The 60,948-nt window shown below is 55.8% G+C and overlaps 2 protein-coding genes across 3 annotated transcripts in view; both read right to left on the bottom strand.

Moving 5' to 3' along the window:
• Window positions 1–374: 374 nt before the first annotated feature.
• On the bottom strand, window positions 375–47,751 carry MYOM3 (myomesin 3). 2 transcript variants are annotated; one of them, XM_087858535.1, is made up of 37 exons: window positions 47,594–47,751; window positions 44,345–44,523; window positions 43,807–43,887; window positions 43,062–43,221; window positions 42,172–42,329; window positions 37,822–37,917; window positions 35,789–35,997; window positions 33,863–33,907; window positions 33,255–33,395; window positions 31,881–32,042; window positions 31,094–31,235; window positions 30,007–30,206; window positions 29,207–29,260; window positions 28,693–28,820; window positions 25,886–26,069; window positions 24,088–24,262; window positions 22,498–22,619; window positions 21,919–22,106; window positions 21,536–21,662; window positions 20,350–20,528; window positions 17,551–17,665; window positions 16,450–16,606; window positions 15,683–15,792; window positions 14,162–14,206; window positions 13,506–13,642; window positions 11,643–11,787; window positions 11,439–11,498; window positions 10,942–11,009; window positions 9,745–9,855; window positions 7,980–8,067; window positions 7,406–7,444; window positions 7,055–7,163; window positions 5,745–5,908; window positions 5,484–5,520; window positions 5,272–5,294; window positions 4,469–4,524; window positions 375–3,484 (listed from the first exon to the last, which is right to left on the bottom strand). In XM_087858535.1, the coding sequence occupies exons 2-37, from the start codon at window positions 44,503–44,505 to the stop codon at window positions 3,191–3,193; spliced, it is 4,470 nt and encodes a 1,489-aa protein (XP_087714661.1). In that variant the 5' UTR covers window positions 44,506–44,523; window positions 47,594–47,751; the 3' UTR covers window positions 375–3,190. The 2 variants fall into 2 exon arrangements, with proteins under 2 accessions (XP_087714661.1, XP_087714662.1); XM_087858536.1 differs by having other exon boundaries at window positions 35,909–35,997.
• Window positions 47,752–52,256: 4,505 nt separating this feature from the next.
• The window catches only part of IL22RA1 (interleukin 22 receptor subunit alpha 1), a 20,921-nt gene continuing 12,229 nt past the window's right edge, over window positions 52,257–60,948 (bottom strand). The window contains exons 5-7 of the mRNA XM_045782397.2: window positions 59,202–59,340; window positions 55,193–55,314; window positions 52,257–54,151 (exon numbers count right to left, since the gene is read on the bottom strand). Coding sequence (XP_045638353.2) covers window positions 53,204–54,151; window positions 55,193–55,314; window positions 59,202–59,340 — 1,209 coding nt within the window. The 3' untranslated portion in view covers window positions 52,257–53,203. The remainder of the gene's footprint in view (window positions 54,152–55,192; window positions 55,315–59,201; window positions 59,341–60,948) is intronic.

Raw genomic sequence — 60,948 nt, 5'->3', positions numbered from 1 at the left:
ACTTGTACCCACCCAGCTTCATGAATCATCAAGATTTTGCTAACTTTTTCATTTATCTCCCTCCTTCTACTTAAAAACAAAAACAAAAACAAAAACCAAACAAAAACCAACAACGACTGGAGTATTTTAAAGCAAATCCAAAGACTCATTTCATCATGAACCTTTCTATAATTGGAATAAAAAGGCTTTTGAGTGGCCTCGTGTTTCTGTCTTTGCATCTGCTCACACAGGAAGCAGTGACATGCCAGTCAGCCTGCTCTATGACACGTAAGAGGCCCAGGAGCCGAGGGGCACATTCCTTCCAGGCTGTGCAATGTGTTTTGCTCCCAGCCCAGGGCCCTCCTTTGCTGAAACTCCTCTGGCCTTAAGATTTATACTTTTTTTTTTTTCACCAAATGCTGAAAATAAAATAGCTGGCTTCCTCTAGCTAGAGACATCTGGGGAGTGTTACTTCCGAAAGTATTTTTGGCATGAAAACGTCACCCAAGTTGCTGAAAGTGATTTGGAAATTTTAAGGTACTGAAAGCATCTGACTAGCGTGGTGGCTGAGGCCGAGTGGGTAGAGGTTGATTATTACACTGGCCAGTCATTTCCTATTAGGGTTCTTGCTCCCTGTGTTCTTCCTGTTTACTCTTAGGTCTTAATGCTTTAGGTCAAGGATTGCACCCAAGGCTGGTATGTGGAAGGTGGCAGAACAGGTACCTGTAGGGGACGGGTGGCTGGGGCTGGGGTATTGGGAGAGAACCCACTGGCCATCCTTCTTCTAACCCTGCCTGGCTCCCTGGAAGTCCAGCATGTTGGGAGACCCACAGAGGGCTCCTGGGGAATGCTGGGATCACGTGTTCACTGATGGGCTCCACCAGATAAGAGACACAAAGTTCCGACTCTCATAGTGCCATGCAGGGTCTGAGGGATCAGGCTAGGCCCACTGAGATGTTTCCTAGGATGAACCATTACAAGAATAATACAAGGAATGAGTGGGAATTGTAACTAAGGAGGAACCATAGGGGACCAGCAAGCAGGTGCTGAGAGCAGCCTAGGCTGGGGGCAGGAGTGCAGGCCATTGGGAACAGGCTGGAGAGGGGAGAAGAAAGTGAAGGCCAGTGGTTTGGACATTGCTCAGGGGTGGCGTGGTAGAGAAAACGTGCTCTGAACCAGGACTCAGGGATTCTTGTTCTCGTCCTGACTCCGCCACTTACCATTTGGGCTCTCAACTGCCCTGTCTGGGAAAATGGAGCCAATGGTGCTGTCCCCATTTGATCTGATGAGCAATGAGATATGAGAACGCTGCACGACCCTGGAAGTGTTGTATGCACGTGACCGTCATGATCTCAGCCTGCCTCCTCCCTGTGTGGGGATGATCTCGTGGAGGAGGTGTGAAAGGGCTTTGTGTTAAGACGAAGTATATACATAAGCAAATGCGAGGCGGGTATGGTTCTAAGCAGGAAGGGCATGGATACTGTGCTTTCCGATCTCTTTGAAATGTGTGACATTTTGCAGTGACGCATGAGAGAAGCCGAGTCTCCTCTGAGATCCCAAGTACAGGAGTGGGAGCAGGGGCTAGCACAGAGCCTTCTTTGTCGCCAGTTATGGGAAGAGCAAAGGAAAAGAGAGTGAAGTTCGGGGAGGTAATAAAACTCTTAGGGTCGGCTGGAAGGGCCCTCAAATATGATCTTTCAGTCTTCTTGTTTCACAGATGGGAAACGGAACGAGGCCCAGAGGAAGGACAAGAATTGTCCAAGAGCACACAGCGAGCATGTGGCTTCAACCCTGGGTGTGTGTATCTCCAAGATGAGCACAGTTCCCATACTTGTTCCCAGCTAGGGACTGTCCTGTTCCCCTGCCCCCCCTCGCTGAACACCGGGTCTGACTGCGCCAGGGAGCCTGGAACATGAGCCGTGGGGGGGGGTGTGTAAGTTAACCCACCACGCCTGCGCGCCCGTGGAGTGGCGGATGGAGGAGTGATTCATTTCATCCTCAAGTTCAGAAGCCATTTCAGAAATCCGAGGTAGGGGTTATCTTCTGGTGTTGGGAGTATTGATGATTTTTATTTTAGCCTTTATAATTTTCAGGGTTTTCCAAAATATTACAACAAACATTTATGATTTTATAAACCCCTCTCCCTCCAAATCTTATTTTAAAAAAGAAGGAAACTGGAGGGCCGTGACACGCCCAGCTCTGGATTGAGGTCCCTTGGGCAAGGCCAACCAGTATCTGTCACGCTAGGCAGAGGCCCCGAGCTGGCAGAGGTCCTGAGGTCGGTCACCTCTCCAGCCTGGCACTCAAGCCCAGCGGGGCGGCATCTCCCACCTCCTGAAATGTCCTCTCCCGATACCGTCGCCAAATTGGATTCGTTTATCAGGGTCCAACACCAACCCCGCTAGGTCCATGAAGGTGTTTTAAAGCCCACCTTTCCCCCGTTGGGATGAACATCTGTCTCCCTCCTCTGACCACGAGTGGCACTTTCTTTGGATCCGTTTTGTCATCCTTTTCTGCCTTGTCCTGGAATCTTTTGCACCCAGGTCTGTCTCTCCTGCTGGGCTGAAGTCTTGAGAGTGGGGCCTGCATGTCATTTATCTTTGTGTTTCCGGTGATGTTCTCAGCCTGGCACAGCTAGAGCTCGGACAAATGTTGTTGGACTGAGGGGAATCAAACATACAGACTCCTGAACGAGGGATATGGCCATCCAACGGTTTACGGCAGGCCACCTCAACCTCGGGACCACTGCTCCTTGGGGTCCGATGATTCGATGTGGTGGGGAGCTATGGTTTAGTAGTGTCCTTGGCCTCTACCTACCAGATGCTGGCAGACACCCCCGGTGGCGACAACTAAAAGTTTGGACATTGCCAAATGTCCCCCCGGGAGGCAAAGTGCCTCCTGTTGAGAATTTTGATAAATATGGTGGATAAAGGGTTTTTCAGAAACAATCCCTTGGAGTAGGAATTCCCATTTAGCAGATGAGAAAGGCAAGGCTCACGCAGAGTTTGGACTGGGAGCGGAGCCTTGCCGATCCCACGACCCCGAGACCCTTCAGGACCCCAGTGAGGTCTTTGCTTCTGCACTTTGGTATGCCTGCTCCACTCTCACCCCCCCACCCCCATCCTGCATTCCGCCCTGTCCCCTTCCCCCCTGCCTGCCCCGGGGCCTGTGCCAGGCTGTGACCCACTGGTTGACCCTGCTGGTCCGCAGACTAGACCACAGGTGGCACCTCAGCAAGCCCCCTCGTCTTCTCCAGGACCTTGGCCTCCTCCCCATGCTTAAACACGCTGATGGTGACCTGGCCCGTCTCAGAGCCATACTTGTTCTTGACAAAGACACCGTAGCGCCCGCTGTCCTCACTGTTGACCCTTTCGATGGTGATGGTGACCTCCGAACCCCTCACTTCCATGCGGTAGCGGTCAAGGAAGGTGACAGGCTGGTCATTCTTCAGCCAAGAGATTTCAGGGGTGGGGTCTCCCGAGATGACACAGGTCAGGCACAGGGTCTGTTGGAAAGGACAGGAAGGGAATGCTCAGTCTCGCCTCCTTATAATCACACTTGGCATTCACCTTCACTCCCCCAGACCGCTCCCACTACAAGTCGTTCCTGGGGATACATTATTACGTGTGTTCTATTATAACCCATAAAAGGAGAACATTAAAGGGAGAGACATTTTATTTTAATCCCACATCCTCCATCCTCAAGTTTTCTGCAGGAATACTTACTAGTTAAGAGTTTCAGACCATCATTACCCTAGCAATTATCTGCCCCACATTGGCCTGAATTTTGCTTTATTGTTTTTTGTCGCTTATTTGCCATTATGATTTTACCATGCAAATAAGACTATATTGCTTTAATACGAAGATTTATGAATTGGGTTTAAAAATTCTTGAACCAGCTTTAACACAGAGCACTATAGTGTAACGGTCAAACACTCAGTCTGGGTCCGGGCACACGCAGACGTGGAATCTCAGCTCTGTCCCTTCAAGCTCTGTGACCTTAGGAAAATCTCTCAACCTCTCTGGATCTCAGTTTCCTCAGCTATAAAGAATGACAAAGAGCAGTAATAATACTCTTCCCTGTGGCTGCCTCAATAGTTTAACAAACTAAAGTATGTATACGTATATGGAACAGTGCCTGACCAAAGTAAGACCAGACACACACGAGCGATCATTTTCTAGAATACTAGGCTTGCACACTTTCAGGTCTAGAGGGGCTTTTAGGGATCACTAGTAGAACTCCTGTGCAAGTGGAGGGTCACAGACAGAAGTCTGTGATGTCCAGGGCCACCTCGAGAGGTGGGGTGAGCACCTCCATGGGCCTCACACCAGCCTCGGTGTCTTTCCTTTATTCCACACGTGACCAGCAGGGTGGAGCCGGCTCCTTGGGCTCCTGAAGCCACGGTGCTACTTTGTGTGTCATGATCTCTGATGGCCACGGAGGGAGCACAGAGCGGGACTGCCCGCCCCGGGCTGGGGTGGCTCGCTACCTTATCTTCCATGATGGTGGCTACATCTGGCAGGCCCCTCACCACTTTGGCACGATCTGGAAGGGAAAAGAGAAGATTCCAGTGACGAATGATTTCCTGCCAGCTGCTTCCCAGAATCAGGTTCCACAGAGTTGGGGCTTATTGTTAAGCCATGTTTTCTCTTCTCCCTTTTCATCATTTTGGGTGGAATTCTTTAACTTTGCATCACATGTTTCCTTGCCTTCCCAAAAAGAAGATGGGGGACATACTGAGCTTCTGTTATTGACTTGAAGTGATCCTTATAATGGGTAGTACCTGAAGGGGACAGTGAGGTGGCCCTGCCCTTAAGAGCGGGGAAGGAGGAACTGGCTGGGGACATGTGATGAAACTCAAGTATGTGGGCCTGGCAGTGGCATCCCTGCTGCTCAGTGGCCAAGCCATGTCCCTCTGGGCTTGGGACTGTGTCCTGGGCCAGGTGAGGCCTCAGTGCCCCGCCAACCAGAACCAGCTTCAGCTCCGAGGTCGGAGGTCGTCCCTTCCCCAGGCCTCCCCCAGAGAGCCTACCCAGCCTCATTCTTGTCTGTCCCTGCCTTTCTGGTTCCGGCTGCTGCCCTTGACCTTGTCTTTGACTCTGCTCAGTCCACACCCACCGTCTCCGCTATCCTTGGACCCCTTATCCATCCATCTGCTTTTGTGCTGCTGCTGCCCGCAGCCGCACAGACACCACGGGAAACCAGGACTTCAGACACCTGCCAGGAGGCATAACTCACGGGAAGCTGCCCCAAACCCAGACACGAAAACAACAGAAATACGAGGGGACTTACTTTTCTCAATGATGGCCAAGGCTCTGAAAAACAGAAATGGGAAAAAGGCTTGAGTTCCATTTGTTAAAGATCGGGCCCGCCTCAGGTAGGGGTGAGGGGGTGACAAGGGACAGGTGGAGCTGGCTGAGGCTCCCAGGAAGGGGTCCTGTCCCCAGCTCCTGCCATACCCCAAGGGGCCTATGATTCACACAAGAAATGCAAAGGGCACTTACTTCAGTCTCTGGTGCTCAGCCAAGGCATCGTCAAAAGCTGCGAGAAGGAAAGAGGGGGAGGAGAGGGGGGCGTCAGCCCCTCAGCCCCTGTGACCTGCAGGTACAGGGCTTCCTGCCCACTCTTCCCTCACCGTCCTCCCCATCCTGTGTTCTCTCGGGGCAGTGCCGGGATTGGGTGGGGAGATAGGAGTCCCCCTCCCCCGCAAAGACATGGGATTCTCTAAACAGGTTTCTCTGTGGACGGACAGGTGGCCAGCTCACCTTGTCCTGAGAGATCAGTTGAGAGCTGCCGGGTTTCCTTCCCTGCGGCTATCTCCAGGATGTATTTGCCCTTGTCTGAGTCTTTGGGGTCTAGGATGTGGAGCCAGATCTCATCCAGCGTGGTGCCAACCCTCACCCGGTCACCACTCTCCAGGCGCTTTTCTCTGGATAGGAGGACAAAGAAGTGTTTGACTTGGCTCAGCTCATCGTGCTGGCTGGCTGTGGGGTACAGGCACCCCCTGCCCCAAACTCCTCTCCTGGGGTTTTCTTTCCAGATCTGTGGGCTGGCCATCCATCCATCCATCATTCATTCATTCGCTTGTTCATTCAGCAAATCTGTGGCACATCAGCTATGTTCCAATGTGGAGTCTGTTCTTGTGACATATTCTGCAGGATCCAAGGAAACGGGGCTCCCAGGTCAGTGTCCACCACCTCCTCCACCCTCGGGGTCACTTCCTCACCTCTTCATTCTCCTCAGCTCAAACCCTTCCAGCGTTTCTTCGAACAATCACCCTTCCCTAGCCCTTAAAAACCATAGAAACTCCTTCCTTTCTTTACTTAAATGTTATTTCTGGAGACACCTGGTCCATGTCTTCAGTGTTGGGTCACAGAGGTGACCCCTCTGGACTCGGTCAGTGGGCTCAGTAACTCTAGTCGGGAAAGGGGCCCTTGGCTTTGGCTCTCACTCATTTGACAAACTTGATCAAGTCAGTCTAGCCTTCTCCATACGGCAGGTGCAGTAATGTCTGCTCTGCGAGGCTGAGGCGTGCCAATGATAAGCAGCCCTGGGAAAAGAAATCTCTCAAACTGTCTGCGGCCACTTAGCTTCTGGCTGAGTCTCTGTGGATAACTTATCCATCCTGCCTTCAAGCCCTGGCACTCAGTCAGTTGTCAGCCCCACAGGTCCCTCTGCCTGCACTTCTCCCCTCAGCCTGGCTGCCTGAGTTTGCTAGGGCTGCAAAGAGCCGTAAGGGCACTGTGACTCACCTGACCATCTGGTTTCCCCTGTTCTGCATTCTTCCCTCCCCCAGTTCCCAGATGCTGTTCTAAGATCTAATGATCCTTCTGTGGACACAGATGTTCTGGAAAAATGGTTTTATAACCAGGGTTCCAAACTTCCCTGGGGAACCTCCTTTCTCTACCTTTAAGTGCTGTTCCCTATCCCTGACTTCTTCTGTGGACAGTGTGACTGGTGGGAGACCCTGTCTCTACCAACCCCTTGGGGCTGGGCTCTGGGGCAGATGCCACCAGTCCTCCCCCACCCTCTACCCCCCCAGCCTGGCTAGGGCTCCAGGGGAAGGCCAACTTACTTGTGGAACCAGGTGGTTTTCATGTACTGGATGTCAAAGTACTTGACCTTGCTGAAGATCCGGATCCCCTCCTCGGTCCCCTGGATTTTCAGTGGGGTCGCAGAGAGGGCTGGGGAGGCAAAGGAGAAGGCCAAGGTCCTTTGGGTGGCACATTTTGGGGCCAGCAAGCTCACCCCTGCTCTGGGGGTGTGGTGGGGGCAACGCGGCATTGCAAGGAGGCAGGAACTTCTCCTTCAATCTTTGAGGTTGGAAACAAAACCCATGCCTGGTTGCCAAGGCTGGTTGGAGGTGCGCTGGAGGCTGTTTGCATCGGGACAGGGCTCAGCAAAGTGGGGAGAGGGGCTTGCTTACCACCAATCCTTCCCAGCTCAGTGAGGATGGCATCCAGGACTGGAGGAAGACAGAGAGAATGGTCAGCTGATGTAGGGCCCTCCCAGGGATACGCCTGGGGTGGGCATGTCCCTGGAAAAGGCTGGTGGAACTCACGAACAGCTCAAGGCACAGGGGGCTCTGCAGGATGACTCCAATGGTTTGGAGGGGGTCTGGGGCACTCACTGATTGATGGGGCAGGGGGGCACCATGGATGGAGGGTGAATGGGCCAGCCTGACAATTTTCTTGAGGCTGGGCCAACCAGCCTGATGAGGAGTCTGGGGCCCACTGGGAGGTGGAGGAGTGAACTCTGGCTTCGGATCTTGAAACCCAGGCTCACTGTGCTATATTGCAGAGAACATGGGTGTTGGTGTCACAGACCAGGCCCCTGTCACTGACCAGCTGTGCAGCCTTGGGCAGGTCACTTAGCCTCTCTGTTGCCCCCAAGTGATATGGGGATCCCATAAATTTTACCCCACAGGTCATATCACATCTCTTGATTCTGTGTGGTCCCCTGGGTCCTCCTGGCCCATCTCTAACATCTCCAGCTCCTACCTTCGCCTGTGAGGTCCAGTATGGTGTCATCCTCCCCTCTATTGTCTGAAACCGTTGCTCTATAAATTCCCTTGTCCTCTTTGGACAGCTGGAAAGAAAAATGAGAGGTGACGGTGTGTGCATGGGTTCTGGAAGGAGTGCAAGTCAGCCTGGGCTCCAGGCCTGCCCCTAACTCTCTGTGTGATCTCAGGCAAAATTCATCTCCTCTCTGGGCCTCAGTTTACCCATCTGGAATGGGTGATTGCTAAGGCTCTTTCTAGCTCCAGAGCTCTTCGATTCCAAGTTCAGGGCTTGTCTGGGCCTAGGGGTGAGGGGAGACTGAGGGCAGAAGCAGACACCCCACATTTGGATTCACAGGCAGCTGCACCAAGCTGAGTGTGATGAGCCCTCCTTGCAGACTCACCTGACCTGCCCTCCTCCCTGGAGGTCCCCCGATGGAGGGACCGGGGACCCCTCTGCACTTCTCCAGAAGGAAGTGTGTTATCTTTGGCTCAGGACAAGGGGCTCCTTTCTGGCACATGCTCGTCACCCCCAGATGAAGTCTGAACAACACTCAGCGAAGCAAGAGCTTGGATTGTGCTTCTGAAGCATCCCCCTCAGGTCCTGGGACGTACTCTCTGCTTCCCTGTCCCCTCAAAGGGTCCCTCCCATCCTGACCATCTCTACATAGTGTGTTTTGAGGCAGAATTCAAGGCAGAGACAGCTCTTAACTGGGGATTGAAGGGCTGAACTCCAATAACCCTCCCTTCTGTACCCCCTTCTTTCCCCAGTGAAGGCTCCAAAGTCCCAGCCAAACGTGGGGGGAGAATGATTGGAGTGACTTCTGACCCCACTCTCTAGCCTTGTGTGTCTTGGTGTGGAAACCCTCTGAGCCTCCGTTTACTCATCTGTAAAATGGTGGCATAATCCTTGCCCCGGCTTTGTGCCGTGGCTGCTGTGAGGATCAAGGGAGGTAACCCTTTAGAGCCAGAAAGTTCTGTGCCAGTTAGATGGATCGTTATAACAAACCTTGGTAGCAATTAAGCACCTACTGGATGCTAAGCTCTGTGCGAGGAGCTTGCACTGTGGTGACAAAGGCCAAGTCCTGGCCAGGATTTGGGGAAAGACCCTGGAATCATTATTTCCTTCCCAGTCAGCAAACCTGCATTTGCTCCAGTCCTCCCGGGCACCCTGTGAGGCCAGCAGAAAAGCACTGAATGTTTGAGAACAAGCCTTGTGTTTCTATCGTCACCAGGCCACCCTCTTCTGGAGGCCAGGAGCAGGTCGTGGGCCAGAGAATGGAGCTCCAGCCCTGCTTTGCTCTGCCCGGCCCTGCGCCGCACAGTCAGCGCCTTCCTGTCCCGAATCCCAGACTGCTGGCTGAGGCGGGAACGAATCTTTGAGAGACAGCATCCCTTCTGACTCATTCATGTTACAGATGAAAACCGAGGTCCCAGAAGGACAGTGACTAGCCCGAGGCCCCACAGTGGCAGGGCCAGAAGTGGAGTCCAAAACAAAAGGAAAAACCAGTATTACTGTTTCCGTCTTTATATAAAGTTTTGCTATTTCCCCCTCCATGGGCTTTTTTTTTGGCATTAATTTTGATTAAAAGATACTGCATAAAATATTATCTTGATTACTGAGCTTTTAGTGCCCCCTTACATCTTGTGCTCAAAGTGAGTGCCTCACTTGCCTCACCCTGGTCCTGGCCCTGCTCCTGACTCCGTGCCCAGTGCTCCTGGTGCTGCCTGGGGGGTGGGAGACCCGAAGCTGGAGATGCACTTACCTCTTCGATGCACAGAGTTCCCACTCCAGTCTCTGGGTCGTACTGACCGTCCGGGGTCTCTCTCTTCTGGAAGAACCACTGGAAGCAGGTTTCCTTCTTGGTGTTGGTTGCCTGAGGTGCAGAAGAAGAGACTCACTCACACTTTCTCTTTTTAAGTGAAAACTCATCAAATCTTTTTTATTTTTCCCCACACACCTGACTCTCCCCCACCCCCATACCCACCCTTAGCTAATTCCTTCCTAGGTCCCCGCTATTCCTTCCTCACACCCTCCGCTGGTTCCGCATTCTGGATTTTCACTAACGGTGTCCCTTCCGCCTTTTGATCTCTTCCTACTCCATTCTTCCTCGTCAGTGCCTCTGTGTCTTACGGATGCAAGTTAGGTATCCCCTCCTCCATGAGGCCTTCCTTGAAGCACCCCAGAGTGCCCCAATCATGATTAACCAACTTCTTGCACGTGTCTGGATCATAGCAGGAGGTGCGCTGTTTTTCAAGGATCCTGCCTTAGACCCCTGGGCCCCGAGATGCCAGAGGAGACCCCACTTCTTCATCTTTCTATGCCCAGCGCCACACAGAGTATCTGGTCATAGTAGGTACTTGGAGTTCACCGAATGGATCTGATTCTGGGAGAGCCCTCTCCCCTGTCCTTCCTGCCCTTCCCCAGTCATCTAAAGAGGCTGCAGGGTGCTGAGCGGGCGCCCCAGCTTTGGAGTCAGACAGACTGGGTTAAAACCAAGCTCTCGACTCTACCTCTTATGTGTGGTCTTGAGCTATTTCTCTGCTTGTTTTCTGGTCCATGCCTATCTCACAGACGATTGTGAGGCCGATAAACACTGAGCACAGGGTCTGGCAAGGCTACTAATTCACATCAGGGAATCCCCCTCAATATATAGACCCCTTACTTGCTGCTCCCAGATGCCCGGGCCCCACAGAACCCCTTCCCGGAACAGCCTGGAGATCTGGCTGAAAGCTGATGCGAACCACACTAATTAGGCTCCATGGGCTCTTTCGGGGTGTGGGGGGGGGGTGGGATTTTGTTTTCCAGTTACATGTGGTCTCCCTGGGGCTACTTCTCCTCGGGGTCAGCCAAGCACAGGGATTCAGGAACGTGGGCAAGGACAGGCACCGGCTTGGGGACGCGCCACACGCTCCCCGCACTGGGCCGGGGGGCAGGGCTGGAGGCAGGGGCGGGGATTTGCCTTGCACGTCAGCCGCACTTGGCAGTCCTCCGTGACCTTCCACTGCAAGGGCTCCTCGAAATAGGGACCTGCGAGCGCGAAACAAACACGCCCACCGTCAGAGCGCCAGGCTCCGCCAGGGCGCCACCTGGTGGCGAGAGGGGGCATCCAACGCGGGGGGGGCGGCCATGGGGGCGGCGCAGCCATGGGGGGGGGGGCGCAGCTAGTGATCACAGGCCCCTCAGAGTCGGCCCCCACCAAGGTAGGGGCTGGGGCCAGGCAAGGGTGCATAGGGCACGAAATTTAAGGAGGTATCACTCTCAGGGTTGGATTGACTCTTAGGGGTGTCGCTCTGTTTTGTTCTTGGGCAGGGACAGAACTGGATGGCACTACAGTGGCTCTCCCTCTGGGACGCAGCAGGGTTGAGGGATCGAGTAGCCCACCCGTCCACCAGGTCCCCAGCAGGTCCCCAGCACTGACCATTGGTCTCTTTTGCACTTCACCCCATTGGTTCTTACCCTGTTTTCTCTTCCAGTCTCTTCTCTTAGCTTCTGCTTTCCTCAGAAGTTTGTCAAAATCTGTGAACACAGAGGGAGGAACTGGCATGAGCCGGGAGGAGCGCGGTCCGGAGAGGGGCAGCGGGATGGACAGAAAGCCCCCGGAGCGGAGAGCTGGGAGCCGAGGTCTGGCTGGGGGCGGGGTGGGGGTTGGGCGAGGCTGACCATCATCCACCAGGGCCAGCGTGATCTGGTTTTTGGCTTTTCCATCCTGGAGCTGGGCAGTGTACGACCCTTTGTCATCCTCCGTCAAGTTCTGGATGATCACTTCCACCAGGCCCTTCTCTCGGACAAAATTGATTTTGCGGTTCTGCGGAGAATAAACCCGGAGAATCTTTTTTGCCCTTTTCCTATCCCAGGGGATTTGTGCTGTGGGGCACAAATCAGGGCGTACTTGGACTTGGGGGGTGATAGGTGCGCAGTGAGAAGCCTTCCGAGAGGGGGCGGGGGTCCTGGAAACGCCCGTGGGGCCCAGCAGGCACAGGAAAGAGTCTTGGGTGCTTGAATTAATTGCAATTAATAATAAGCCCCCTACCCCTATGGTGACACACTTTCTACTTCTTTCTACAAATCCCCATAAAAGTATAAAGGACAATATACAAGGTGCCTGTGTACTTGCTAGCCAGAATGAACACTCATTTACATTTTGTCCTGTTCTAACAGTTTTTAAAAGTTTTATTTTCCACATTTAGGATTGTATTCCCTCTGGATTTATTTGTATGTATGATTTGAGGGAGCCATCTTGTTTTATTTTCTTTTTCTGTAGGGACAACCAATAGTCCCAGTGCGGTGCCTTGCAGAGCGCAGACTTGCTCATGTGTGACCTCTACCATGTGCCAAGGTCATGATTCATCTTTATGCAGAGTTTTCGCATCAGTTTTCTCATTTGCTTCTTCTGATTCTGGGACAACCAACTATCATTGTACAGATACAGAAACGGAGGCACAGAGAGGGGAAGAGAGCTGCCCAAGGGCACACAGCCCCCAGGAGGTGGGTATGAGTCTTTTGACCTCCAGCCCTGAGCTCTTTCTCCTCCATCAGAACCAGCCACTTTGTCATCCGGAGATGGAATGTGCAAATAACATGATGTCATGATTGAATCTCTCCTGAGATCGAAATTGCCACGTTCGTAAAAACCGTTGGTTATGGGGAACTCGTGGCTCAGTCTAATACAACCTACACACATGATTTTTTCCCCAGAAAAGCAATGTAATACCACAACAGTAATATGAAGAAGAAATAAAAGCCGCATGTATTTCCGTAGTAGATGCTCAGAGATAATCTCACTCATGTTCCACTGATTTATAATGAACTGGTTTGAATTTAAGGGAAGTTAAGGAAAGCAAGAAAAACAAAAGCTATTTCATACGAGAAGAACAGGAAAATGAACGAAAGAGCATAGGTAAAGTGGCCGTAGACTAAGTCTCTATTTGGCGTGTATTAAAACCGTGCGGGGACATCTGGGTGGCTCAGCCAGTTGAGCGTCTACCTTCGGCTCAGATCATGATCCCAGGGTCCTGGGATCGAGCCCCGCATCGGGCTCCCTGCTCAGTGGGGAGTCTGCTTCTCCTTCTCCCTCTGTCCCTTCCCACTGATGGTGCTCTCTCTCTCTCTCTCTCTCTCAAATGAATAAAAATAAAATCCTAAAAAAAAAAAACCCCCAAACTATGCAGAAATCCTCTGTACTTATATAACAGAGTTAGGGGCTAGGCTTGGATAATTATGAGTATGAATGTAGGCTTTTAATCTTAAGAATGTCTGGTAGGACATTCAAAAGTTGTTTGGGGCATGGGGATTCTTTATCAATGGGAGTGTCCCTTGCATTGGCGTGCAGCTAGCCCCGAGCCCCGCCCCGCGTCACCACTGAAAGTCAGGGGTTTCCACCCTCACCCTATCCCCCGGACAACCAAAGCATGTGGCTGTTTCTGAAATGTCCACTAGGCGGTGGTGCTGAGCTGTGGAGAACCACTGGCCTGAGAGGCTGTCCAGGGCAGAGGTACCACTTAGCCACCCACCGCTCCCCCTTACCGGTGAGCTGAAGATCTCCTTCTCGTTGAAGATTAGATGCAGCTCAGCGGCCGGAGATAACTTTTCTACTTCCAGCCACAGCCGCACCTCTCCTTGTTCCAGGATGTCAACGTTCCAGCCCGAGATCAGCTTGATCGCTGGGAGGCAGAGGACGCCGAGGGGGTGGGGAGGGGGTGGGCGGGGCTCCCTCTCCCCTTCTCCCCTCCTCACTCTCACTCCTGACCAGCCCCACCTTGAGCACAGCCTGGGCGTTTAATGGGCAAAGTGCTGGAAACGTGCCATTCACTCATGTTGCACTGATTTAAGATGAACTGGTTTGAATTTAAGGGAAGTTAAGTAAAGCGAGAAGATCAAGAGCTATTTTGTACAAGAAGAACAGGGAAGTAGAGGTTTAGATGATCCAAAATCCAAACTACGAAAAAGCCAATGGTAATGACTCTAAGGAGATGGAACCGTCCCCTCTGCCTGCCTTTGTAGCCACCCGCCCCCCCCCCCACCCCGCCAGCTGCCCCCTTCCCTCTCCCCCACCCGGCGGGAGACTCCCTGGGCCCCTGACCCTCCAGCCCCCTGACTCTCCCGTCCTCTGGCCCTTGGCTAGGTTCTGGTTCTCGGCCCCATTCAGCTCTGCTCCACGCACCCCAGTGGGCCCAGCTTACTTGGGTTTCTGATCTCATGGCTCAACTTCTTCAGCTTGTCCAACTCTGGGACAGGGAGGAACAAGGGAAAAAAAAAAAAACCAAAGAGAATGAAACGCCCAGGCAGTGGGGTCCACGGGAGCCACCCCAAGAGATTCCCCCTTCAACCTGGAGTCACTTGCTACACAGGGGGTGATGATGAGCACTGTGCGCCTCGGCCCTGGGGCACTGAGGGAGATGGGAGGGCTGCTGCGGGCCACCCTGAGATCAAGTGGCGCCTCCTCCGACAAGTGCCCACCAAGTGCCAGGCTCCGCGTTACCGCACTCGTCTTCACACAGTGCTGTGGGGCGAGCATTACTGTCCACTCCAACCACTCCAGGCTCACTGGTTCCTTGAGCCCCAGCCTTCCCCCATTGTAATATGCTGTCCCATCTTGGAGGGTCTGGCCCCCCTCCTGAGCACTTCGTCTACAAGTCGCTAGGGCGGCTCGGTGGAGCGCTGTCCGTTTGCTTACTGCTTCTGTGTGTTAGGTCTGTAGATTTGTCTCTTCTGCTAAGCGGAGCTCTGGACCTGCATGAGTGTCTAGCACACAGTAGGTGCTCAATAAGTACGTGTGGATGGAAGAATTAGCAGGGGTAGAGCCCGTACTTCATTTTTCCCTTGTAAGCCCCAGCATCCTTAGTATGATGAGTCTGGACTCATGGCAAGTAAAAACAAAATAAAACAAAACCCAAACATATCCTGTTTGTGGATGGCTTTAGTGTGTCTAGAATTGTATGTGTGTAACACTGGTTCAGTTGGGGCAGCCAGGGATGATAATCTCCCCTTACAGATGAGCAAACTGACGTCCAGAGAGGTGACATGACTTGCTCAACATCAAACAGCCAGAAGACTATGGAACTGGACTTGGGATCTGAGTCTATCTGGCTTCTGCTTCTTCACAAAATCAGAGGGTCTCCCGTGCAATCAGCAGGGAAGGCAATGGGCTGTCCCTCCGTTACTCTGGAGACAGCAGAGCGAGAGTCTCATCAGTCATCAGCACTGGCTCCAGTTCTGCTTAAATCGTCGAATGTGGATGCCCCTTGAGTCGCAGCATCTATCTCTGGTTTGCCACAGTCCCCACTGCTCCTTATTGCCACTCTTATTCCTCAGACCAGCTGCCTTTTGCAATTTATCCTCACACGCACTGTTGAATTTCTGGGGCTACAGAAGATGGTGAAAGAATTCTGGCACCTTTGCTTTAATCAAAGGTAGAGAAAGGAAAGAGAGACAAGAAGGATGTGAACTCCACCAAGCAGGGATTTTTGACTGTTGTGCCCAATGACGGAATCCCTGGTGCCTAGGACACCATCTGGCTTACGGTAGGTGCTCGATGAATCCTGATTAATTGCCTGGCTGATTGAGGTGGGTGAGGGCTTACTTCTTTGGAAATTGCTGCTTTATTAATTTTTGTTGCTTGTTGCCAGCCTCTGGGGACATTTGTGTTTGGGACTCTCGATCTGGGCCTGTCTGGGGAGGTGGCAGTAGGGCGGGGGCATTACCTTCCTCTGTCAGCGTGTGGCTGGCCGAGATGTCTTCATCAGCGTCCGCGACCACCACGGAGTAGGTGCCCACGTCCTCAAGGCCAGGCTCTTTCAGAATGACCTTGGACCTGGCAGACAGAGGAGAGCAGAGACTCAGTGAGGCGCCTTGTGCACTGGAGGCCTGGGAGCTGGAGGCCCTGCACCCCAGCTGCAGCCCCGGCCACGCAAGGCAGCAGGGGTGGTTGTCCCCGCCGTGGGAAGCCCAACCCAGGGCAGCTCTGGCCTCGCCCCTTCAGTGGCCCCGTTAGCCGGGCTCTCTTCCTACTGGCCGCACTGCCTAGTCTCTCCCTGCAGGGCTCCAGTCATTGTCTGGATGGGGCTGAAGCCAGAGCTGCTAGGGGTGGGGGAGTGAGACGTGGGACATTTGCCATCTAGTCCTAACTCCTCTTTTTACAGATGAGGATGCTGAGCCCAGAAATCTTTCAAGAGCAAGTCACCGTGTGTAAGTGCCCAGGCTAGAGACCAAGGGCTTCGCGTCTCCTTGGAAGCACAGGTGTGAAGGCACACGCCGCCATTCCTTGCAGAAGAACCGCTAATGAAAGTTGTCCTCTCTGCCCTTAAATGCACTGTTCCCTCATTGCTCCCAAGGTGGCAGGCAGCATCCCTGGTGAGGGCCGTTATCTGTGAGTCCCGCCAGGTGGTCTCACCCATGAGCTTCCGCCGACTCACCCGCCAACATTTGGGACCTGGGGACCGATTACGCTGCCCGTTCTCCCCTCACTTACTTGTTAGCTGTCTCCTCGATCTTGACCCTCTGGGGGTCTGGCGGGCCCTTGTAGTCCTTGGACCACTGAAACTCTGCCGAGTCAGGGGCCTCGGGGGCTTCGAAAGCCAAGTAGATAAAGCCCTCTTCGTCCACACCAACCTTGATCTCTCGGGCATCTGAGGGCAGGATCCAAGGGCGGGGGACATGGGACATTTAGAAGTAATAAACCAGGTCATACACCTCCCTGCTAAACCTTCCCATGGCTTCCCATTGCACTTGAATAAAATAATAACCCCCTGTCTCCTTTCTGTGGCCTACAAGGCCTTGTGATCAGCGCCTTCTCACTCAAATGTCACACCTCCTCGGGGAGGCCCTCCCTGACGGCTCTGGCTAAAGCAAGCCCCACCCCATCATTTCCTTTATAGCACTTACTACCTTCTTAAATCATCACCTTCACGTCATCATTTCCTCGTTTCCTGTCCATCCCGCCCCTCCCCCATGCTCGAGCAGGGGCCTTGCTTTCTTGTCACTGCTGTGTCCCCAGTGCAATGTGGGTGCCACCAAAGATGTGTTGAATGAATGAATAAAAGAATGGAAAGAGAACGTGCTTTACAGTTTGCAGAGCCGAGTGATTCCGTCGTGGACTAGCTGTGCGACCAGATCACTGAACTTCGGAGCTATGACAAAATCAGTTCTAAAGTGGGGGCAATGATCCCTCCCGCAGGGGCTTGTGGGGAGGATCCAGCTCAGCACCTGGCGTGTGTGGTGGGAGGGGACCTCAAGAGTTGGGACTGCAAGACAGACAGCCTCATGGGGTATCCGGAATGCTGTTGGGTGTTATTTTAAATGTCCACGAAGAGTTGTGTGAATATGAATGTGGCATATGAGAGAAGGGAAGACCCCATCAAATTGAAAGAAATATTCATAACTTGGGGTCCCACAGAAAGAAAGGAGAGTGGGGTGTGGTGGAGAAACAGGCAAGAAGGAAAGGCAGAGCTGGACGACGTGTGGGGGGGGCAGCGGGAGGGGGTCCCTTCCTGCTACAGAGCCACGTGCTTCTCCCGACCCTCCTCTGACCGCCACCTGTCCTCGGTGGCATAGCTCCGCCCGCCCCTCCTACCTGGCTTGTCTTCCAGGAGTATGGGGTCGGTGGGCATGGACGGTTGTCCTGGACCTGCCGAATTCACAGCCTGAACCTGGAACACGTAACTCTTCCCCGGCTGCAAGTCAGAGATCTGGGGGAGATGGAGGGGTGGGCAGGAGTGAGCACTGAGGACAGCGAAGCCTGGCCTTCCCTACAGCCCCGGCCGTGGGGTGCAGGGAGCCACTCCCGTGTGGAACTCAGCAGGGTGCAGGCTGCCCCGGGGTGGGGGACAGGCCAGGAGCGCACTGCTCTCCCGAGTCCCAGTTTGTGGGGGGTCCCTGCACGGGGATTACCTCCCACGCCCGTGGCTCCTAGAATTCTGCCCGCTCAACTCATCACCTGCCTCTCAGCAAGAAAACCCTGTCCCTTCCTGTGCCCCATCTCTCCTCCATCCATCACCCCAGAGAGAAGCCTGGGACCATCTCTGACATCTTTTTCTGGAGCCCTGCACATCTAATCACTGAGTTCACATTTTATTTCCCTAACATTTCTCGAACGTGGCTTCTCCGCTCCGTGTCCCAGCCATGGCCCTGATCAAGGCTTCATTTCTCCTCACCTGGATTAGTCCAACGGTTTCCTAAATGGTGTCCCTGACTCTAGGCCCTTCTTCCCAGTCTACCTTTCCTTCTGCCAATTTTTCCAAGATCCGGTCTGATTGTGTTTAAATCTTTCCGTGGCTTTCAGGGTAAAGTTCAGATTTTGAGGTTTAGTTCCTAAAGTCTTCCCAATCTGGTCTTAGCCTTCTGCGCTCTTACCCCTCTGGGGGCCGCCTTCACCGCACGACTCCCTCCATGTGCCCACGTTCACCTCATCTGTTTCCCTTTTCACGGCTCCATGCCTTTGTCCTTGCTGAGCCCTCTGCCTGGAATGCCCTCCCTCTTTCTTGGTCTAGCCAATGCCACCTCGTCCTTGGTGCTCCTGCCCGCTCAGTTCGGGCAGATCCAAGGATTCCAAGAAGGGTCTCTTACCTTCCTCCTGGGAACTCCCAGAATGCCTTTGGACCCCCTTCAATGGTACAGTACACAGTCTGGTAATTGCCTGCTGCCCAAAGACCAAGACTTATTTGGCTCTTTATGTCTAGGACCTGGTGCCAGACCTGGCACTAAGCTGGTGTCAAGAGGCGTTTAGTAAATGAGTAAATGCCAGCCAACTATCCACAACGCAGAAATGGTGCCAAGTCACCGAGGCCCGCTCAGCCCTGGCCTGGGCCGACCTACGTGGGGAGGCAGAGGGACCGTCCACCTTGAGGGGCTCTCTCAGGCAAGCTGTCCTTCGCTGGCTGACTCTGCTGCAGGGAGCCTGGCCCCGGGGGGCAGAAACTTCAGAGTCTCAGAGCATTCCCCTGGCCAAGGCTTGTCCTCCCTGCTTCTGTTTTAGGTGGTCTTACTGTTATTTTTTCGAAATGAAAGTTTCTTTTTTTCCCAAGTATAAAAGACATACACACTTGTTGGGAAAATATTAAAGCAATAGAGAAGAATATAAAAGGAAGGGTTACAGCCCCCCTGGCAGTCCCCCCGCCCCGGGCCCGAGATGGCCAGAAATAACAGTTTTGTAACAATCTGTTTGGACTTTGACATGCATAGAAACCACGAGAAACGTGACGTGCACCATGTTTGTCAGCATCTTGCTCCTTCCACATTGTTTTGGGCGTCTTGAACTTGCCTTCTTGTCTCTGGGTGCTAACTGATGGGCTGCTCACGTGTGGTCTTGCAAACTGCTCACCCTTCCACCCGCTGGTGAAAGACACCTCAGCAAAGTGAGCTGGAGAAGACATTCCCCCTTTCCCTAGAGCTCCAGAAAACAAAATCTAATCCACATCACAGAACTGTCCTCACCCCTGGTCCTCAAACACGGGAGGGCCGTGAGCACGACTGGCCGCAGAGCTGGGTGCTGGGTGTGTGGAAGGGGCCCCCGGGGACCCGGAGGTCTGGGATTCTGCCTGGTGGTCTAAGGTAGTGATTTGTGTCTGCTAAGAGTGCTGCAATGGACATTTTGTTTTCCAGCACGGACGATTTCTGTGAGTTGGTGGAAGTTAAAACGACCACCGCAGGTGAATAAAACCAATGATTCTGCTAAATTTCTTATTTATCCTAAGAGTTTAGAGTTTGTTTCTCATTTAAATTAAGAAATATCTACCTGCATAGATGTTTTATTAATGTATGGTATATATATATGTAGGATGTTATCTAACCTGTAAATAGCCTACTTTGTATTCTGATTTTTTTCTTAGCCTCATATGAGGGATATATTTTCATGTCAATACATATATGTAGGTCCAGCCCATTGTCCTTAAACTACCATAGTCTTTATACCACCTGGCACAAGATTCCACTTGAAGGATACACTGATTTATTTAAGAAAACCCCCTACAGACGGACATTTAAATTGTTTCCAACTTTTGCCTTGATAAACAATGATGCAGTGAGCATCTTTGCACGCTTGCTTAACCATTTCCCCACAATCCAATCCCAGAAGCAGAATTCTGTGCTCAAGGGAGATGGCTGTCCAATGCTGACACACCTGACTGATGATAAGTGAGGGTTTAGGGAGGAGTCTGCCCAGCTTGGAGCGGGTTAAGACAACTAGCCAGCCAGCCCGACTGTCAGCTTACTGTGTGACCCTGTGTATGCCCCTTCCCCTCTCTGGTCCTCTGCTGACATTAAGTGAGGGCAGCGATCTCTGAGGGTCATTCCGGCTCTGATGTTCAGTAGTCCGGCCACATCCAGTGGCAGGGAAGGCTCAGGGTAGGTCAGGGTTGTAGGGTCAGGGACTCACCCTCAGGTGGGTGCCAGAGATGAGGTCTGGGGTGACTGGCTTCCACTGTTCAGAGCCTTCCTCTTGGACACTGATGCGGTAGCCTGTGACCGGCCCAGCTCCAGTGTATAGTGGGGGCTCCCACTTCAGCATCAGGGAGGTGGCCCGCACCTCAAATGCCTGCACATCGTACGGGGGGCCTGTGGGAGGTGGGGGAGAGGAGGAGTTGGCCGGCCAGAGAAGTGGGCAGCGAGCCGGGTGGTCAGTCATCAACCCTTCTCAGTCTGTCAGTTACAACCCGGCCTGGAAGCATCTGCTCTGGGCACAGTGGGGGCCTGGCAGGCCTTGGCTTCATCACAAAGCTTGGTCTTGGCCTGGGCCTGAAATAGGGTTAACGCTTCAAAATGTGCTCAGCATCCCTTTTTCCGGAAGCATCCGTGATCTTCCCCTTCCCTATCCCAGACAGCAGCAACCCTTCTAAGTCTTTGCTGTTTCAGTGATTAGTGTAGGAGCTAAGGAGTGACCAGCGTCACCTTCTCGGGCTATGGGGACTCTGGGCAAGTTATTCGGCCCCTATGTTCCTGTCTCCTCATCTGCAAAGTAGGGATAATAACAGTTCTTATAATCCAGTGCTGTTATGAGCATTAACGGCATAACTTGCGGAATCTGTTTGTACATGGTAAGTACCCAATAAGTATCAGTTGTTTGTAATTATTGTCTCAAGCATCACACATACTAATTATCTGCCATTGGCTTGAAAACACCAGCACTGAGCTGAACAGAATGATGGAAGGCTGTGATCCTTCCTTCCCAGGGAGGAGGTGAGGGCTCATTTGGGGGAAAGCTAACAGAGCTGTGGGAGTGGTGTGCAGGGCGCTGGTCACCCTAGCAGTGCGCCCTTGGGGTTTGACATTGGTTTGTGGCCAGAGTCAGAGCTCAGATGGGGTGTGAGCTAGGGGATAATTTATGCTGAGGTTACAGAGCCGGTTGATGGCCAAGGTCAGGGTCCTCTAAGGCAGGGTTAAGACTGTCTGTGTCAGAGATCACAGGGTCTCTTGGTGGAAAGGGCCAGTGGTCTGAGGTCTGGGACCAACAGAGCAAGCTTGGATGCACAGAAAGTTCGGTGGTGCTCATCTCACTGGTTGGGTTTGGGGAGGGAGGCGGGCCGGGGGCAGGTGCTGGACTTCAGCGTCTTCAGACCTCTCACCTGGTTGGGGCATTGTCCACTCCTTGCACTCAAACAGGCTGCTGGGCGCTGACAGCTCGCCGACACCTGCCCAGTTTGCTGCCCGGGCACGGAACTCATAGAAGTGGCCTTCACGGAGGTTACTGACCTTGAAGAGCAGAGACAGATGGTGAAAGCCAAGGCTGGGGCCGAAGAGGAAAGAGGTACGGAGGGGAGAGGTCAGCGCAGGAAGTCCAGGGGGCCTTAAACGAGATCCGTCAAGCGACTCTGCACTTGAAACTTAGGCAAATTATCGAGTCCAGGGAACCTGAGGCTTCTCTCAGCTTTAGGACCTCCAGTAGAGACCTCTGGTCTCCACCTGCCTAGGCCAGGACACCAGGCCAGTGGCTCCATTGCAGTCTTACCTTGCAGACCCGGGTGGGGATGGGCTGCTGGTTGACTGGGTGCCAGTCCAGCTCCTCTGAGTCGTGTTGGTCCAGGAAGTAGCCCAGGATCTTGCCGCCTCCGCGACGCTTGGGGGGTTTCCACCCGATGACCATATCATTCTTTCCACAGTTCAGGAGCACAAAGTCGTATGGGGCAGATGGCGTGGCTGTAGGGGGGAAGGTGAGGACTGCTGCTTCCTAGGGGTGGCCAGATTGGGCAGGGGGGCCCAAGGGAACCAATAAGCCCCCCAACCCCAGTGGCTGCCCACCCTGCTCTGGAGGTACTCACTTAGCCAGCAGCATTTGCTGGTAACCCTGACTTTGCTACCTGCAGGGCACCTGGGCCTCAGAGCTGGTCAGACATTGCCCTGTGGCCTCAGGCCATTGTCATTTCCTCCCCAAAGGAAAGGGGGGAGGTCAGGATCAGCTCAGAGGACTTGCACTCCCTTGGCTTCTGGGATTGGACCCCCCAAGATGTGGTCTATAAGTCCCTGCTCTCTGCCCAGCCCAGGGCTGCCCCCAAGAGATGTGCAGGCTGCACCTGCCCTTTGGACTCACCCAGAGCCTGCTTGACCCTGATGGGTTCGGTGGCGGGTGAGCTCTCGCCTACCCCAGCCTCGCTGACTGATCTGACACAAAACTCGTACTCCTTCCCTGTCCTTAGCCCGGGAACTGTGAACCTGGAAGAGAAATGTGCAAGCTTTCAGGGAGGGCCAAACAGCTTGCAGACATCCCTGAACTTTCTAGAACAACCTTGTGGGATAAGTGGCCACCTGCTGTAGGATTTGAGGTTTGGGGCTAGTTCTTACTTAAAGATATTGCCCCTGCTCCCAAAGGGATGCCTGCAAGGGTGACGTTATTTGAAAGGCTGGAGGAAGGTGATCAAAAGGCACAACTTTCAGTTCTACGATAAATCAGTGCTCGGGAGGTAATACACAGCGCGGCGACCATAGTTAGCGCCACTGCGTGATACACAAGAAAGCTGTTCAGAGAGTAGACCCTAAAAGTCCTCCTCACAAGGGGAAATCATCTCTTTCTTTTTCTTTTTTTTTTTAAAGATTTTATTTACTAATTTGAGAGTGAGCAAGAGAGAGAGAGAGAGAGAGTACAAGCGGGGGTGGTTAGCTTCTTTCCAGCCATGACACATGTCACCGACGGAACGCATGTGGCAAGTTCTCTGGACATTCCAAGGGATTGTGCCCCCCCCCCCCGTGTGATGCGTGTCCCAGACGTGCCACTCCCTTCCGATGACTCTCCCACAAACCCCGCCTCCCCCAGGGAAGCACATTGAATACAAGCTGGGGGAGATACGTTATTCTAGGGACAACCTCATCAAATCTATCAGAATTTGTAAAAAATCTGATGATTCTCCAACTTGGGAACTTTCGCAATAACAAGTTATGAGTGACCCCTCACAGCTGACCATGAGACACCAACAACTTGTGGGGTACAAGGTCCTGTCCCTTTTTCTGGGTCAGAGGATCAAGGGGCTCAGGGCCAAGGGGCTCAGGGCCCAGCCAGCCGTCTGATGGAAAGGAGGGGAGGGACGTCACCACCCAAGGCCCTGGCCCCACAGAGCCTCAAAACTGACAGAAGTCACGAGCCCAGGAGGCTCGCGGTTCACTGTGCCTGCAAGGACCAGGGCCTTGTGAGTGAGGAGGGAGCCTCAGCGGGCAGGAGAGTCTGGTCCTACCCGCCGAGCTGACAGCGGAGGCTCTGGGGCTCCCCCAGGCTCAGGGAGGGCGAGTGTCAGTGCAGGAGCACCACGCGAGTGAGGGGTGCATGGGGCACCTGAACCCAGGCCTCCGTGGCCACCTCCTGCCTCTCTCCATCTCCAAGCACCTCTGCAGACAGCATGCCCTCAGCCAGTGCGCACTGAGGACAAGGGCATCCGGGTCAAATCCCAATATCTCCACCACTAGCTAAGGGAGTTTGGGCAAGTTACCTCAGTGCTCTATGCCTCTGTTTTTCATCTGTATGGTGATAATAAAGATAACAGTTCTAAACTGAGAGGATTGCAGTTAGAACTAACTGACCTAATACAGGAGAAGAGCTCGGAATGGTGCCCAGGGCACATTGCCAAACGGCAGGCTCCAGGATCCTTAGGGCCTGTCCTTGCAGGGGCAGGGGGGGGGGGGACAAACTCACTTGTGGCCCTGGATGGGTTTGTTGTTAACTGTTTGCCACTCGGATGACCCTGCCTCCCGGGAGTAGATGTAATAACCCAGGAGTTCCGGAGCGTCTTTCACGGGCTCCCAGGTCAGGCACACAGAGGTCTGGGTGTCTCGGAACGCTTGAACTTGAGCTGGCGGAGGGAGAGTAGCTGAAAAACAGAAGTGTGGGCCCTGTGAGGGTGCTGAACAGCCTGGCCTAACAGACTGGGGAGGGGAGCGGTGGGAGGAGAGGCTGGGAGGAGCCCCCGCGGCAATCCAGGGTGGCAGGGGAGTGGCATACGTGTCCTGGGGCTTCGGGGTGTCCCCTTCCCGGGCCCTATTAGTCTCAAGTCCTCTCCCCTCTCTCCTCCAAACATCTGTGCTTCCTCATGAAAGCCTCCATCCAGTCATCCTTAGAATCCGTCCCTTTCCCCTCCCCCTCCCCCGCCACTCTCTTTGGCTTTTTTTTTTTTTTTGGTGTTTTCCCATTTTTGTATAAGAATTTTACTTTTCTCGGGGTGCCTGGGTGGCTCAGTTGTTAGGCGTCTGCCTTCAGCTCAGGTCATGATCCCAGGGTCCTGGGATGGAGCCCTGCATCGGGCTCCCTGCTCGGCAGGAAGCCTGCTTCTCCCACTCCCACTCCCCCTGCTTGTGTTCCCTCTCTCGCTGTCTCTCTCTGTCAAATAAATAAATAAAATCTTTAAAAAAAACAAAAAGAATTTTACTTTTCTCATACAAGTAAATGCATTTTCTTCCCCCCTTCCTCTCTCCTCTTTCTTTCTCTCTCTCTCTTTTTTTTTACTGAATTGTACTAGAACTTTGCCCTAAAACTTCCTTGTGGTTCAGAGACTGCCCACATCCAATCATAAACCTCTCACTGGCCAGACCCCGAATGTAAATGTTAACTGGGCCAGAATTAAAGGAAAACATCGCTTGTCCACCAACCCATTCATATTCGCTGTGTTGTGTGTGTATATGTGTGTGTGTGTATGCACACATATACAGATATATGTGTGCATATATACATATTATATAACATATGCATACATAGATAATACATATTGAATGTGTATATATGCACACATATATCTGTGTTCATATATATATATTTCCTAAATTATTGGAATGGAGCAGATCTAGGACTTCGCTCTGCCCCCCAGATGGGCCCTGCAGCACACCAGGCTCCTCTGAGATCCGTAGTCCTGTAGCTGGGCTCCTTAAAGGGCCAGTCATTGGTGACACCTGCAGGGAATCTGATCTGATCTTATCAAAACTCAAAGAACCCCAGAACCTGAAGGGCTCAGAAGAGGGAGGGGCCCCGGGAGATGGGGACCAGGACGGAGCTGGACCTGGGAGGCTCAGGGGGGAGCCATAACCAGGCCTTCAGAACAACACGTTTGGCAGCTGAGAACACCCAGGTTTGCAGGTAGGAAATGACTTGCCCAGGTGTCCTGCCTGGTGAGCCAGAGATGGGGTGGGCCAGCTTTCGAACTGAGGGACCCCTGGCTCACACTCAGCGCCTGCATTGGACTGGCTAGATTCTGCGACCTGTGAATTGTTGATATGGAGAAAAATTCCCGCACTCTCACGAGCTCCCTACCCGGAGAGATGCGACTCCTGTGGTTCCGAAACTTGACAGGCCTGAGATCATGTTGCTTTTCAGCTTCATGGGGGGAAGAAGGGGCTGGGGATGGGGAAATGAGCATGGCTCTGTCCCCGCAGCGATGGGGCCCCGGCCCTGGATGCTGACAGCCTGGCCTGGCCTGCCCCCCTCTCCTGCGTCACACCGGTACCTGGCTTCCCCCTCAAGGCGATGGGCTCGCTGGGCTCCGAGGGATCACTCATGCCATACTGGTTTATCGCTCGCACTTTGAAGACATACGACTTCCCTTTCTCCAAATCCAGAAGGGCGAATCTTGGGGATTTCACAGGAGTTTCTGAGCTGATGGCCTCCCAGGTGCCACTACCTATGACGGACTGTGACAAAGGAGAGAAATACGCGTTGGTGCGGCAGTTGCTGGGGCCGGGGCACTTCCACACATGCTCTCATTAACTTCTAACCCCCGGCCCGGGCTGCCCCGGAACGCTGAGCTCTAGACCCACCTGGGCCTCCACATCTCTGCCTGGATGCCTTCTGAGCATCTCACATTCGCCGTGTCCGGACCCCCACTCTGCATCTTCCCCCAAACCCACCCACCTTTGGTTGATGGGACCTATCCTTCCAGTGGCTCAGGCCAAAAGCCTTGAAACCATCCCGGACCCCTTCCCTCTGTCCTTCACATCCCACACAGGCTCTGTCAATGAATCCAGTTGGCTCCACCTCCAGAATTTATCCAGAACCCAACCCTGGCTTACCCCCAGTGCCCCTGCTACAGCCTCGATCTAAGCCACCATCGTCTTTTACCTGAGCAATATCACTCTTTTCTCCAAATGATGGTCGGAAGGATCCCTTCACAGCACAAGTCAGATCACAGATGTGCCCACAACCACATCTCCCTCAGAGCCACAGCTTCTCGGTGGCCTGACCCCTGCTACCTGTCTGGCCACATCCACTTCCCCCTTCGTCCTGTGCCTCCCTGCTGTTCCCTGATGGCACCAGGCCCAACTCCTGCCTCTGGACCTTTGAACTTGCTCGTTCCTTTGCCTGGGATGTTCTTCCCTGCAGAAATCTCTGGTGGGCTCCCCATTTCCTTTAGGCTGTTATACAAAACTCACCTTCTCGGGAGGACTCCCAGCCCCCCATCTAAAATGTCAGCCACCCCTTCCCCCACACTTCAAACCCCTTCCCTGCTTTTAGTCTTTCTCCTTAGTGCCTACCACTAGTTAATGGGCTAAGTATTTTCCTGATTTATCTTCTTTACTTCGGTCCCCGTGCCCCTGACTCGAAGCTCAGCTCCATCACGCAGGGGTTTGTCTGTGTTATCCACCGCCACGTCCCCAGGGCCGGGAATAGCACTGGCATGTGGGGGGTACTCGGTCCACGTGTGGGGGACCAATAAATGAGAAAATGAATGAATTCCCATAATAACCCCGAAGGTGAGTGTTAATTTCCCGACCGATGAGAAAACTTGTGTTCAGGGAGTTTGGGTCACTTGGCTGAAAGTCACGCATCTGGTAACTGGTGTATCTGGTATTTAAGCTCAGGTGTGGGCGCCCCCAGACCTGCTTGCTCTCCACGGCATAAGGGACCCAAAAGGCGGCCATACATCCTGCATCTTTGGGCACATAACGGGTGAAGAGCTGAGGGTGATGCGGGTGAGTGAGGCAGCCAGAGGCCTCTCTGCTGAGTCTGGGTATGCCGGGGAAGACTGGGGGACCTCGCCGACCCAGCCCTCCCTGTGCTTTCCCTTCCCAAGGCCCACCCGCCTGTCAGGAGTCCAGAACCCAGCCAGGCCAAAAAATCGCAGTAAAAACCAGCGAACACTGCTGAGCACCTGCTGTGTGCCAGGGACTAGTCTAAGTCCTTCAGGGCTTGAATTCATCCTCATATTGACTCTATGAGCTGCGTAGGGTTATCTCTATTTTACGGAAGAAGAAACTGAGGCACAGAGAAACTCGATAACTTGCTCAAGGTCGCACAGCTAGTAGGTAACAGAAACAAGATTTGAACCCAGGCGGTCCGACGCCAACATTTGAACCAGGACATGCTGCACCCTCACAAAACAAACCCTCAGCGATCTATGACTTTCCCACGTGGGAGACATGGCATCATCTGCGAATGTGCAAAGAGAGGCCTGTTTGAACAACCGGAGGCAGAGGCTCCTCCCTGGAATTTTCGCTAACCCTGCAGTGTCCGCCGACTATGTGCCAGGCCCTGTGCTGGGCGCAGCGAGTAACGAGAAGGCAAACCTGGCCTCTTCCTTTGGGAGGCTGGAGTCAACAATGGGACGTGCATACAGGCCCAGAGCTGCTGGCCCGGCGTCTTATTTCATCCTGCATTTGATGCGGGAGGAAACTGAGGCTCAGGAGCTCAGGAAACTGGCTCACACGGCAGAAGGCGGGATTTGAGTTGATCTTAGCACCATGCTGTTTTTCACCCTGCCAGCTGCCTCCCGTCCGCTCAGAAATCCACCCCGCGCACGAGCTGCCCGCGTCCCCAGACACCTGCCCCCCTTCCTTCGGGGCGGGAGCTGCCTCCAGGGCTGCCCGCCCCGCCCCGGCCCCACGCCAAGTGAGGGCTGCCGCCCGCCCGTGACCCTGGCTGGTGGGTACCCTCCCAACGTGGCTGTGGCCAGGAAGAGGTGCTGGACCCGATGCGCGGCCCCATGCCAGCCAGACCTGGGGGCAGGGAGGTACCCAGGAAATGGTAGATACTAGTGTTGTCACTGTGGTCTGTGTGTCTTAATTCTGTGCATTTCCATGAACAGCCCCAGGAGCTGCTGCCAGGCACTGATCTCACAGGGCTGAGCTCACCTCGAAAGTCTGCCCCCTGTGAAGGACTATTCTCAGCCCTTCCAGGCACGGACTCTCCTCTGGTCTCTGAAGGCCTCCCCAGGGGACACTGCCTGCCGTCTCTCAGCGCTGCCCCCGTGCTCCCCACACCTCCTGTGTGTCTGCTCTTCAGCCTAGCCTGGGGTTGGGGCCCTTGGGGTCTCTGTACCTTCTCCAGGGTGTATGTCAGAGGGGCTTTGCCCCGAGGCCTTGGCTCCTCCCAGCTCAGAACCACGTAGGCATCGGTGATCTCGCTGGCGTGGACGTTGGTGGGGGGCGAGGGGATGGTCACAAATTCTGGAATCAAAGTCATCGAGGAGGAGATGGATGGGCCCTCAGAGAGACCCCTCACGTCACAGAAGAGGAAGTGGGCCCAGAGAGGGGAAGAAACTTGCTCCGGGTCACCCAGCAAGGCCAGGCAGAGCTAGGGCCAGGAGCCAGATCTCCCGATGTCCCCCCCAGGACTTGCCCCAACACGCTACCTCCTCCACGAGCGACACGGCAAGATGGGCCGCGGTCACCTGAGAACCCCAGCCTCCTCCAAACGGACCTCACCTGCCCTCACCTCCCCACACCCCGCACACGGACACCTTCTGCCTCTCTGCCACTTCGTGTGCCCGAGTTTCCAGAAACATAAAGGAGGCTGGAATCTTGAGGCAAGGTGTCAGGAGGTTCACACGTACCTTCAAAATCATCGGTGCTGACTGTGATCTTGTTTCCCAGATCAAAGGAGATCTCTAGGGTGGAGAACGGAACATGTTGGGCGAGGAGTAGGGGGTGCAGGGTGTGTGGGGGGCGGGGCAGCTGGGTCAGGAGGGGTTAGGGTAGGACCTGCCCACTATGGGTGCTGATTCCTCACCCTGTTCCCAGTCCTGGCCTTTGGGCCCCTCACTGTGTGACCTCAGGCGGGTGCTCTCTGAGCCCCCGTATTCTTAGGGGTCCAAAGTGGAACACTGTTATTCTAGACCCTGAGAAATGCTCTGTCTTCTTGGGTCAAATGGGGACAGAGAAGTGATATGCCTGGGGTTGGTTACCTGGGGCAAGGTGGAGCTGGGAGGCAAAGCCAAGTCAGGCTGACCCCTCAAGGCTGAGGGGGCGGTGCCCCCACCCCCCATGTCCCCCCAGGCTCGGAGCTCCTGAGCAGGGCTGTTTCCCTCCTTCAGATTAAGGGCATCTGAAGAAGGGGCTGTGGTCCTCCCCCAGATTAGCCTCTCCTGTGGACAGATTTGTGTTTTTTTCGTCAGGTAGTTGTATCTTCCCCCTCAGGCTGGGGCTTCCTAAGGACAGCGCTGTGCTTCCTCCAACAACCGAGGGGATCCTGAGACTGTCTCCTCCATCACGGTTCCTGAGGGCTGTGCCGTGTCTCCCCCCATGCTTGGAATAGGGCTTGGAATGGGGCTGTGCCACCTGTGTCCTGCATGAGGCGGTTATGCGTGTGCCCTGATTGGTGCCCTAGGATGTCCCTCAGGGCCTCCGTCCCCACCTGTCTTTCTCCGGGCTTCATCATGGTCGCGCATGACCACCAGTTCTGACGCCTTGGAGGGGAGGCTGCTGCCCGCTCTGCTGACGGCTCGCACCCGGAACCGATAGCTCTGGCCTTCGAGGAGGCCTTGGATAGGGCACCGACAGGTCCCGCCGGGGGCCTCGTGGCAGGGCACCCACTGCCCAGACTCGCCCTGGCACCTGTGGGAGAGAGGCCCCAGCTTCAGCCCCTGCTCCTGGCTCCCGCCTCCCGGGTCAGAGCCCCTACCGAGGCCATTCCTCCACCCCAGGCTGCCATCGAGAGTCCTGTGCTGCACGCCCAAGCTCGTGAATGGTGGAGTCGGGAATTAGCCCAAGGCTGTCTGCTCCCTCAGAGTCTGGGCTCTCCGGGGCATCCGGGTACCACTGTCCTCAGGCCGTACGCCCACACATGCTGCCGGCTGGATGGGGCAGTGGGCACGTGGGGTCTAACTCCTGGCTCCACCACTGATGAGCAACGTGACTTTGGGCAAGTCATCGCCCCATGGACCTCAGTTTCCTCATCTGTAGAATGAGGCACTAAAGAGTCCCCTGCCGCCCTGGATAGGGTTGCAGAGCTCAGTGAGGTCAGACATGCAGCTCCGTTCCTGCTGTGAGCCCCATCAGCGGCAGGATCCGGTGTCACCTCATGCTGGGGTCTCCGAGCTGGCAGCATGTGCAGGAGGGGGGATGTTCGGGGCCCTCCCCTTCCGACTGTCCCCCTCCCTCCGGGTCAGTGCTGTCCCGTCTCTGTCTGTCAGTCAGGGAGGAAAGCAACCAACATATGCTCTCATGCTCACTTCCAAGCACTTAATGTTTGCCCCTCCCAGGGTCAGGGGCTGACTCCAGTGGCGGAATTCCAGGTATCAGAGGTGACAGATTTGGAGGTATGGCTACATTTCTCTTGCCCCTAAATGATATAACCTGGTCTACCTCCTGCCCGGTTCTGAGGCTAGGCATGGGGCTCCCTCTTTCCTGTGGCCCCCTCTTTCCTGTGGCCCCCCACTCTGGTTCTCACAGCCAGGCAGAGGTCTCCCCTGGGGGCCCTGCCACTCAAGAGGCTGACTCACTGCTCAATGGAGTAGCCGGTGATGGGGCTGCCCCGGGTGTCGCTGGGTGGGGTCCAGGTCAGGATGAGGCAGTCTCTGTTCACATTCAGGCATCGGACATTCAGAGGGGAGCCTGGGGCCCCTGGCTTCTCGGCTGCTGCATCTGAGACACAAGGTGGGGGTCGGGGGGGGGGAAGGTTCTTCCAGTTGGCTTCTATGTGGCCACTGACCCCTCCCACTCCCTCCCACCAACCACTTCAAGTGAACCCTCCAGGGCTCCACTGTGATCTTGAGGACCAAGCCCTGAACAATATCCTCCTCCTTTTTAACAACAGCATCTGGGGGGCTGTGGGAGTACCAATCATTAGGGGCCCATTCTACTCTACACCCCTGAACAATTGGTGTAATTAATCTCTGAGCCCTGTAACATCTCTCCATTTTGTGGATGGGAACACTAAATCTCAGAGGAAAAGTGACTTGCCCAAGGTCACCAGCCAGTGAAGTGGTCAAGTCAGGATTTGAACCCAGATCAGTCCAAAGACCAAGAGGCAGAACTCACCAGGTACTAGAATCATCCCGGCCCACGCTCAGCCCTCCCTCCACAGCTCCCACTAAGTCTGAGGCTCAAGCCGTGTCCTATTGGAGGGTCATAGGACGCCACAGGGATTCTTACAGACTCTCACTCAACACCCCTGTTCATAACAGGAAACTGAGGCCCCAAGAGGGCGGGGAAACTTGCCGAAGGTCCCACAGCCAATCTGGTTGCTGGGCTCCAGCTACACCTCCTGCCCTCCAACCCCCCACTCACCTCTCACAAACACGTAGGCGCTCTGCTCCTGGAGCCCGAAGGGGGAAAGCACCTGGACAGTGTAGAGCCCCTCATCCTCCTTGTAGGCGCAGGACACCTTCAGGGTTGCCTGGCGATCTGCGTAGAGGATCTGCCGGCGTCCTGAGGGTCTCAGTAGTCTCCCTGAGGAGGGGAGGGGCCCAGTGTGAGCTCTAGGCAGAGGCATGGCTGGTGCAGCTGGTACGGCTGGTGTAGGTGGTGTGGGTGGTGTGGCTATAGCCTGAGGCTCGGCCAGGGAGCTAGCGATGGGGTGGCCCTGAACTCTCTTCTGCAGAAGGCCTGGGGAGTGGGGCAGGATCCAGGGAGGGGGCTGGTGGCTCACGACGGGAATGAGAGTTTAGGGAGTGGTCAGCGACTCAGTGAGGAGTTGGAGGAGCTGTGAGAAAGTGGGAACAAGAGAGATGGGGCCCTTTGTGAGGGTCAGTGTCTCTGTGTGGGGGCTGGGGGCTCACAGTGGGCGTTGGGGGCTCAGTGGGTGGGGATTGTAGGCTCAAGGAAGGGAGTGGGGGCTTGCTGAAGGCAAGGAGGCTCAGGAAAGGCGTTGGGAGCTCACTGAGGGCGTTGGGGTGTCTGTGAGGAGGGCAGAGGGCTTGTTGATGGGGGTGGGGGTCAGTGAGGAGAGTGGGGACTCAGCAGTGTAACCTTAGTGAAACGGATGGGGACTCAGTGAAGGGGCTCTGGGGCTCCGGGAGTGGGTCCTGCCCTGAGGCCACACTGTGGGGCCATCCTGCTCCGTGTCCCTCCCTCCTGTCAGGACCTCCATTCTGGAAGATCTACAGTTTTGGGAAGACATCTCAGTCTTATCGCAACTGTCTCTCAGGGCTTCTTGTGGCTTCCCTGCTCTTCTGCCCCCGCCCCTCCTCCCGCCCCCAGCAGGTGCGGTCTCCTGAGGGGTGCTTGCAGCCGCTGGGCCCCTTGTCCTTTGGCTGTAGGCCTGGCCACAGGTGCGGAAGGAGGTTCGGCCATCCTGCTTCTCCCTGGCTGTTAACGGGCAGTGGCTGTGACTGCTCCTTGGTCTCCTCCCGCCTCCCAGATGGGAGCCCCTTGCATTCCTGCACATTTGCTTATCTCTGCCTGGCCCCCAGTGCAGGGCCTGGCACCCCCAAGTGCTTGGTGACCTTCATAGGGTGACCTGGTCTGAACGTACCTGGCTGTGCTCCTGTTTCTTTCAGCGCTCATTACTCAGCCTATGCTTGGGGACAGGCATAGCTGAGTTTCACTCTCCACTGACCCAGGGAACCAGGGCTGGGGTGGAGCCGATGCTCTAGTCCCTCTCTGGCTTCCATCTCTGCCGCTGAAGGCTGGGGACCAGGACAGGGGAGGGGGGGGCCTCACCATCTCGACGCCACTGGATGTTCTGCTCAGCATCTAACACATCTTCCGAGAACAAGCAGGACAGGGAGAAGGGCTCCTTCTCTCGGGCAAACACTGGCTTCAGCACCGATGTGAATTCCACGCTGGGGCCAAACATCAGTCCTGGGGTGGAAACAGAAGTTAGGGCAGCAGTCTTCGGAGGTCACCGGCCTTGCCTGGGACATTCCCAGTCCTCCCAGTCAGGAATCATAGTTCCCGGGGTGGTCTTAACCAGGAAAGAGGGGCCCAATCCTGGGAGGTGGAGGTGGGGCCGAGATTTATCTAGGTGGGATCACGTAAGCCAGAATAGCAGCTAACCAAAGGCCATGTCCTTTGTCTGTTTGGCCTTGGCTTTCTCACTCAGTTTGCCCCTGGATCGCTTGGCAGCTGGGGGCAGCTCTGGGGTGCTTGGGGACCCCCTACAAGTCAGCCTGCAAGTATGAACAGCCCACAGGCAATGACATGCCTTTGTGGGCAATGGATGGTTAATATTCTAAAGGGGGCTGTGGAAGGTATGACGAGGAGCCTAGACACCCTCCTCCCCGAAGGCCGTCCCTCCCCGAAGGCCGTCCCTCCCCGAGCCTCCTTACTTTTAAAGATCTCCGAATCGAAGCCAGCATCCTTCCCCACATAAGCTGAAAGCCCAAAACAAATGGAGTTTGAGAAGGTTCAGACCTCACATCCCTACCAGATCAGAGGCGTGGGCTTGGCTGTGGGTCTGAATCCTGTCTATTAGTGGGCCCTCCTCTGGCGGCTGGGAGTTCCTTCACCCCTCTGGGCCTCTTGTCCTTTCTCGGTAACATAGGGGCAGTGGCTCTTCGCTCCTGATGGTGGGGTTCTGAATAAGTGCGTTCACATGAGCGAAGCCCTCAGCCAGAGCCTGGCACACAGTTGGTGCTCAATAAATGGTGATTTCCATCCTTTGCCCAGACCCACTGCCAGGATCACACAGTCTTCACAGTGGCCAAGTCTGGTCAGCATGGGATTTCTGGTGGGGTCAGGGACAGCCAGCAGGGGAAGGGCAACACTAAGATTAGGGTCATCTGGGGGCTTAAGGGTGAAATCCAGGGTGAGGTTGACACAGACCACCGGCACATAATAACAGCTCTCGTTCACATGGGACATACCACGTGCCACGTATTAACTCACATACAATCCTCACAGTACCCTGTCTGTTGGTGCCGTTATCACCCACTCATACGGATGAAGAAACTGAGGCATAAGCACCCAGCTAGTATCCCAGCAGCCTGAGCCATGATGTGACTGGTCCCTGGTGAAGGCCCTTCCTGAATGAGGCCCGGAGAGGGCTAGGAGGCTGCCCAGAGTCACACAGAGTCAGTGAAAGACTCAAGTTTAGAACCCAGACCTCTTCCCTCCCAACCCAGGGTCTTCTGTCAGTTGCTATGGAGATGAAGGCAGGGGAGGGATGGTAACGACCGTGAGTGGGTGCCCTTAGTAGGAGTCTGGCTGGAGTCTGGGGGCCAAGACGTCGAATGGATCCCAGAGTTGCTGGCCTTGCTGGAGAGAGGGATGGGGGTCTGGAAGAAGGGATGGGAAGGATGCGTGGACAGAAGGAGGCAGGGCCCTGATGCTTGACCTTGGGCTTGAATCTGGGCAGAGCCTGTAAGGACAGCTCGAATTCCACAGAGAGCCGGACTGGCCGAGGGAACAGCTGTCTCCCAAGAGCTATTTGGGGAACAGGGCAGAGGGGTGGAGAGGACTGTGAAGGACAGTTTAACAAGGTCTGGTGAGAGGCAGGGAGGAGGTTGGACGCCAGCCTGTCTGCTGACCAGGGAGTGTGTGTGAGTGCCTCTGTGTGTGTGTGTGTGTGTGTGTGTGTGTGTGTGTGTGTGCGGGTGCACACGCAACCTCTCTCTCAGGGGCCCGGAGGACAAGGCAGCATTCTCCCCGGCCCAGAGGTGTGGCCTCCTGGCTATGCTCCGCCCTGGTCATGGAACGGGGGAGAGAGAGTTATGACTTCCCGAAGTTACTGCATGCCAAGCTTTACCTATACCGTCTCATTTAATCAACCTGGGCTCCTGAGTGAGGTGGAGGAGTCCCCCTTGGCAGACAAGGAGGCTCAGAGAAGTGAGGTGAGGTGACCCAGGCTCACACGGCCAGTCAGCGGCAGAGCCAGCCTGTGGACACGGCTCTGGCTGACTCCTGATGTCAACCCTGCTTTCTGCTGTCATTTCAGATGCCCCTGGGGGAAGCTCCAGGATTGGGAATCACACCAGTTGGGAATTGCACCGTTGGGAAATACGCACCAGAACCCAAATGGGGCAGTGAGGTCCAGAGGGCAGTTGGCAGGGCTCAGCCTTTCCCCCTGAGAACCCCTTAGCAGGGCTGGCAGGGCCAGGCCACCCTCACGGGGGCCCTGAGCTGGATCCAGACCCCAAGCCCAACCCAACGAGATGGGCACGCTCCTTGGAGATAGTCATATAGGCTGTGCGGTTTGAGGGAGGACACTCTCCCTTGCTCCACAGGGCCCAGGGAAGGTCTCGGTCACCCCATACCAGGCCAAATGGCCCTGTGTCGAGAGGCCTTCCTCCAGTCTGAGCGCAGAGGCACGTCCTCATCTGCTCCCCCCAGGTGTGCCGCGGGCTGGCCTGGCGGGTGGGAATGGGGGTCCTTACTTCGGACGAGGACTTTGGCGAAGGAGGAGGCCTGGCCGTAGGCGTTCTTCACCATCACTGTGTAGGTGGCTGCGTCCTCAATGGTGCATCTGAAAAGAAGAGAGAAGAAGTGCCCCCCAAGACTGCTGGCTCCACGGGCAACTCAAGTCCCCACATGTGGCGGGGAACGGCAGGCATTCACATGAAGGCTTCGGAGCGGGGAGACTTTAGGCTTTCGTTCGGCCCCACCTCTGCAAAGCTGTGAGCCTTTGGGCTAGCCACCGCCCTTTCCTGTGCCTCAGTGTCCTTCTCTGAAGAACTAGGGACATAACACCAGCCTAACCCAACTCGGGTGAAAATACTGTGAAAAAAAGATTATTATTCCTGACTGGGTAGGATCAGACAGGTTAAGCGACTTGTCCAGAGTCACACAGCACCCAGAATTCAACCCAGCTTTAAGGTGACGAGCTCTCTCACAGGCGTAGCCTCCTGTCCTGTCAACACCTCCAGATCAGAATCCTGGAGCAGGAGCAGGGCACGGACTTGGAGTAGGAGCTGGGCACGACTGCCAGTCTGTGCCAGAACTCGGCCAGATGCCCAGGTGTTCTCGGTCTGAGCCCTGGGTCTCATCACTAGTCAGGCCAACCCTGTCTCAGTCCCAGAGCTTGGGCTGGCTCCATTCCAGGGCCACGCTGGGGACAAAGAGAGTCGGTGGGGGGATGTGACATATCTGGCGACAAAGAGAGTCGGTGGGGGGATGTGACACATCTGGCCCCATCAGCAAGGAGAGAGGCTCCTTGGTATCCCCGCTTTTGCCCTGGCTACTGGGGGTAGGAACCCCTCTTGCTCCAAGGACCAGTCCCCCCTGCCGGTCCAGGCATCCTTGACCCTGCACGCCTTCCCTGACTGCCCAGCCCACGGGCATCACCCTTTGTGGCATTGCGTGGTCAGATACTTATGTCCACGTCTCCCCACTCTGCTTCTGGAGGGGCAGATCAACGTCCTGTCCATACTTATGTCTCTGAAGCCCAAGTTGGTTGAGATGGAGAGATTGGTGTACTGGAAAGAACCCAGGGGGAGAGAATGGCCTCGAACCCAGGCCCTGCCCTGCACAAGCCATACAAGACCCTTCATCTTTCGGAGCTTGGGTTTCCCCTCCGGTACCACGGACCACGCTTCCCTGCAGGAATGGTGTTGGCCATCGTCAGTCACGTGCGTATAGCACCGCACACGCGGCGTGGCAGCGGCAGGAATTCAGCACGTGGCGGCTCATTTGAGCTGTAATGCTGCTCTGGGGGGGATTGTGCTCATCCCCCTGGTGCCCGCCCTCCATGCATGCTGCTTCTCTCTTCATTTTTTTTTTTTTTTAAATAGGCTCCACACCCAACTCGGGGTTTGAACTCCCAACCCTGAGATCAAGACCTGAGCAGATATCAGAGTCAGATGCTCAACTGTCTGAGCCACCCAGGCACCCCACTGCTTCTCCCTTTGAAACCATGCTTAAGACTCACCATCTCCTGATGGAGCCGTCCAACTGTCTCCCCTCCAACCACCTCGCCTTGCACTCCTGCCTCTGTGTGTGTATGTGTGTGTGTGTGTGTGTGTGTGTATGTGTGCAAGGAGCACTCCCAGCATTCCTAGCCCATCCAGCTGGCCTCTGACTCCAAATTTCTTCTTGTGTATTCCAAGGCATAGGAATAACATGGGAGTGTCTGTTAAATACCGATTTCCTGGCCCCAGTCCAGAATAAGACCCACTTAGTCGGACGCTGGAGGCAAGAGGAGGGCCCATCTCATGAATCAGTGTTTTAACAAGAACCCCAGATTCTTCTGAAGATGAAGCCAATTCAGTGAATAAAGATTTGAAATCCTGCTCTGGCTTCGGTGGCGGTGGGGCCTGGGGGTCATGGGTCTCACTAGGGGTCACAGTCTTACCTCCTAATCTCCAGCGTCAGCAGCCCATAGTTGTTGGTGATTCGGTACTTTCCGGCAGGAAAGAGGCGGGGATCGATTCGCATGTCATTTTTGTACCTGTGGGGACACAGCAGTCTGTGGCAGGCAGCGTGGCTCTGAGTGGGAAGGATCCAGAGGCTCTCAGACCTGGATTCTAGCCTCAGCTTTGTGTGGTTTACTTGCCTATGTGATGCGAGGCAGCACTTTCACTGCTCTGAAACTCAGTTGTCCTCATCTGTGAAATGGGAGTAGTAAGAGCACTGACCTCATAAGGTTGCTGTGACAATCAAATGGGATAAGATACGTAACGCTTTTCCCTGGTGGCCTGAACACTGTCGATGCTCAAGGGTTCATTTTCCTTCTGGGGGTGGGAGGGTGGTGGGGGCAGGGAAGACAGAGCCTGTCATGAGAGATAGCTAGGGCCCAGGGCCCAGTTTTTCCCTCCTCTCTGAGGGGGTTGCCGTGGAAGGCACCCCATTCTTCCTCCCTTGTCAACCTCTCAGGAGGGCAGTTCTTTATCTCGGCTCTCATTAGAGTCACCGGAGAAAGCTTTCAAAGTCTCCATGCCAGGATTCTGAACAGAAGCCTTTGGGGATTTGTATCGGAAGCTGTTCATTGGTCTCCAACAGCCATTCCCTCTTATTTTTTTAAAAGTAGGCTCCACGCCCAACATAGAGTCCAACACAGGGCTTGAACTCACGACGCTGACATCAAGAGCTGAACTGAGATCAGGAGTCCTGTGCTTGACCTCCGGAGCCTGTGCCCCTCCCTCTTATTCTAAAGGAACAGCATTCATCCTTGAGCCACCCAACGCGTAACCGATTTCCCGCCCTCTCTTTCTACTAGGTGTGGCCATGTGACTAAGACTCGTCAACAGAAAGTAAGTACGAATGCCATGTGGCTGCTACTGATGACCATTTGCCCCCGTTTATGTCATTGTTCCCTCCATGGGACGGCAAGAACGTGGCCCAGATGGCTGCCGTCTTGCACCGGGAAGCCCGGGGCTGCGCCCTTCAGCGGCGAGGGGGGCAGGCCTGAGTCCCTGAGAAGTCTGCGAGTGGAGTCCCTGGAGCTGCCCCACCCTGTCTACGTCAGCATGCAGACTAAAGACAAATAAACTTCTGTCTTCTTAAAGCCATTAAGAAAATCTCCATGCCTGGGCTGCATCCCAGATCATTCTGGAGTCAGAATTTCTGGGGGTGGGGCTCGGGGAGCAGGACTTTTTTTAACCCCCCCAGGTGATTCCCAAGGGTGGCCCGGCGGATTACTCCAGCCCACAGCACCCTGGACATCCCCATTTGTTTTCTGTGAACTCTGGGGTCTTGTTCTCCCTGCTGCGGGCACTGGACAGTGAGGTGGCCTTGGCTCTGTCCATGGCCCCTTATGGGGGTTTGGAGGCCTAAGGAATCAGGGCTGGTGAGTGAAAGTCTGTGAAGCCTGGGAGGCCTGGGTTCCTGACACAGCTTGATGGGTGACCTTGGGCAAGTCAGTTCCCTTCTCTGGGTCTCTGTGTCCATGAGGCTGTTCTTGGACAGGCAGCCCCAGTGGTGCTTGAGGTCAAAGAGGAGGCCGCAGCCGAGAGAGGGCGCCCCAGGCTCAGTGCCTCGTCTTCCTGGGACTCGGCTCCCCCCACACCCTGTTTGTGTCCATGGCAACCAAACAGTGCCACACCCACAACCCATTGCCCCCCACCCCCACCAGGCTGCACCCGCTCCTGAAAGAAACCCAACGAAGTCTCCTTCAGGGAGGGCGGTGCCTAATCTCGGCACCCAATCTTTCCACCTCTCCTAGGCCTGGGGGCCAAAGTCAGGTCCCCCCACCCCCACCTATCAGGAACATTCCAGGCACCTCAGCCTGGCCAGCTTCCAACTTTCAAAAGAAAAAAGCGGCAGCGCCAGCTCTGGGCAAGGCCCGGACAGCCAGAGGCCTCAGCGCTCATCTTGCCCGCTCTCTGGGCCCCCCGTCTCGGGCTTCAGCACAGCCTCTCCAAGACAAGGCTGGGCAGGTGACCCTACGTGGCCTCCGGTCATAAAATAGCATTAAGTCAGACAACAGAGGCGAGGCGCCCAGTCCAGAGCCTGGCTCCGAGAGGCCCTCGTAAAAGAGTGAGATTTTTATTATTTATCTAAATGTTTTTTCTTCACATCTTTCTGTATTGGATTTTACTTTTTAAGGCTGCTGGGCCTGGGAGACTGATCCCAGTATCAGGGCCCACCTCTGCAACGTAAACGTGGCCAGACCGGGCCTTGCCTAATTTGTCCTGTTGTTGCCCCTGCATTCAGGAAGTGCTCAATAATTGCTGAATGAATGTACTCGCCTGACAAGTCTGGGTGCGCCGGGATCTTCCTCTTGACCTGGGGGAGGGTGTCGGCCAGGACCTGGACAGAGCCCTGGAAGCCAATCCCGGGACAGTGTGTGGCCCTGCCCAAAGTGATCGATGATGGAAAACCAGATCCCCGAAACCAGGAGCACCGGGGGCCACCACCACTGGAGGTGGGCCTGGCCTTGCTTCCACCCCTTACCATGCTCAGCTCCCTGTTGTGGCAACATTGCTGGCCGGGGGGACAGGAGTCCCTTTCCTGAGAGGCTCCCCGGAACGCCTTAGATGTGGGCCTCAGTGCCAGGGCACGGCAGGGCTTGGCTGCCAGGAGGGACAGCTGACATACTGACCCCACCCCCCCCCCCAGCCCAGGCCAGCTGGCAGGAGCAGGTCCTCCTACCTGACCAGCCACTTGCAGGCAGGGACTGCCTCGGTCCCCACAGAGATCCAGCGCCCAGCACGAATTCCAGCTCCTGGCACACTTTCGTGAATGAATGTCATCTGGCAATACCAGCCCCGACGCCAGCAACCTCGATGCCTCTCTTGATTGCTCCTGGCCTAAGTGCTTTCTACGTCTCTGACTTCTGAAGCATTACGTGTGCCTCAAGGAAGAACAAGAACCCCAGTGATCACTTTCCTACTCTCTAGGCCAGTAGAAACACCTATGGCTGGGAGGCAAGAGACCCCCGTTTGAATTCGGACTCAAACTGGCTGTGTGACCTTAGACAAGTCACACTCCCTCTCTGAGCCATGGGTGGCCCCAGGGCTCAAATGAGAAGAAATTGGTGGGTCAGTAAAAGTGGGTTCAAGTACAAGATGTTGCTTTTTCCTTTGTGACCTTGGTCATTTGTGTGCTTATCCTCTCTCTCCCACTAGACCATGGTCTATTCACCCTCAAGACCTGGCTTATGTGTCGCCTCCTCTGAGAAGCCTTCCTGGATCCTTCAGGGGGAGGCAGCCACTTCACTGTCTTCATCTTTACTCTTGTGTTCCAAATTGCACCCATGAATGTCCCTCTCTCTACGTTGACATTTCTCTTCTGGGCTGAGAGTTCTTTGAGGGAAGATTGTGTCTGGTTCATGTCTATGCCTCAGTGCATGAGTGTAGGCCTGGGGCAGATTACACCTCTGTCCCCGAGCATGCCTGACCCCAGGCCTAAGACCCAGGAGGAGCTCCGTACACAGTGGCTCAGCTGCATGAATGACCGGCCTCCCTCTGGTAGGACTGAGAGCCCTGAGGCTGCCATGCCCACCCCCATCTCCAGCATGCCCATACAGGAGACACCTGCCGCCTCCCCTCCCCTCCCCTGCCGTCCCCTCGGCCACCAAGGCCTAGACTTCTGCTACGGTTACACTCCCGGGAATGGTGTCTTCTACTTTCTCTGCACCTTTCAAGCTCTGAGGCTTCCACGTAGTTGTGGCATCAAATCCTCGCCACTTGCAGGCTGGGCAGGAGGCCTTCAACCCATTTTACAAAACAGGAAAACTGAAGCAGGACCAGAGAGGCTGAGGCGTGGCTGGAGCCACACACTGCGTTAATGGAGAGAGCTAGGTCTGGACACAGGGCTCCCACTCCAGGTCTGAGTTCCTCCCTGGGGGGCCCCTGCCCTTCCCCCCTCCCATCTTGCTCCTCTGCCCCCTACCCCTGCCTCCTACCCTCATCTTCCAACCCCAGAGACGCCCAGCTCAGAGCAGCTGCCTTCTGCCACCAGCATCATATTTTTACAAGGGCTGGCTCCCCAGTGGCCCCATCTTCCTGCCCCAGGCTGGCCGGGAGGAGGCTAAGAATAACTCCGCCTGAGCCTCGCAGCAGCTGCTGCTCTCTGGGGGGTGGGCAGAGCTCAGGGTCTGTCAGGGAGCAGCTTCTCTAAGGCGGCAAGAACTTCTGTGGGGGGGACGTGGGCTCCTAGAAGGGAGGTGCTGGGCTGTAAAGAACTCACACTCCTTCAGCCCTGGAGGCTCAGAGCATGGAGACGGGGTGAGGACCCCTCCTCTCCTGCCCCAGGGGCTTACCAGGTGACCTGCGGTGGAGGCGAGGCCAGGACAGTACAGGTCAGCAGGACTGTGGCGTGCTCCCAGACTGCGTGGGAGCGCAGTGGGATCCAGAACCAGGGCCCCCGGCCGGAACACAGCTCCCTCAGCTCCTTGGCCTCCCGGACCTTCTCCTCCATCTAGAGGCAGGAGGGGATCTGTGACTCCCATGAGCCAGGGGATCACATCTCCCCATCTTTGCTGTCACTGTTCCCCCCTGACACTCAGGCTCTGGAGTCAGACCCGCATGGGCTGGAGGCCTCCTTCTCCCCAGCTGAGCAGTGAGGCGGCATGGAGGACAAGGCACGGGCTTTGGAACAGCTGGCCTGGGGGCAAGGCCAGATTCTGCCGCTTCCTACGTGTGAGACCATAGGCAAGTCCTCAGTCTCCTGATCTGTAAAATGGGTATGATAATAATATTCCCCCACCTTCCTGTGGGGTTGTGGTGAGGATTGAATGAGTTAGCATGTGAAAAATCACGGGCACTGAGAAAGCCCGTGTGAGTGTGACCAATGCTCTCCTGCCCCAGGGAGGGGGCACGGAGGGGGCTTCAGATCCCTGACATTTGTCAGGAATGGTGTTTCCTGAGGCTCTTCTGGGAAGGTCACTTTACAAGCGCGATCTGGCTTAATCCCCACCTCGGCCCCGAGAGTTGGTGCCACACACATCTGTTTTCCAGATGAGAGAACCGAGGCTCAGGAAGGGTAAGCTGCTTGCCCAAGGTCACACAGCTGGAGGGAGGGGACACCTGCATTTAGACCCTGTCCAAGACCAGGGCCTGGACTCTTTCCCGGATGTCCAGCTGCCTCTTGAGAAGACGGCAGGTGGGGTGGGCGGACTGTGATGGGGTGCAGGTCCCCAGACCCCCTCACCCGCCGCCTCAGCGCCTTCCGGTCGCGTCTCTGGCGCAGCAGCCACTGGGTCCGCAGGAAGGCGATCTCCGTCCTCTCCCAGTCGTTGCCGAAGCCCACTCGCTTCTGCCCTCGCTCCTCCAGCTCCACGACAGAGGTCTGGCGCCTCAGCTGGGACTCCCTGCGTGGCAGAGGCCGGCAGAGGCCGGGGGCCCATGGTTCATGGGGGCCCTCCAGCCAGGGTCGCCCGGCCTCCCCCAAGCCAGCACTGCTAGCTGTACTTCAAAGTTCTTGAGGACAAGAGCAGCTTTTAATCCTCTCTTGCCTCCAAAATACCCGAATGGGCCCTGTTTACAGTTGGTGCATAATAAGTACTATGGATAGAGCTCCCAAGGCCCTTTCACAAATCTTTGTTCCTCTTGTCTTCATGATGACCAAGTGGACAGGAACAGTCCCCCTATTTTACAGGGAGGAACTTGCCTCAAGCTGGCCAGGACCAGGACCCAGGCCTTCTAACCCAGGACACGGCCTCCCGCTGCTCTCTGGTGAAGCCCTGTGGTGGAGTGTGGACCCCCACCCTCTCCCTTGGGGATGGTCCCTCACTACTGCCTGGGGACCCATCCAGAGAGAGGTCTGGGCCCTTGTGCTAGATGTGTAACCTGGGGCAGATTCTGTCAGTCCAGTGTGGGAGCCTAGTAGAGACAGGGGACTGGACAGGATGGCCCTTTCTCAGCCCAGCGCTGTCTGAAAAGGTCACCTGACTTACCAAGATGTCTCTGAGGAGGCGGTCAGAGCCAGGGCTGCTGCCAGGGCGTAGTCTGCCGCGCTGAACTGATACTCTTCCTCACTGCTCCGGGAAAAGGGAGTTAATGGCTCCTGCCGGATTGCCTGGGGATCTGGCCCGGGGGTCCCTGAGATTAAGGCAGCATCGACCTACCCGACCTACCCATCTCAGGACACTAGCTGGCGGGGCTGTGCCTCCCCCCTCAGACTGGGATCTCTACAAAGCGGGGCTGTGCCTCCCCCCTCAGGCTGGGATCTCTACAAAGCGGGGCTGTGCCTCCCCCCTCAGGCTGGGATCTCTACAAAGCGGGGCTGTGCCTCCCCCCTCAGACTGGGATCTCCACAAAGCGGGGCTGTGCCTCCCCCCTCAGACAGGTTCTCCAGAAAGAAGAGTCTCCAGAGGACAGTGTTGTGCCTCTTACCTCAGGCTGGCTTACCCAGGAAGCAGGCTATGCCTCCCCGCTCAGACTGGGGGAGGGGGAGAGGGCAGCGGCCGGGGCGGGGGTCCCCAATGATCCCACCTGCTGCGGAAGGTCCGCCTCCGCACTGAGGAACCCATGTGCAGACTGTGCTGCCGCTCCTCCTTGTGCTCCTCCTCCTGGCGGTGTTCCAGCCGGTGGACCTCCACGGCCTGGGGGGGCCGGGGCTCCCCCACATTTCCAGGGCTGTGGGGCAGAGTCATGGCTGCGAGAGCAACAACCTGCCAAACAAGGTGCATGGTCATTCTGCCAGGCATCTGCCCATCCCTTCCCCATGGGGTCCTCCCGGCATCCCTGGGAGGTTTGTGGGGTGGGGGTTCTCTCTCCAGGGGGCAGACAGGAGCATGGAGGCCGGGGCGGGGCAGGGACCTGGCCAATGGGACAGAGGCAGGCTTCGCACTCGGAGCCTGGCTAACGCACTCTACAGCTGCGTGAGCGCAGCCGCACGTCGGGAGCAGCTCTGCCCTCACCTTGCCTGTGCCCCGGGCAAAGCCTTCCCTTCTCCGGGCCTCCGCTTCTCAGGCGATGAGCGACCCAACGCTGGTGTCCGAGGGCTGCTCTGACTCAAGATGGGCGGACGTTCTTACGCCTGCCCATGCCCACGGAGCCCTACCTCTGAGCCTTTGCCTGCTCTGGTTGCTGCTCTGGGGGAAACTTTCCCTCCTTCTGGCCTGCTTAGCCCCACTCAGGCCAAGCCGAGAACGCTCCAGTTAGCTCAATGGTTGGGCGCGAAGACTCTGGGCATGGTCCCCCTTCTTAGTCCAGCTTACAAGTGTGTGCCCTTGGACGAGACACTGTGACTTAGTTTCCTCATCTGTAAAATGGGTCTACTGGCTTTCCAGGGTGGTTGTCAAGGTTAGAAGAGTGCTTGGAGCATAGGAAGTGCCCTGGAAGTGTTAGACATTAGCATGCTTTTTCTAAGTAACCCCGTCGAAAAACTATTGGCCACCTAGAATTTTTCCTCCTTTAATCCTTTTTATGCTTTTCTGTCGGCACTCCACAGTCTAGCTCTGATTCAGAAAATGCTTCCTCCTAGGTAATTATTTCATATTTGTACGTCTTCACTCTCCAACAAGATGATAAGTGAATTAAAAGCAACAACAGTGAGTATTTACCTTGTGCCCTCCCCATTATCATTCTATTTTACTGATGAGGAGGAAAAGTGCTTGCCCAAGGTCACCCAGCTGGTTGGGGGCGGGACCATGAGTGGCCCCCGACTCTGAGCTCTCTTGACATCTATGACACATGTCTACTCAAGGCCAGGCCTTGGCTATGGCTGGGCACACAGTGCCCCCCCCCATGGCCTTTCTTCTCATAAGGGGATCACAACGGAGCAATCCCCCTTTGTATTCCCGAGGCTCAGGTCTGGGCCACAGGTGGTGCCCAGTCAGGGCTGGATTCAATTGGTGTGGGGGAGCCTCAGGGATCGGGGAGCGAATCCACAGGTATGGAGAGCCAGGCAGCGACAGCGGGAGGCCCAGGAGCGAGCTGGTGTGGGTTGTCACACAAAGTTCCTTCCCCGATCTGGGCCTTGCTGTCACCGCTGGGTTCTGAGGGCCCCTCTGATGCTGAGGCTCCAGGACGCTTGGCAGAATCCCTGGAGGGGCTTCCACAGCTCCTTCAGGTGGGCGTTCTGGGGGGCAGGCCTCTGACCTGGGAGGGTCCTCGCGGGGCTTAGACCCGATGTTGTCCCCGGCCCAACCTCTCTGAAGGTCCTCCTGGCAGCAGTGTGGAACGACTGTGTGCATGTCGTAGTGTGACCTGGGTGTGCACATGGCACCTGAAGGACCGCTGCTCTAAGTCCATACCGTGGGAGAGGGGCCCGCTGGCCTCATCAGAGCACCTCGGCCTGGTGGGCCCGTTGTGGGGTGTCGGGGGCTCAGGGGGCTGCGGGGCAATCATAGAGGGCGTTTGCCCCCGCTAGTTCCTGCAAGCGTGCTCCCTTTCAGCGTCGGGATTGCTACCGAGTGTAAGCACCAAAGGCTGCCCCCAAACCTCCTTGGCCTCTCGCAGATGACCTGAGCTGAACGTAAGACGACAGTCACCCCTTGTGCTTCCCATCTGGCCCCTCCTGAGGAACAGCATCTGGTTGCACCCAGAGAATGACTGGCGCGTGCTCATTCTGTGTCTCCTTCCTCACAGTCCCAGAGGAGAGCTCCGGGTACCAGCCTAGATGGGGAGGCCCCCTCCCCCCTGCTTTCCTGGGACACCGTGGCCCTGGCCCCAGCAGCTGAGGAGCGTTCCCTGGTGTCAGCTGCTGGCTCCCTTCCCCGGATGCTCTGTTCCTGATTAGCACCGTGGTGGGGGGGTGGGGGTGGAGGGCGGTGACTGGCACCCATCCCTGACCTCCTGGGCCTCCCGCAACCAGACCCCCCCAGCTTTAGTAGATGAGCCATCAATTCTTTTTAAAGCACTGACTGAGGCTTGGGATTAAGCAGCCATGAGAAGGCAGCACCACGTGTGCCCGGCGGGGAGGGGTCGGTGGGGTGTGGACCGCAGCGGGACCTGCCCCCCTGCCCTTTCCCCGGGGTACAAGGCCTGGGCCACAGGTCCTGCAGCATGGCCTCCCCTTTCCTCCCAAGCCCCGGTCTGCTTTCCCACCAGGCCCTCTGACGGGCACCCCCAGAGACCAGGGGCAAGGAGGCCTCTCCCCTTCCTCAGGAGGGAAAGAGGAGGGCACAGCTGCTGAGTGACTGGCAGAGCCCGATGGCAGAAGGCTGGGTCCCAGGGGCCGGCCGTGCTCCACCGGCTTCTGAGTCCAGAATTCTGACCCTGCCATGGAGTGGCTGGGGCCACCCCTTCCCTCTCCGGGCCTCGGTTTCCTGCCAGTGAGCCCGGGCTGGACGTGTGCCCTCCTGGCCCTGAGATTCAGGCCTTGAGGGCTTCCTCCCTTTCCCTGCCTGCCCGGTGGGCCAAGCAGGCCTCCGCCAGCATTGCTTCAGCTCCGCCGGGCCTGCCAGCTCACCCCGGGCCCTTGCACTTTGCGGGCATCCCCGATCGTCTCTCAAGCGGCTTTCACGTCACAGAGGGCTCAGCGCAGATGACCGATGGCCCCACAGAACAGTGAGGGGGCAAGGGTCGCCAGAATCCCCTCCCATTGTCACTCAGGGGTGCTACCTAAGCACGTGTGTACTTTCTTTTTCCAAATCCCCCAGGCTCCTTTCCCAGCACACACACACACACACACACACACACACACACACACACACACACACCATTTCCTAATGGAAAACCGAGGGTCTCACTTTCTGAAGGTGTCCCTCCCCACCCCGATCCCTGGAGGTGACTCACAGAAACAGCTGTGCCCACTTAGATGTCTCTGGGGAGAAGATTCCAGAGGATGAGCGGGACCTTGGTTTCTTCTTGCCCTGGGCTCGGCAGGGACTGGGAGAAGAATGTGATCCTGGAGCTTGCAGGGCCTTAAATATAGCAGCGCTGAGACAGTTGATGACAATGGATGGGAACTATGGGGAGGGGGGGCAGAGAGGAGGGGCTGTCCTGTCAGGCCAGCCTCGCTCAGGCGGCAGCAACAGGTGGAGCCGTCCCCGCCCCCACCCCAGCCTCCGCACCCTGTTCCTTCCCTCAGCGTGATCCCTTCTGCCCAATTCTAGACCCCACCCCCACCCCCCACTGAAGTAGAAAGAAGGTAACAGCTCAGGCCTGGTTGTAGCGGAAGCGGATACGGGGTGGCTCTCCCCGCTGCTGGGCTTCTGACGGGTGCCTTGGAGAAGACACCCAGCGTCTCTGATCTGATCCCCCGTGACCAGTGACCTGTGAGACTGAACACTGTGGTGAAGACAGCGGAAGGAATGTGACCTAAAGCGGGTGTCTGGTGCTTGCACAACATCACCGGCCAAGATGGAAAGAGCTTGCTTGCCATGCCAGGCCCTGCGTGTGTAGGGGCCGTGGCCCGGGCAGGACAGCGGGGAGGCTACCTCTTCCTTCACTGGGGGCACTTCTGGGGCTTCCAGAGTGGCTGCCCGGTCTCCGCAGTCTTTGCCACACCCCCTCCGTACCTCAGTTCTTCCCCGCACGGTCAGTCACACCCACCCTTTGCAGGCAGAAGGACACAGCACCCACGGTGTGGAGGAAGGCTTAGTTTAGGTGGAGAGACAGGCAGTTGCGGGGTGGGGGGGGGTCGATCAGGACGGTGCACCTGAGCCAGGTCTCAGGGTTGAGCAGGTTTGAGGAAGGGGGTGCCAGCGCTGGTCCAGAGAGCACAGCTCCCCTCCCTGGCCTCCTCCTGGGGCCTCAGGGGGCCAGCAACACCGTGCCTGTCACTCTTCCTAGTGCCTCTGGGACAACTCTCAAGAAAGAGGGAGAGAAAGAGAGAGAGAGGGGGGAGGGGGAGAGAGAAAGAGAGAGAGAGGGAGAGAGAAAGAGAGGGAGAGAGAAAGAGAGGGAGGGAGAGGGAAAGAGAAAGAATGCAAGTGAGCTCTTCAGCTAAAATCTTAATCTCCTGCCCTATTTGAAACCCCCTTTCCAAGCTTTCCTGCTTGTCCCCCTTCCTCCCTGGGGGCAGTGTTAAAAGCATCTTTTGGGGAGAACATTTGGTGGCCCTCTTTCATCTTGCATTGAGCCAACCTTGGAAGGGCTTTCCAAGACACACATGTGTACATTCTCCATGAGATGTGAGTGTGGATCTGTCTATACAGCAGGGTGCTGTGGGCTTCCAACCCAGCAGCAGACAGACATTTAAACTGGTCCTGTAACCCCCTTCCCCCCAAGGCAGCCTGGTGGAGGGACCACCACTTACTTGCTGTAGGACCTTGGGTAAGTCACTCCACCATTCTGCCTCTGTTATCTGTACAGTGGGCTCAATGATGCTGGCCTTGCAGTGAGATTGAGAAGATTCGATTAGGGAATGTGAAGCCTGCCCCAGATTGCCTGGCCCCCTACAGACACTCGCTAGCTGAGAACTCCACTGGCAACTCCATAGCACGAGAAATGCTAAGAGCCTACCCTCCTGTGTGTGGGATTCCCATTCACCCCAGTGATGCCTTCACTCCTCCCTGGGGCTTTGCCTCGGGGAGCTCCGGATGTGCCTTAAAGTGCACACAGCCGACCCCGCAGCTCATGAGGCTGAGCAGAGGGGAGACTTGGGACTATACAAACCTCGGTTTAAAATCCCAGCCTCTGGCCTCTGCGCTCACGAATGGAGGGCCTCCTCTCTGGGCCAACTTAGTTTCTTTACTGGTGAGTTGGAGGTAAGTTCTAGAATAGGAAGCTCGCCTGTCTATCTCGTTCACTGTATGCCTAGCCCCGAGAACCGTGCCCGGCATACAACTAGCTCCTTGATATATACTTGTTGAAGAATGAATGAATGAACGAATGAATACCTATCTTGCAGAATGGTTGCTAGATTCAAATGAGGTTAAAATGCATAAACGGTCTGGTACGTTACCCTGCTCATTGAGGCCAGTACCCTCAACATTTCCTTCTTTCTCCCCTTTCCTTCCCTTCTTCACCCTTGTATTGCCTTCCCTGGATGTATGAACATTAGGACCGTTGTTTAAATTCATGTACCCAACACCCTGAACTTCCCCGCCACTGTTTCAGACAGCAGCCTTCCTTTCTCCCTGCTTCTCTCGGCTCCCTCCCTCTGTCCCTCTCCCCACTCAGTTAATTCCGACAACTGTTCGCCTCATACGTACAGGTCAAAATGTGTCTTCCTTATGCCACTTCCTCCTGAGAGTGGGAAAGGGAAATGGGCTCAAGCAGCCCAGGGGCTGAGCGTGGTGGATAGGGTCTCAGGGCCAGGACTCACCAGCCACAGCAGGTGAGGTCGTTCCCACCTTCGCTGATCATTTCTGTCTCACTTTCTGGAATGGAGGGTGGGGACAGCAACAGGGGACCAGGCTTGTCGGTGACACGTGGTCATAGCCTCCTCGTTCAGGCTGATGCTCAGGCCTGGGAGGGGCACAGGGGGATCGAGCCTCTGGGACCCCGGAGGAGCTCCAGTCCCCTGGGCCCTATCCTCTGGGTGGGAACACAGGCAACCCCTGTATGTGCCTGGGGCCAGTGGCTGGGAGGCCAGAGCTCTGTGGACCTTGCAGGTGGAAATACCACCCGAGTGGCCTTGCCCCGCCCCCCCTCCCCCCATCCAGGGGCTGGAATAAGTGTGACTCGTGGGAGGTGATCTGAAGCTATGCACAGGGAAACTGTTGGTGTGAGGACCTTGTTCCCTCCACTTGCCTGAGTGGCACCACCAAAGGTGCTTATTAGAAAGACAGATTCCCCAGGACCCGTGGATTTAGCAGGTCTGGGTGGGGCTGGGGCAGCTGCGTTTTTAATACGTTCCCAGGGGATTCTCAGGATGAGGCAAGTTTAGGAAACCAGCTTGGGCAAGTAACCTCTCTGAGCCACATTTTCTTCCCTTACAAAATAACATCAAGGCAGTTTACCAGGAGGATGAGCGCTCAAGGAAGTCAACTGCCCAGCGCCAAGGCTGAGCTCCTCCCTGCTGCTCCTAGTGCTGCTACCTGGCCACACCTGCTCGTTTACTGCGGGGCGGGGCTCTGCAGGGGAGACTCCCGGCCGGTCTAGGTGGGGCCAGGCCATGCAGATTCCTGGCGATGGGCGCAGGGCCTAGGACGCTCACGGATGCCAATGCCCAGCTCCAGGGGGCCTCAGACCCTTTGCCTTCTAGCTGCTTCCAGCTCTTCTGCAGGCCTGGGCTGCCTGCTTGGGAGGCTGGAGATGCAGACCTGGGGCCTGCCCCTCAGTGGGGCCAAGGCAGCCTGCGGAGGCTCACGGGGCTCAGAGCCCTTCCTCCCTCTCCTCCGGCACTCAGCCTTCGCTCTCAGAGTCGTGGAGGAATTGGGACATCCGTCTGTCACCCGAGGGGCTTAGTGGGCTTCACAGCCCTTAAAAAAAAAATATCTCTGTGACTCCCTGTCCCACTTACCTGGTGAGAACAGGCCGGCTGTTACGTGGTTTTTCATTACTGAAGATAGTCAACCTTTGGCCAAGTTCACCCCAAGTGACAGGAAGCAGCCTTGTTTGCAGTGTGGGGGGCGGGGAATAATCATGGGGGCCACCGTGGCAGCTGTGAGAGAGCGGGCCGAGGTGGTCAGGAGGGTGGTCCACCCCCCTGTTATGGAGGTACTGGGTCTAGACCAGTGACCCTGAAGAGATGTTAAATATTAATGACAAACAGATAAGAACACCACCAGCTGTGCTGTATGGGGGGGTGAGGAAGAGGAGGGAAGCGCATCTGGACAGAGACTGGAGGACATCGTATACTCGGGAAGGTCATGCGGAGGCCACAGGCTTTGTTCCTGTTTCTCAGAAATGTTCAGAACAGGCTTTGGGACAACAGGGTGACGACAGGTCCTGGCCCCTAAGGACTCCATCGGGGCCCCCTTCCTCACGCCTCCTCCGGCTCATCTCTGAGAACGCACACCGGTGTGGGAAGCTCCTTCCCGCGATGAGGACAGAAAGGCCGGTGTGAGCTCCCGGCTTCCGTGGGGCGCCCCTAGCTGGGTCCCTTCTCTCTGGACTTCGGTTATCTGATCCTAGGGTCACCTGAGAGGCGAAAGGACGTGCCAGCACGCTGTGAGCGCGAGCAAGGAGCCACTTCCTGACGGAGGAGTAGCCACGGGGGCAGAAGGGCAAGAGAGCGAGCACCGAGCGCCGAGCACCGCACTGCCTCTGCTGAGGTGTGGGAGAGGAGATCTTCTGGAAACACCACCACCTGTCCCAAACAACTTCCCCCTGCAACCTCAGGGAGAAGGCTCCATTTGTCTTTGGACCCTGTTTCCAGAAGGCCCTGCCATCCCTCCACCTCCCCCAGGCAGTCCAGGCCCTGTGGCCTGGCCTAGAGCAATTCTGAGAAAATGAGGATCATTCGAGGCCACGAGAAAGCCCCCATGTGAAGCCACCCTGAATTGGGGGAGTGGTCACTCACTGTGCGGCCCAATTACAAAAAATCACAACGGACATAGCCACCATGGATTGGGCACCGCCCATGTGCCAGGCACTATTAAGTACTTTATAGACATTATTAATGTCACCCTCACCGCAACCCCGTGAAGTAGGTGTTACCATCCCCATTTTACAGATGAAGAAACCGAGGTTTCGAGCAGTGATTCATTGGCTTGAAGTCATACAGCTGGTAAGTGAAATCTGAACCCAGGTGAGCCGAACCCAAGGCCGAGTTTTCAAAGTCGTGCAGTGTGTGCTCTTTCTCGTTGTGTCTACTTCAGGGGCCACGTGGCCCCCCTTTCCTTACGAACCCTGCTCTCAGGAGAGGGTCTGCAGCTTCTGCCGGCAGAAAGGGCTTGTGTGTTCTCCCCTGGCGGACCTGCATTTCACCTGGGGTACCGCCTCTAGCAGAGGAGCGCAGTTGAGATGCTGTGACTCCCGACAGCGGCTGGGTCGGGACTGAACCCCAGGCCGCACCCGTCCCTGGCGTCTTGCCGTCGTGCTGCCTCTGGCCTTGACAGCAGTGCGGTTGTTCTGGTGCTGCCCAGTCGGCAGGGAGGCGTCCTTTCCAGGCTCTGTTTCTCAGGACAGGGGAACACAGAGGAGGCAGAGACCTCACTCTCTGTCAAACTAGGTTATGAAACTGGCCGGGAGTGAGGTGGAGAACTTTGCGTCCAGCATCTCAGGAGCTGGGGCGCTGGATCTCCGTGAAGTCTCCCTGCATTAACGCCCGGCACTCTGACTGCCCCCTCCTGCCCCGCGGAGCTCATCGGCACATGATGCGTACCCGGAACCCCTCTGGCTGGAGTCCTCAGCATGCCGTTTTGCTCCAAAACGTGGAGCAGGGCAGGGGCCCCGGGTCCCTCTTTCCTTTGGTTCTTTCAAGGGAATTCCCCTGAGGCGGAGCAATGGCCAACGATGTGAGCTTGATGGGGGGGGACAGGGAGGGAGCCCCAGGCCTGCCCTGTTCTCTGCTCAGGCCTCCCACTGCACAGTCAGGGCCAGGCCTCTGAAGAGAGAGTCCAGTTCTGTGGGCTGCTCCAGGTCTGAGGCCTGAGAGCCTGGGCTCTGGGCCCCCATCTCAGGCACGGGACCCTCGTCCTTGGGACACATGAGGGACTCCAGCAGGCCCCAGGGACTTGGTTCCTGGTCTGTGGGGCAACATGGGAGGGAAGGAGTGTGCAAAGGGAGGGATACCGGGTGGCCCTCGATCTGGACAGAGGAGAGGAGGGGAAGCTGGCCCTTTAGGTACAATGGTGTCCCTGGGTCCCCTCCGTGTAGCACACTGGGTTCAGGCACTCTGTCCGCGTGAACTCCCGGAGGCTGGTGGAAGAAATTTTCTTCTTGGGGGTCCTCCATATCCAAGGAGGTCACCCCTTGCAGAGAAAGGCCATCTGGGATATAAGTTCCAGCTGGTGCCTTTTTCTGGAGCCCTTTAGTCCTGAGGTGTTTGGGACTGGAGAGTGTTACAGGTGGGGAGTCTTCGCCAGAGCCTTCCCCGCAGGTCCCATAGGAAGGCCAGCAGGCTGGAGTGGTCTGAGGGGTGTAGGAGGGAGGCTGGACCTCGGACATGGCCTGTGCAGTGTAGAATGGAGTTTTGGCTTCGGGGGTTACTTGCGGTGCATAGGAAGGGGGCCTGACTTCGGGGGCGGCCTGGGGTGCATAGGACTGTGGGGAGAGCGTCTGGTGAGCTGGCACTCCAGAGGGCCGGAGGATGGAGATGTCTGTCTGCCCGAGATAGGTGATTTCAGACAGGCTGTGCAGTGGCGGGGCTCCTGGGGGCTCCCTGGGCCCGGAGACCTTGACTTGGGAGTACTGGACGGGCTGGGCCAGACTGCTGGGGCTGCTCAGGTCAAAGACAGGGATCAGCACGTGCTCCTGGATGAACCGCAGAGGCTGGAAGGTCAGTACTCGCTGGACGTTCTGTGCAGACACAACAACAGGCCACACGTTAGGGCGCGTTCTAAGCTCCCCGAGGGCGCCGCGGACGGCTGGGTCCTCCATGCGGAGGCAGAGGGGATGGGGTAGACCACCTAGGGCACTTTCCAAAATGCACATGCTGCACATGCTCTTGATTTCCCAGAGATTCCTCTAAGTGTTGGGCCTCCCTGAAGGGACAGGGCTGCCAGCCCTTTAGGTGAGAGCCACTTCTTGAGTCTGGGTTATCTCCAGGACAGAGATTCAGGCTGTGGTTTCTCTAGAAGGTAGATAATGCAGGAAGTAGAGGACTCCGAGTGGAGGCTGCCTTGGGGTACACTCTCGAGGGGGTGGCCCACACTGCTCCTCACTCGCGGAGCCCTAAGAGCCTGATGGAGGGGGCCAGGTGCAAAAGGATAGGGGGTAACGGGAGGCCGGGAGAGTCCTACAGGAAATGGCTCCTGTGGGCTTTGACATTGAGCGAAATGCCCTCAAGCTCCCCTGTCCCTCACATAATGAACGAGAGCTAGCTCCTAGAGCCCCAGACCGCTCAGCTCGGGTGTCCGCAGCAGCAGGCCCTGCTACCTCAGCCCGGAGCCAGTGCTGGCCGCCATATTGGGGCTGCCAGGGGGACTTGGGTGGTTTACACCGGGCTTAGAGGACCTGGCAGCACTGGCCCCGCACTCCCAGGCGGCGGTACTTGGCTGCCCGTGTGGACAGGGCATGAGCTCCAGGGCTCTCCCCGGTGCCCACCCCTCCTCGGCCCCTCGCAGGGGCCTGCTCTCCCAGGTCCCACATTACCTGCCTGGACGTGGATGCTCTCGCGTCACCTGGGTTTCCACCCCAAGCCCGCTATTCCTGGCACCCACATTTCTCCAATACACCCTGCTGGGCCGTGTCTTTGTCGACTTCGGGTTGGAGAGGCGAAACGAGGCCCAATTTTCTGCACTGCGTGCTTATCCCTGCCCTACAGGGAGAACCGGGGGCCCCTGGGCCTGTGTCCCCACCCCGGGACCGCCCTCTCCCACCCCAGGCGCAGCCGCTCACCAGGGAGTCGGGAGGTGGAGGCGGTTTGGTGACGTATCTGTAGCTCAGGTAGCAGAGCCCCGCGACGAGGAAGCCCGCAGAGAACAGGAAGGCGCCTGAGAAGGAGTACGTCCACGTCCGATCTGGGGGAGCACAGGGGCCAGAGCAGGGAGACTGAGGCCGGGGTCTGGTCGGGCCCTGTCCTGTGCGGATGCCGCGGGCTGGGTGCTTTTCCCCCTGCCCTCTCGGGCCAGGCTTGGGAAGGCCTCTCTGGCCCCCACCGCGTGCCGGGCTGGGTCAGGAGCGCACATAGACGGCTGCATACTAGATGTCTAAATATCCCGAATTTAGAAATCGTATTCTTACGCTCAGTAACTTAGGTTGCATGCCCCCGCCCTGACAGACATACTTTTCATCACACTGGAAGGCCAAGTCTGAGTATGGATTCTCAGACTCCTGGCGGTCCCGAGCTAACATGTGGAGGGGCGGGGGGGCCTGCCAGTGACCCTGGCCCACCGCGGCTCCATCCCTCTCTGCCAGGGGGCCTTGTGCACAGAGATGTGGACTCCCAGCCCGTATGGCCAAGCTCACCCGTGCCCCTGAACACAGAGCTGCCTACTGGCCCCCCTTCGGTCTGAGGGTCTGCACATCAACAGAATGTCTCCTCTCTGGAGGAAGGGGGCGAGGACCAGATCCGCTAGACGGGACACAGGCTCAGGGCATTTGTACAGGGAGTTTTGGGGTCCCGGGTACCCAGAGTATGGGCTAGGAGGAGGTCACAGGCTCTAGGGGGACCTGTGCATTTGGACTATGGGGTGGGCTGTGGCCAGAGCAAGGCCAGAGCAGAACCTTCTCAACAGGCTTCTCTTGCCTGCCTCTGAGGACAGCCCTGCTTCCCTGGCAGGCGGCTCTGGGCAGAGGTGGGGAGGCGGGGGGGGGGGGGGGTGGCAATGGGAGGGGCCTGTCCTCCACGCCCCCCTGCAAAGGTAGCGGGCTGGGTGTTAGGGAAGACCTTGCCTGGGAGGGAGCCCGGGCGGCACCACCCTTTCTAAAGGGGAAGCAGAGGGCTGACTAAGGGCTTTAGTGTGGAGCCTTCTCCCTGTGGTCCCGCATCTTCGGGATGGGCGTCGGTTCTTGGCCTGACACACTTGCTGCCCCAGTGGGGGGTGGGGTAAGGAAGCGGTAGTTGGGATTTTTGCTAAAACTGGCAATTTGTGCTCTCCAGGGGTTTTGACTCTCCAGGCCACCCTCCTTCCATTCCCCCAGGTGGCTTCAGCGTGGGGTGCTGAGCACCAGCTGCCAGCGACCTTGGCAATTGCTGTGAACCCCGGGAATCGCCGGAGCCTCCACATCCAGCCCACTCCTTGCTCCTCCCCAGCCTGTGAAGCTTGGGCCTCCCTGGGTCAGCTTCCTGCTTCAGTGATGCCCTGTCCCCCGTCACGTGATAGTCCTGTTACTGCTCCAGGGGGAAGACATGACCAGAATGTCTCTACCTGACATGCCTGATGGTACAGGAAAACCCCCGCTCCTCCGGCAGGGTAGGACAGGCACTTGGAACATTCCCATGTGCCATTTCACACGTGGGAAGACAGGAAGAAGTAATGGAAACAACTCTGGAATGTGGGAGGTTAGGGGTCTGGCTCAGCCACTGGTACGCTGAGAAGCTTCTCTCTGCTGCACGACCCTCTCTGGTCTACTCTGTATTAAGAACAGTAGGCAGCAGTTATTGAGCTCTTACTGTTTGCACCATGTGACGTGCTTTACCTATGACATCCCACCAAACAAAGAGGGCCAGAGATGCTCCCTTCTTAGGGGTGATGAAGCCGAGTGTCAGAGAGGCTAAGTGACTTGACCAAGGTCACACAGCTACTCAGTGGAGCCAGGCTGGTCATGTACATCTACAAAGCTCTCCCCACTACACAAGGATGCCTTCGTTTCCTCATCTGTAAAAATCGGATACGGGGTGAGAGTCCTTTCCAGCATCAAGATACAGGGATGTTGCCCCGTGACCCTCCCAGACATCCTGAGAGGTAAAGTGGGAATTCTGGACTCCAGGGATAAGAACAGAGGACAGGATATGGGGTCAAGGGCAGGATATATCGCTCTGAAGTGAAAATAAGAGGAATAAATATGCAGTGGAGAGGCCTAGCTATAAACAAAATTGCAAAGTGCTGACTTCAAGATCAGATGAACTAACTAGGTTCCCTGACCAGCTGTGTGGTTACTGGCAAGCTGTTCAGCCTCTCTGAGCCAGAGTCCCTCCTCTGTGAAATGGGGATGAAGCTACCCAACCTGCAGGGTTGTTGTAAATTCGATGGGATAATATATGTAAAGCATTCAACACAGTGCTTGGCAATGGAGTGGGTACGTAGTAAGTGGTAGGAATTGTTGTTCATATACTTATTTTTAAGGATGAGGTGCTTTCTAGATGTCAGCAAGAAATAGCCAATAAGAAGTGTGATTTATGTAAAAGCAGCTAGAATCGTAGAAAAAAAGGTATCATGTCATAAGCTAGATCACGTAAGGACGAGCCAACAAAAGGATGAGGGTAGAGTGGTCAGTATGTTGTCAGCAAGCAGGGGTGGGGCGCAGGGGGGGGCAGGAATGGACAAGATTTGTCTAGTCCATCCAGGGGAGAGGGTCACAAATCATATACGGGCTCCCAGCATGGTGCCTGTAAAGTCGGTTTCCTTTTCCAGTCCTGCTCTCGCCAAGTTCTATTCTGGTCTCCCCGGGGCACCTTCCCCAGGAAGGGCATGCCCCGTGCAAGCGGCCAGTGCTGGCTGTCCTACCAGGCGTCTCTTGCCCTGAAAATTCATGCACTGGGACTCGGCTGGAGAAATCCGTCTTTCGTGGGTTCTTGGGGTGACTGGTGAGTTGAGTTTCTGAACAACACGGCGGACCAGAACCGATGCGATGCTGATTCTATCACGCTTCAGTCTACCCGAGGGCCCAGCCTCTAGCGGCCTCCTCTCCTCTGTTCATTAGAACAGAAATCACCTACTGACATCATTACTCTGAAGCTGATGACTAAGGAGGAGACTCTTTTTTCCAAATCCATCCGACCCGCTACTATCACTTTCATCTTCTAAACTTGCGGCTCTGAGCATTACAACATTTCTATCTCTGTGAACATGAACACTAATAAAAATATCATGATGCTTAACGATGAGAGTCGGGTTTCAGTGTGCCGGAGGAAGGCAGCGTGGGGCACCAGCTCGCTGGGCCGATGACTCAAAACGATCTCTATTGTAGCGTCACGGTGAGAACATGGGCTCCTGAATTCTGCCTCGTTCTATCCTTCACCACCTGCGTGTCCTTGTGCAAAGTACTTAACGACTCCGAACCTCGGTTCCCTCAGTAAAACAAAGCGATAATCGCACCTGTCTTGTACGGGGCTCACGAGGAATGTGCGGAGTGGTGCCTGGTCCCTGGTTAGCACTGCAGAAATGCTAGCTCTCGGGGCGCCTGGGTGGCTCAGTCGGTTAAGCGCCTGCCTTTGGCTCGGGTCATGATCTCAGGGTCCTGGGATCAAGCCCCACATCGGGCTTTCTGTTAGGTGGGGAGTCTGCTTCTCTCTCTCCCTCTGTGCTCTCTCTCGCTCTCTCTCTCTCTCAAATAAATAAATAAAATCTTTTAAAAAATGCTAGTTCTCATCACTGTTACTCTTCTTTGACTTTGGAAGATATTGAGGGAACGTTTTATCTTCTCTGCTTTCCCTTCTGCAGATTATTTCCCAGGATATCTCCCCTGGGTTAATATTAAGTGAATTTGCTTTGCCAGGGTACACAGAAAGCTGGCCAGGGAGAGGAAATCCAGCGGGCTGGAAGGTGGGGATTAAACGCATTTAATGATAACCCATCGGCTAACTCAGTGATGGATTAACGAAGACTGACTATGGGAACGCACTAATCATCCCTCTGCAGGCTTGTGAGCCCCGCCAAACCCCGCCTTGGTTACAGGGAAGAGAGCACAGAGCCGAGATTCGAAATCAGGTGTCCCGGCTCCCGCTGGTTTCCACTGAGCTTACCTGGCAGGGTCTTTACTCGGCACACGTAGGGAGCGCTCTCTTTGGACCAGGTTGGAACAAAAATCATGATGGTCCCAAGGTACTCTGTGTCAGGCGACAGGCCAATGAACTCGTAGTCTCTCTGCTTCCCTCCAAGGTGCTGAATTTGACAGAGAACCCAGAGTGACTCCTCTTAGGCACCAGTCTCCACGTGGAGCCCAATCAAGGCTGCGCACACGTCTGCCTGGGTCACGGCGCCCAGTACAATGGTGGCACCAGCTGCCCAAACCAAGAACTGGTGGGTCAGTCCATAATGCTCTGTTCCTATTCCCCTACCCTCTGCACCATCACCAGCATCACCAGCACCACCAGCACCATCACTACCACCTCCAGCACCTTCCCCCCAGCACCACCAGCACCACCAGCACCACCAGCACCACCAACATCATCATTATCCCCTCTTCTTCTAGTTTTTCTCCTTCTCCTCCTTCTCTATCAAACATCAAAAACCCTTGACTATCCATCCCTCTCTTTTTTTTTAAAAAGATTTTATTTATTTAGTTGACAGAGATAGAGACAGCCAGCGAGAGAGGGAACACAAGCAGGGGGAGTGGGAGAGGAAGAAGCAGGCTCCCAGGGGAGGAGCCTCATGTGGGGCTCGATCCCATAACGCTGGGATCACGCCCTGAGCCAAAGGCAGACGCTTAACGACTGCACCACCCAGGCACCCCATATCCATCCCTCTCTTGCCTTCCTCATCACTTCTGCCATAACTGGGCCTTGACATCGTGAGCCTGGACTCTTGCAGTGGCTTGCTTACTGGTCACCTGTCTCTGGTTTTGCCCCTGTCCACCTCCATATTCATCCTGGTGCCAAAGTGATATTTACAAAAGATTAACATAATTCCAATGCTCCCCTATTTAAATCTTTTGATGGCTCGGCCCATATCATGGGATAGAACCCCAGTCCCTGTCTCCCTGTCCACTTATCTCTCTCTACAGCCCACCTGGCTCTTTGGGTTCTGCCAATGCTGAACACCTGTTGTTCCTGCCACATCTTGCCTGCTGAAGCAAGCCCTTCTCCTTTCAGTTGCTGATCCTTCTACTAGAGCTGCTTTTTTTTTTTTTAATTTGACAGAGGTAGACAGCCAGCGAGAGAGGGAACACAGCAGGGGAGTGGGAGAGGAAGAAGCAGGCTCCCAGCGGAGGAGCCCGATGTGGGACTCGATCCCAGAACGCTGGGATCACGCCTGAGCCGAAGGCAGACGCCTAATGACCGCGCCACCCAGGCGCCCCTAGAGCTGCTCTTTTAACTCTAGCCTTCCGGTGTGTCTCTAGCCTCTTGACCTTGAACTCTTCCCTTGGCTGCCTTGTTGCATCATTCTGGTTCTCATCCTACTTCTCTCATTGGTCTCAGTGCCCCGATTCAGTTGTTCTGCAAGATTTGTTCTTCATCTGATTTTTTTCTCTCTCCACTTACTTTCTCACTAGTGATCTTATCTGGACCCATGGCTCTGGAGATCAGCGATGTGTAGAAAACTCCCAAACTTAGCAAGAGCTGCCAGTTGGATGTGCACTTCCAGCACGCTGCTCGATGGCACCCCGTGGGCATGTCTAACTCAGCGTGTCCAAACGTGCTGGTCTCCTCTCTCTGGGTCCCTCCCCCTCCCCAGTCCCAAACCTGTACTTGCGTGTGATTCCCTAGCTCCGTTCATGGTGTCTTTCTTGTTCCAGTATTCAAGGCCCAGAACTTGAAGCCGTTTTTGACA

The sequence above is a fragment of the Ursus americanus genome, chromosome 33, assembly GCF_024610735.1.
Source record: "Ursus americanus isolate L20-20 chromosome 33, mUrsAme1.1.p, whole genome shotgun sequence".
Lineage (NCBI taxonomy): Eukaryota > Metazoa > Chordata > Mammalia > Carnivora > Ursidae > Ursus > Ursus americanus.
This window is presented reverse-complemented; position numbering and strand designations above follow the sequence as displayed.

Coding starts and splice junctions, on each gene's coding strand:
- MYOM3 (XM_087858535.1), bottom strand. CDS start 44,505: ATGACTCTGCCCCACAGCCCTGGAAATGTGGGGGAGCCCCGGCCCCCC. Junction 11,499..11,642: donor GCTGGCCCTGGTGGATGATG/GTCAGCCTCGCC, acceptor CTGTGTTCACAG/ATTTTGACAAACTTCTGAGG. Junction 5,909..7,054: donor AAAACCACCTGGTTCCACAA/GTAAGTTGGCCT, acceptor CCTCCTATCCAG/AGAAAAGCGCCTGGAGAGTG.